This window comes from Mesoplodon bidens (genome assembly GCF_964165515.1).
Source record: "Mesoplodon bidens genome assembly, chromosome: X".
In the NCBI taxonomy this organism is placed as follows: Eukaryota; Metazoa; Chordata; class Mammalia; order Artiodactyla; family Ziphiidae; genus Mesoplodon; species Mesoplodon bidens.
In genome coordinates this window covers 22,378,902-22,450,990 of record NC_138163.1, presented here as the reverse complement: position 1 = coordinate 22,450,990, position 72,089 = coordinate 22,378,902, and positions in this window count along the sequence as shown.

The window sequence follows — 72,089 nt, the reverse complement described above, 5'->3', positions numbered from 1 at the left end:
TGCAGAAATCAAAATAATAATGTTCCATTTAATTCAAGGCACATAAGGATATGGGGTGATTTAAAATCAGGAAATAATGCCATTTTTTACTTCTTGACCACACTGAAATTAAGCTAGAGACTAAGAACAAAAATGTAATTAGAAAACCACATGTATCTGGAAGTTTGAAAACAACTCTTTACAGTTAATTCATGGATCAAAAAAAGAAAGCATAAAAGCAAATATAAAATATTTAGCACTAAATAAAAATGAACAGAATACATATACAAGCTCATGAGATACAGCTAAAACAATACTTACAAGGAAATTTATAATCTTAAATTTTTAGGGACTTCCCTGGTGGTCCAGTGGGTAAGACTCCATGCTCCCAGTGCAGGGGACCCTGGTTCGATCCCTGGTCAGGGAACTAGATCCTGAATGCATGCCGCAACTAAAAGTTCACATGCCTCAACTACAAAGTCTGCATGCTGCAACTAAAGATCCCGAGTGCTGCAACTAAGACCTGATGCAGCCTAAATAAATAAATATTAAAATGTTTTATATCAGAGGAGACTGTTAATGAGCTAAGCATACAACTTAAGAAATTAGAAAAAGAACAACAGACTAAACCCAAAGAAAGTGGAATGAACCAAAGAATGAAGATAAGAGCAGAAAGCAATGAAATAGAAAACAAACCTTTACTACAGACAATCAACAAAGCCAATAGTTGGTACTTGGAAAAGGCTAAAAAAATTTGCAAATCTTTAGTAAGAATGATCAAGAATAAAAGATGGAGGGCACAAAAAGCAACACAGGAATGAAAAAAGGGACTATAATTATAAATGCTTCAGAAAATAACAAAGTAATAAAAGTATATTATTGAAAATCATTAAGTTAATAGATTGAAAACATTGTGATGAAGTGGACAAACTCCTATTGAGCTGTAACAAATATTCAAGGAACAAATAATTACAATTTACACAGATTATTCCAGATTTTAAAAAAGAGGAAACACAAGTTCATTTCATGAAGCCAGCATAATATTTATATCAAACCAGATTCATTGATGAATATACATTAAAAAATTTTAAGTAAAATCTTAGCAAACTGAATCCAGCAACGCATAAAAAGAAGATGCTTTATAATCAAGTTCATTTATTTCCAGAAGCAAGATTGCTTTTACCTTAGAAAATCAATTCATGGAATTCCCTGCATTTTGAGATTAAATGAGAAGCAATATGATTATTTCAATAGAAGCAGAAAGTTTATATGATAAAATTCAACATGTGTTCATGATAAAATTCTTACTAAACAGTGAAGAGAAGAGAATATCTTAAACCTATTTAATAAAAAAGAAAAGCGTATTACAAACATCACGTGGTAAAACATTGAAAGCATTCCGTTTGCAATTGGGAAAAAGACAAGTGTGCCTGCTATCACAACTTCTACTCAACGTTATATTGGTGATCATAGCTAGTGAAACGAGATAAGAAAAAGAAATGGTTTGAGTATTGCAAAGGAAGAAACAAATATTCACAGATCTTATGATTGCCTACATAGAAAAAAATTAAATGTACAGATAAATTAGTAGGATTATTAAGAGTGTTTGACCAAGGTTTCTGGATATAAAGGTAATATATAACAATAAATTGAAATTCTATATATCAGAAGAAGAAACGTGAATAGCTAGTAAACATATGAAAATTTTCTCAACCTCATTAATAATCAGAGAAGTATAAATTGAAACCACAATGAGGTAATTATTTCACAGCTAACAGACTAGCAAAATGAGTAACAAGTATTTATGAAGATATTCAGCAGCTGCAGTTTGGCACTATCTAATATAGTGGAAAATGTGTGCTTCTTTCCCTGAGCAATTCTATCGTGTCTTAAAATCGGGCACATTCATACTATGAGACATGTATGAAAATATTTATAATAGCACTGTTGTACTGGGAAAATAAAAACTAGTAACAACTTAAATATCTATGGATATTCAGAAAATGTATAAATACATTTTGCTAAGTACATCAATAGAAAACTGCACTTAATGAAAGTGATTTAATTCTAGTTACAAAACAGCATGGAGATTCCTCAAAAATTTAAAAATAGAACTACTATATGATCCAGCAAGCCCACTTCTGAGTATGTTTCCAAAGGAAGTGAAGTCAGTATCTTGAAGAGATATCTGTACTCTCATGATCATTGCAGCATTTTTCACAACAGCCAAGATATGGAAAAAATCTAAGTATGTGTTGACAGCTGGATGAATAAAGAAAATATATAATGGAATATTATTCGACCATAAAAATAAAGAAATCAAGACATTTGTTACAACATGGATGGATCTGGAGGGCCTTATGGTAAGTGAAATATCAGACAAAGACAAACATTGTAAGATCTCATTTATATGTGGAATCTAAAAATATCGAACTCGTAGAAACGGAGTAGAATGGTGGTTGACAAGGTCTGAGGGATGGGGAAATGGGGCAGGGTTGGCCAAAGTGTATAAACTTTCAGTTATAATATGAATAACTTCTGGGGATGTAATGTGCAGCACGGTGACTATAGTTAACAATACTGTACTGTATACATGAAAGTTGCTAAGAGAGTAGAGCTTTAATGTTCTCACCATAACAATAACAATAAAATGGTAATTATGTAAGGTGAAAGATCTGTTAACTAACCTTATTTTGGTAAACCTTTTGCAATATATACGTGTGTCAAACCACACTGTATACTTTAAATTTACACAATGTTATATGTCATATCTCAATAGACCTGGGGAAAAAAAGAATTGGCTAACTGTACTAACATGCCACATCATAGATAGATGTTAGGAACATGATATTAAGGGAAAAAAGTTGTAGGAGAATACCTAAATTGTTCCATTTTATAGAATTCAAAACATGGAAAACTCAATAATATATTGTTAAGGAATACAAACACATATAGTAAACACTATAAAGAAAAGCAAGTGGGAGACAAACACAAAATTAAGAACAGTCCTTACCTCTGGGTGCAGAGGGAAGGGTGTGGTTTGTGGAAGTGCTGACAGGGGATTTCAGTGTAATAGTAATATTTTAAAAATCTAGGACACTTTATATTTTATATATATTCTTCTATGTATAATTTAACAAAACCCCAACTCTTTCTCCCTATTCCAGCTTCACTATTTACCCCCTCTATCAATATTGTCATGAAAAAAAAAAACTAGTTAACACTCTTGATATTCCATCTTAATGAGGGAGAAGATTTTTTCAAGCAAGATCACTTATAATGCCCTGGAGTAGACGGCTTGAGACTAAGGGAAGTTCATGATAAGGGTGGAGGAAGTAGGGTGAGAAAGAGTGTATTGAGAATATAAACAAATCGACTTACAGAATCCAGTTGTTTTCTCAGGTAATTGTCGACAGTTCAAAACACATTTTTGTTCAGCAACGTTTAAGAGCTGCAAACAGACTTACTGGCAGATTTTCTGATCTGTTATGGCAATGGAAACCATCTGATGCTTGTTTTCAAACATATTTGCAGATGGCCAGAACTTATGACTCAATTAATAAAACAAACGTGTCTATGAACTTAACGTAATCCTTTTGACCTTAATAAAGTCTTAAATCCTGAGTAAATCTGTTTTAAGATTGAAAAATGTACACAAAAGTGAAACATCGCATACACTCACTAGAGTTTATGACCCTTGCCTCCTACCACTGCTCCCTGGCTAACTTAGTGCCATTTAAAGTGCTTCCTTTGGTGGTAGCAAATTATAAATCCATATCTCTGTAAGATGCTCTCATCAGCCCAAAGGCTTGTACATAAGCACACATGCATGCACACACACACAGAGTTTTCTCTCACATTGATTTTGTTGGCAGGTTGAAAAATGACCGAGGACTTTCTGTTCTAATTCTAAATATCATTGTTTGTAATGATAATATGCTGTTCATTTTCCTGGATTTTCCACCATGGAAATGCTAGACGCATTACAATAAAATATATTCTTATGCAAATAATCCAAATAGGGTTTTTTTTCAACCCCAGAAGAAATCTTTGAAAGAACGTCCTGTCAAAAGCAAAATACTAAAGTTTCTCAATAGGCCACTATTCTTTATCTGAGCTGTTAAGTCTCTAAGTTATTATATCATTACTGAATTGAAAGAATAATAAAATAATACTGGATAGTCAGCCCCTAGCCCCTCCCCATACATAGCAATTACAACTGTAGCTGAAAATGACTGAAATTTTATCACATCAAAGAAGATACCAGCCAGCCATGGCCTCATGAACGCCTTTCTGGGGTTCTGAGTTAGATTTAAAAAGGGAGTTGTTCGGCATATTCTTCTTTTGTTTCAGAGGCCCCTGTCAGTCAGCACAGCAGTTAGTGAGGAACTCTACTGCTTGCTACCACCATCCAATAGGCAGACTGGTTTGGCCCTTTTTAACCTAGCTGGTTATCTAATCTATTTTTATTATGAAAGAAGAGTATAGTTAATGGATTTGGTCAAGGCTGAAATTAAGCCTGGATGTTTTAATGACAACCGAATCATTCCTTATTTTATGTTAACTGTATTCAAACCTGTTCTGAATAATTATGTTAGTAGGGAGAGGAGCAAAGATCACTAAACTGGAAATATAGAAATGCAGGTTCTTTTCTCCCTATGAGTCCAGCTCCATCCTTAAGATGCTTTGCAAGAACCTTGAGGATCCTGGCTTCATTTGGGGATGTGGTGGTGGTTTTGTCTTAGAAGGAAGATGAATAATTTCTTCTATAAGCCAATATAGCAGTATTAAAATTGAAAAAAATAAATGGGCTCCATATGTAACATTCAGTATTACCTAAAACTTATCTCATCTTGCTCTGGTGTCTCCGATTTTGTTGATGGTGGAAAACTTAAACTTGCTACTGAAAAAAACCAAGTTTCTTCTAATTTAGGACTCTCTTTTAGATAGTCATTCCATGCAACGTTCAACCTCTCTCTCATAGGGTTGTATCAGAGGGTTTCCTCTCTCCTTTTTCCCCACAATGATGTCTGCATGCATGCAGAGGAAGCCCTATGTATGGAGGCAGCAGCAGCAGGACAGAAGGAACTTGTGGTTTTTCCTGGAATAGTCTGCCTCTTGCTGAGGTACAGAGCATCCAGTGCTAATGTCTGCTGTTTCCTTGTATCATCCACTATGATAGTCTAGGGCCACTTTGGTCTTGAGTTGTCTCAACATTTTCATCCTGCACCAGACCTCTTCCAGTTCATTAGTTCTCTTGAGTGTCTCCCATCCCCTGCCACTCACAGGCTGTGGGAAATTGGAAGTTTTATCTCAGAAACATCTACATAGACATCTCTCTTGCTGCTGATGCTACACTTTATGTTTCCAATACATCTTAGTTACTCTTTCTGTATTAAAATGTGGCCATAAAAGTAGACCAGCACCCAGTATGTTCAATATGCTCTCAATGTATGTAGGGTTTCCATTGTTCGACCTTGTCAGGGATGAGGTATCTTCTCCCTAGTCCATTATATGACATAGCATTCCTGCTCTTTAATATTGTGGTCAACAATCAGCTCAGAGCCCCAAATTTAACTCTTGCTATATAATAGGATTTTAAAAAGAGATTTAGAAACCCTTCACTGAACCCAGCTTTCAAGATCATTGTCCTCCTATGGACTTAGAAAAATATAGTTTAAAATCCAAGCTGAGCAAAGACTCCTTAAATCTAGGTTGTACCAGAAGCCCTGTCTCCCACCCTGCATCATCATGCCACATTGATCCAATGGGTAAGGAGCCATAGAAAACAGATAAATATTATGTACATTATATATAAATACATCTTTCTATTAAATTACTGACCACCTTTTACAGCATTTTTTTTTTTTTTTTTTTTGCGGTACGCGGGCCTCTCACTGTTCTGGCCTCTCCCATTGCGGAGCACAGGCTCCGGACGCGCAGGCTCAGTGGCCATGGCTCACGGGTCCAGCCGCTCCGCAGCATGTGGGATCTTCCCGGACTGGGGCACGAACCCGTGTCCCCTGCATCGGCAGGCGGACTCTCAACCACTGCGCCACCAGGGAAGCCCTACAGCATAATTTTGATGCACTAGAATGCCTGCTAGGGAGCCAGTAGTTCTCAGTATTAGGCAGCAGGCATCCAATACAGAGATTTAGGGAGAAAACACGATTCATTTGCCAAGTAAGGTTTTTCAAATTGAAGAGGAAGATTCAGAATATCTTGGAATTTGTAGCCCTCTTGTGAAAGTGACTGAGGGTAAGTACTATCTCAAAGTGCTGGTGTGTTAGACAATGCAACTGTGTTTGAAAAGACATGGGAAGCGCATGTGAAGCAATGCCTTAAGTTGTCCCTTTGATGAAGCAGGGTTGAAACTATCACTGGACAGAGATATGTAGACTCAAATTTATTGTTAATTTCTCACTCAAGTTTCTTCTGAGTTGGTCCTGTCATTAATGATCTCGAACCCAACTAGCAGTACTTGAGAGTAGAGGAAACTAATATAACAATTTTGTACTTATTGAAGAGATGGTTGATCCACAGACATTTTTGAATTTGCTGCATTTTGGGGTTCATTGCCTTCTAACATTGTTTACCTCTACAGTTAATAAATCTTATTTTCTTTATTTTGCAAGTTAGAAACTGAGACCCAGGGAAGAAAAAAATGGTTTTTAAGGACATAGCTCAACTCATTACTGTGCTACAGTCCTGTTCAAATTTTAATTACAAAATAAGTATCTATATAAAGCATTTGTGTTCATAGTTACAGTATCATGAGATCATCATACTGCCACATTTTGTCATCCATATCTTTTTATAGCCTGAAAGAGGCTGAAGAGAGCAGAGAGTGTTTATTCAGATCAAATGTGGTAGAGGTAGAAAGCAAGTAAAGTATGGGGAATATTTAAATACTTTATGGTTTGTTTTCAGCTTTGGGGGTTTTAAGGTGTAAGTAATGCTTATTATATTAATCTAGATGTTACATTAAATTTGTTGAAAAGCTACTAAAGTAAGCTAGGAGCTTGGAGATCTTGGTCTTAGGCCCTGGACCACCACAAAATAGATTGGTTGACATGAACAAGTCAGTCAACTATTCTGGGTCTTCAGTTTCCTTATGAATAAAAATGAGAACATTTAACTGGATAATCTCTAAGTTCTCCTCTAATATTCAGTGAGTCTGTATGGATTCCAATCCCACAGATCTATCATGTGTCTCCAGTTCCCAGATCTAATCAATCACCAAGTTCTACTGACTTTCTCCTAATTATTACTTGACCTTATCAATACCCCTTCATTAAAGCTGCCATTCCCCTTGTTGAGAGCCTCAATATTTTTCATCAGACTCCAAACTAGTTTCTCTGGCTCTCTTGACCCCTTCCAATATCTCTTCTTTTATGGTGCCAGGGTGATTTTTCTAAAACGCTAATTTGATCACATCATACTCTAGGTTATAAGCCTTTTGTGGTTCCTCTATTGCTATAATATAAAGCATGGTTTGCATGATCTAGCGCCCCATTTCTTTCTCTCCTTTAGTCCTCATTCTCAATGACTAAACCAAGCTGATCTGGCCACTCCCCTGCTTAAAAACTGCAGACACTCGGTCAATATTCCCAGTGCCTAGTCCAGGGCCTGAAGTTTAGTAGGTGCTCAATAAAAGTTTGTGGACTGTATTGAATGAATCAGTTATAAGCTTGGCTCTACAATGACTATTTGTCATGGCAATCACTCCAGGTTCTTGATCTAGAACCCCTGGTATGGGTTAGGTGCTCCTCCTCCATGCTTTATCAGCCCCCTCTGCTGACACCTGTAGCAGCACTCATCACACTGGATGACAACTGCCTGCTTGCTGTTTTGTCTACTTCTGTAGACAGTGAGCAACTTGGGGGCACAACCCAGGGCTTGGTCTTCATTTTAATCTCAGTGCCTAGCACATGGCAGGCACTCAACAACTGAATATTTGAATAAATGAATGAATGAAAGAATGGCACAACAGAGACTAGGTTATATTAATAAACACCTCTTTATATCACACTGGCTGCTACTTTTGTAAAACTAAATGGTTAAAATCCTTATTTAAAGAAGAAAGAGACTTTACCCTCATAGCAAATGTCCAGAACAGTGGATTCTTTTGCCCTTGGAACTCTGACTTTAGCCAGTTGACCCACTGACATGCTGGTGGACAATGCAAGTATTGACCACCATGGGAGACTGCATCTTCAAGATGGGGAAAGGAAACAGTGCTCCTTAAAGAATAGGGGACAGCTGAAACTGTGAGGATGGTGCAGCCACCTTGGGAAAGAAGGACAAATAAGGGGAAACCATCAGGCAGAAAAGGCTGAGAACCAGTTTCCATTGTGTGATTGTGTTGATTTTTGAAAATAAGAAGGTATTCATTTTACATGCTATGGTAATTAAGCAAACAAAAACCTATATGACCAAAAAGTGGAGATTGATACATGCATTCAATGAAAGCAGGGAAAATTACACTAGCGGAGGAAAAGATTCCATATGTTCTCCAATACCTAGGCACAACTGGGTGCCACTTTAATGACTTTCCAAATGCACCCCGTTGCTCTTAGGTATTGAAGAACATATGGCACGTTTCCCCTTTAACTGTGAATTTCCTTGCTTTTGTCAGTTGGTGTCTCAAGCTTAATGTATTTTAATGCAGCTTTTGTGGGTGTGAATACAGTCCGAAGTTGTTATTAGAGAGACCATGTTAATGGTCTACACAGATGTTATCTCTTAGTCTTCCCCAAATATGCTGTGAAAATCTACATATACAGGTCTAACTTTGAAATTGTTAATAAAGGCCCTTCGAGAGTTTCCAAATCTTTCTTCTCAGCTCCAAACTTAGCATGGATGATAAATGACCATTTAGTTGCCAATATAGCACAATATTTCAATTTCCTGCCTTCCCAAAGGTATTTGAAAGGTTGTACGAAGTTCATACTCACAGTATGTGTTGTCTACAATGCTGTGATCTCCGACTGGCTAACTTTAACCAAAACCTTTTCAATTAACTCAACACATTCCTGGAGAAAAAAACAGCCCACTCAAGGCTCTGTGCAAATATGTCTTTATTGATATTCTTGGCAAAGACTCCCTAAATTATGGTGAAATCTGTTCTTTCAGATGATGTACAAAAGGGAATATTGTTCACGTAAGGCAAACACTAAATGAACGGAAGGATGATAAACATTTTATTTACAAAAAGCTACAGATTTAACTGCATTTTTTTTGCACACACAACCTCTGAGAATGTTGATGAAAATCTAAAGGAAAAGGGAAAACAAATCCTCATTCACAGTCCTGCCACCCCCTGCAAATCAAATTGTTTTCATTTTTTTCCTCATCCCCTTCTAGACCCTGTTCATATGCATACATAATTTTTACATAATTACACTTCCAGTGTAGAAGCAATTTTGTAATCTGCTTTTTTTTCTATTTAAAATTATAGCCATTGGATTATAAGGAAAGCTATATAACCATTCTTGTGGACAAATAGAGCATAACCTAGAGTAGAAAACTGAAGCTCATGTATAGAAATTTGCCGGGCAGCTAAAGCCCAGCATTTCAAAGTATAGAAAGGTCCCTGACTAGACAAGGCTGGCTCGTTGTTTGCTTCTGAATTCTCATAGTGTAAGCAGGGGATCCAAAAGAGGGCTGCTTCTGGTTGTCCCATTATTCTGAGAGCCAGGCTGCCAGAGAAAGGAGCCCAGTGTGGGCCATGGACAACTCCACTTGGGGCTTAATATCAGCCAAATAAAAGAAAACAAGGCTGATTTCTCGTGAGTCACCATTAGGCTGCCTGCAGAATGAGCATTTCTGAAGTGTATAACTTCTGGGAAAGCTATCCCTTTCTGTTGACCAAGGACTTTAAGGTCACCACATCAAGGAGCTGTGAGGGGCTGTCTTAGGCTGTGAGACTGAGACTCATTTTAGGGATGGTGAATGGCAACAGACACACCAATTTGTGCTGTTGATAAAAGTTATGGCCAAACAGTTACCAGAGTGACAAAATCCCCAAGTAAAGATTTGTACACACAGTGTGTGAGTTTAAAACAATTATGTATTTCAGCTAAAATCCAAGCTCTGCTTAATATTTATTGGTTGGCTAATCCAAGCAGTAGTTCACTTGAGGAAGAAAAAGAAATTTCTAATATTATTTTCACAAAATTGGCAATATTAGAGAAATAATTAAAATCCAAGTGTGTGGGTTTTCTCTCTAAGTTCATGTACTTAACCCAGTTCTCTCTGTTTATCCTTCATAAGTTTTAACAACAAGCAACCCCTTCTGGATAATACTGCATGCCTTCAGCCAACTATGATTTTAGCCAGAATGTGGGTGGCAGCTGTTGTGCTCCTGTTTTTACCAATGTCTGGAATATCAGATTTGGAAGTCTTTGTTTAAAGAAATGTGGCTTGTTGCTATACATACATAATTTTTTTTTCAATTTTTATTAGAAGTCTAACTTGCTCTACTCCAGACTTATGAACTAAGACTAACTTGCAAGACTTGCTTTGCTGAAATCATGACAGACTGAAATGTACATAGGAATTGGTGAAACTTTCAGACTAATGGAATTACCTGATTTAGGAAATAACACTGCAGAGGTTCTTAAGGTCCCCCTCCCCAAGTACCCTTAACAACAGAGGTGTGTGAACTCTCCAGGGGCTCTGGAGCAGTCTGCCACAAGCTTGAAATTTCTTTGAAGATTCTGTTTTTCATCTTAAGATATCATAGGTTTTTATATACTACTCCATAATATGTTCATGTTTGTTTTGACTTTTCAAAATATTTTATGTTGTCAGATAAATTATGTAACTTTTCCTTCCAGATCTTTAAGGAAAATAGGTGTTCCAGAAAGATGTCATGTTTATTCCATGGCTTACACTGGTGCCTTTTGAGAAGCACAACATAGTGGTTTTAAGAATTTGTTTCTTCAGCTATTAAATAATTTTAGAATTAATTAAATACCGGGGAACATTAAATACCTGGAGTGTTTTTCCATTGAACTTCAGCCCACCAGACTACCAATATGTGATAATACATGTAAAACTGCTTTGAAATAGTCCAGTGCTATATTTGTGTTAAATTCTACCATTTGCTGATTTTTTCTTCTTCTCTGTGGAGTTGTGCACTTCAAGTTTCCCCAGCTCATTTGCTCCTGTGAAGATTTCATGTTAGAGTTTTAGAATGTGCTTTGAAGTGAGACAGGCCTAGATTGAAATCACTTCTCTGTCACTTAATAGTCTTGTCACTTACCTTCTCTTACACTCAGTTTTCCCATCTGTAAAGTGGGAATGATAGTATCCATTTCCCAGGGTTGTCGTGAGGATTAAATGAGGCCATATGTATAACGTGCCTAGCACATAGAAGGTGGCCCCCAAATGGTAGCTCCTCTTCCTGTGTACCTCATTGTCCCCTAGTATGTCTGGGCTGAATTCTGTGACTGTGCTTGCTCCTGGGCTCTGTGAGCTGGTGTAGTTGGGTAAGGGAAGAACTCTGGGTCTCTTCTGCTAACATTCTCATTGTTCTATTTTCTAGATGTGAGATGTGAGGTTCTTTGACATTTGCCAGCAAATGATGTCTGCACCTTTTTCATGCAAAAAACAAAAGCAATCTGGGTAAAAATAGTACCTTCCTAATTACATTCTGGTCTGAACCATGTGTGATTCTGAATTCCAAGGATTCTAGGATTTTATTTGATGGATTTGCATATTGAAATATTGTGGTACTTATCTGAGTGGATTTTGATAATTTCTTTGGAAAATATTGATTATTTGTTTTTGATAGGGGTTTAAAGGTAGGATCTGCAGTCCCAAAACTTGAATCATATAACAAACACTGACATTGTCCCAGACCCTAAGTGCCTTAAAAATATTAACTCATTTAATCTTACGAGCAACCCTGTGAGGAAGGTGGTCTTATCATTTAAAAAAAGTTTTTTTTTTTTTTGCACTATGCGGGCCTCTCACTGTTGTGGCCTCTCCCGTTGCGGAGCACAGGCTCCAGATGCACAGGCTCAGCGGCCATGGCTCACGGGCCCAGCCGCTCTGCGGCATGTGGGATCTTCCCAGACCGGGGCACGAACCCGTGTCCCCTGCATTGGCAGGCGGACTCTCAACCACTGTGCCACCAGGGAAGCCCTTAAAAATTTTTATTGGGGTATATTTGATTTACAATGTTGTATTCATTTCAGGTGTACAGCAACGTGAATCAGTTATAAATACGCATATATCCACTCTTTTTTGAGATTCTTTTCCCATATAGGCCATAACAGAGTATTGAGTAGAGTTTCCTGTTCTATACAGTAGGCTCTTATTAGTTGTCTATTTTATCTATAGTAGTATGTCAATCCCAGTCTCCCAATTTATCCCTCCCCCCTCTTATCCTCTGGTAACCATAAGTTTGTTTTCTGTATCTGTGACTCTACTTCTATTTGTAACTAAGTTCATTTGTACCCATTTTTTAGATTCCACATATAAGTGATATATGATATTTGTCTTTCTGTGTCTGACTTACTTCACTCAGTATGACAATCACTAGGTCCATCCATTTTGCTGCAAATGACATTATTTTGTTCTTTTTTAATGGCTGAGTAATATTCCATTGTATATATGTGCCACATCTTCTTTATCCATTCATCTGTCGATGGACACTTAGGTTGCTTCCATGTCCTGGCTATTGTAAATAGTGCTGCAATGAACATTGGGGTGCATGTATCTTTTCGAATTATGGTTTTCTCTAGGTGTATACCTAGGAGTGGGATTGCTGGGTCATATGGTAATTCTATTTTTAGTTTTTTAAGGAACCTCCATACTGTTCTCCATAGTGGCTATACCAATTAACATTCCCACCAGCAGTGCAAGAGTGTTCCCTTTTCTCCACACCCTCTCCAGCATTTATTGTTTGTAGATTTTTTGATGATGGCCATTCTGACCAGTGTGAGGTGGTACCTCATTGTAGTTTTGATTTGCATTTCTCTAATAATTAGTGATGTTGAGCATCTTTTCATGTGCCTTTTGGCCATCTGTATGTCTTCTTTGGAGAAATGTCTATTTAGATCTTCTGCCCAATTTTTGATTGGGTTGTTTTTCTTTTTGATATTGAGCTACAGTATCTGTTTGTATATTTTGGAGATTAATCCCTTGTTGGTTGCTTTGTTTGCAAATATTTTCTCCCATTCTGAGGGTTGTCTTTTTGTTTTGTCATTCATTCTTAACTTATAAATGAAGAAATTGTGGTAAAGAGAAGTTAAGTAACTTGCCTTAGGCCACATATCTATTAAGTGGAAGAGCCAGAGTTTGAAACCAAGGAGGCTGGATTGCAATTCAGAATCTGTGCATGTATACATGCATCTGCCTCTATCTAGTTGCAGTAGTATCCTAGGGGGATGGTCTCTACATTCTCACTTTTATTTTAGTGTAATACCTGGTGTCATATTGTCATCAAATCCCAGCTCCATCATTATCTAGCTGCACCTCAGTTTTCTCACTTATAAAATGTGGGCAATAACAGTACCCACTTCTGTCACCCAAATTTCTTGGCTGCAAGCAACAGCAACCAACTCCAGTTGACATAAGCAAAACAGAAGATTTCTTGGAAAGATATTAGGGAGGCTGGCAAATCAGGTTCAGAAAATGGCAGAAACCAAGGAAAACGGCAAGACCAGGTTAGGTACTGCTTCCATAGGTCCTAGACTCTGGAAGCCACGTTTGGCACCACCACTGATTACTTGATGTCTCTACTGATGCCAACACCTTGATGGGATTATCAAAGTAGCCCAGTTTAGGGCAACTGCTCATGCCCTAGCCCAGGAAACAGGCGGTATCTGGATCCGGCAGTGGGATTCTGCCTTTCATCAAGATTCACTCAGTGGTGGTTTTTCAAAAACAAAAGGGAAAAAGGTTCAGAACAACCAAAATGTTTTAGACAGATACAAAGCAAATCAAAACAAAATGAAACAAAAGCTACTGGACAAAAGTCTGCAATTCACCTCATAGGGTTATTGCAAGGATTAAATGAAGGGCATGCAGGTAGTAAGAACCCTGTAACTATTACCTTTTATTATTACTTACATACTATTTTGCAGCAGGCAAACTTATCAAACTTATTTAAATGTATAGCATCTGATATAATCTTCACAGCAGCCCTATGAGGTAGGTATTATTTTCCTCTATTTCCCGGTTGAGTAAATTGAGGCTCAGAGAATTAATGTAAATATCACCTGAAGTCACAGCTAGTTGATGGTAGATCAGGATTTAAATGCAAATCTTCTGACTTGTCCAGTACTTTTGCCATACTGTGCACAATCAGGGGAAGAAGAGAACTTTCTCTCTACATTTGGGTCTTAACTTGACTTCCTGTCCTTAGAAATGTTATAACCATCTTCCCAAATGAGTTGTTGTGGTATACGTTGGCAATTAAGAGCACAGAACCATATTTGAATTCTACCTCTACTACTTCCTAACTGTGCGACTTCTGCCAACTAATTAAACCTCTTTGAACCTCGGTTTTCTCATCTGTAGAATGGGGACACTAGTACCTCACTCATTGGGTTACAGTGAAGATGATATTAGATAATGGATGAAAAGTGCTTGCCATAGTTCTTGGCACAAAATAATTCTCATTATTCAGGTATTATTATTATTGCTGGATAAATGCAAAAGTGGTGAGTAGTAGAAGCAAGGTGTCCACTGACATACTTATCTTGGTAGTTTAGGTATCACTCCCCTTTTGCTTGAATTACCCATGTGTGCATATGTGTATGGTCTCTCTGCTTAGACAACTTTTGAGAGTCTTCTGAGGCCTAACCTAAGTTCCATTCTCTATGAGGTCTCCTATTGTTCTATCCTCTATCAATCTTTCCCTTCTCTGCATGCTTATAGAGTTTGCATTGTCAGTACAGTCCTTCCTCGGTATCTGTGAGGGATAGATTCCAGGACCTCCATTGACACCAAAATCCATGGATGCTTAAATCCCTTATTTAAAATAGCATATTTGCATATAACCTACATGCATCCTCCCATATACTTTAAATCATCTACAGATTATTTATAATACCTATATAATGTAAATACTATATAAATTGTTATAAACACAATGTAAGTGCTATATAAATAGTTGCTGGGGTGTGGCACGTTCAAGTTTTGCTTTTTTGGATCTTTCTGGAATTTAAAAAAGTATTTTCGATCTGTGATTGGTTGAATCTGCAGCTGTGGAACCTGTTGATAGAGGGCTGGCTGTACCATGTAACTATGCACTTCTAAAATCTTTTCTATGGTTTCAGCTAGTGCAATGGACTGAATGTTTGTACCCCCTAAAATTCAAATGTTGAAAACATATCCCCAGTGTGATGATATTTTGAAGTGTGGCCTTTGGGAGGTGATTAGGTCATGATGTTTGGAACCCTCATGAATGGAATTAGTGTCCTTACAGTCAGGCCCCAGAAAAATCCTTCTCCACTTCTGCCATGTGAGGACACAGTGAGAAGACTGCCCTCTGCACACTAGAAGAGAGCTGTCACCAGAACCTGACCATGCTGGCACCCTGGTCTTGAACTTCCAGCCTCCAGAAATATGGGAAATAAATATCTGTTGTTTTAACCCACCCAGTCTATGGTACTTTGTTATAGCAGCCTGAACTAACTGAGATAGCTAGACTGTAAACTTCTGGAGGATGGGTGGTTAGTGTCACACAGTGACAAACAGATCTAAGTAACACAAAATAGTTGCCTAATAAATGCTTGTGATTAATTTTCCTGGATCATTAGTAGGAAAAGCCAATAAACCTTGGTGAATAATAATACCATATATGACATAATTATTTTTAAAAGCCCGTCACAAGTGTAATATCGTGCAAACCTCGAGCGTCCCTCTGAGGAAGACACAGAACATCTTTTATTACTTTGCTATAACCACAGAAAGAGCTCCCTTGTTTTCATTCCATTCTGCTGTGCTGCCCAGTAGAACTATCTGTGCTAAAATTTCCCTAGGAATAGATCTGCTTTTAACTAGGCAAACAGAGAATACTTTGATCCTATAGTTTTTAATTAGCATCATATGTAAAAGGTCAGGGCCTACTTGAAGGAGTCCTGAAGCAAAAGATCCATTGAGGTACCTTGGGCAGTGACTCTGAGCCCCAGTGTCTGCTGCATAATGGAGGAGATCTATAAGGGTCTTTTCAGATCTGCTCTTCTGTGACCTGGACAGTATATTAGTTAGGATAATGCTAGCTGCGGTAACCATTAAACCCCCAAAGTTCAGTGCCTTAACACAGTGGAAGTTTATTTATTGGTTATGCAGTGGTTCAATACTGGTGTTCCTAGTCAGTGGTAGTCATGACTAAGCTCTGCTCTGTATATGCATTTAGGGACCGAGACTTGTAGACATTCTGACGCTTTCAACTTGGTGTATCCAAGGTTGCTCTGGGTGTCAACATCCAGCAAGTGGGAGGGAAAGAGCATAGAGGAGTTTGCAGGTAAGGGCCAGGCCTGGAAGTGTTGCACATAACTTTTGTTTACATTTTGTTAGCCAGACATGACTACTATTAACTGCGATGGACGTTGGGAAGTGTAGTCTAGCTGGGTGCCAGGCAAAAGAGAACATGCACTTGGTGAAGTAGTTTCTGCCACAGATAATCATCATCATCATCATAATTAACATTTTGGGGTACTTCTGTGCCAGGTTCTGTGCTATGTGTTTACATGTATTGTTTCATTTAGGTCTTGCAACACTAATGAGGTGGGCACTATTTTAAATCCTATTTTTTGGATGAGAAAACTGAGGTTCCAATCATACAACAAGTGATTCTAAAGCTGCACTTTGAACCTGGCTCTATTTGACCCCAGAGCTGGACCTCTTAACTTCTATACTTCTGTAACTGTCCTATAAGATTGTTCTATGTTGGAACATATCCTACTGGGTTGTAACCTAATGGAAACACAGATCATTTAGTAAAAGGCTTTCTTTAGTTCTTTGGGTGTTTATATCATGTTATAGCTGGCCAACTTCCCAGTCATATTTCAGCTCTCCACAGGTGAGCCTTCAAAACATGTCCATTTTTGGAATATACTGCTTCAAGCAGATTCTTATCCACAGTTTCTCTTGGAACGTTGTCCATGGAGGATATATGAAGTGTTTATGAACCCAGGAAATGATGATTGGAAATGAGGTTGGGAATCTCACAAGCTACCTCTCTGATGAGGTTTCCAGCTCCCTTTGAGTCGTATGGGACACTGATCTAACCACACTCTGGTGGTACTGAGAAAGTTCTGCTTTGGGTCTCGGCCATCATCAGAAGGGCTAGGAAGTAAAGCATTCGAGGATGCAAATTAGCACAGCTCTGTGGCCAAAGCTATAAAGAAGCCAGACTGCCTGAAGTCAGGAGCCTCACACACTGAAGGCAACTGGCCTTCAGGTGCCTGGTTTTGCCGAGGTGGAGCGTGCACCTGGAGAGAGCAGAGACCTGGTTACAGCAAAACCCCTGCTCTGTGAGTGGGGAAGGCTGTGGCAAACTTGGATTTCATACCAGTTGACCAAAGATGGTAGCCTGACTGGGGAGATTTAGAAGTCTGATAGGAGGTTAACCAATGTTGTGAGAAATATATATATCAAGTCAAAGATTTGGATGAAATAGTACCAGTCTCAGAAAGTTGTGAGAATTAAATGAGCTATGCATGTAAAGTTCTCAGAACAGGGCCTGATACTTAGGAAGCACTCAAAAATATTTGCTATTATTGTTAATTTTGTATATTTCTAATCATTTCCTAAAGATAGTCTTGGGAGTAGAATGGTGGGGTTGAGGAGTATATCTGTTTTTAAGATCTTGAATGCATATTGCCAAATTGCTCGACAGAAAGGCATACTACTTTACTCTCTTACCAGTAGTGCATGGCAGTGCCTTTTGTCTGAAACTCTCTTATTACTTGTCCTTATCCATCTCTATACAAATGCTTCATGGGACAAGGATCATGTCTAATTCACCATTTTATCTTTATTACTTGATGCAGTGCCTGATAGATATCAGTTGCTTAATAAATATTTGTGAAATTAATGACCTATGTCAACTCTGGGTATTTTTATTGAAAAAATTTGGCTTATTTTTAAGCAAAAGCTTTCTCTGAGTTTATTGTTTGCCTTTTAATGTTGTTTATGACATTATTTTAATTTGCATTTCTCTGATTAGTAATAAGACAACATATTTTCCTCATGTTTACTGATAATTTATGTTTCTTTTTTTTGTGAATTGTCCATATCATTTATTTATTTTTCCATTGGAGTGTTGGTCCTCTATTATTGATTTTAAGCATTTTCTATATATTAGAAATATTTAATCTTTTTTCATATATGGTATAAGTCTCTGACTTTGTTGTTTGTGTCTTAATTTTGTTGTTTTTTTGTTTGTTTGTTTGTTTTTTTAGTTTCTGCTTTATAACAAAGTGAATCAGTCATACATATACATCTGTTCCCACATCCCTTACCTCATGCACCTCCCTCCCTCCCACCCTCCCCATCCCACCCCTCCAGGCGGTCAAAAAGCACCAAGATGATCTCCCTGTGCTATGCGGCTGCTTCCTACTAGCTATCTACCACCATGCCTCTCCTTCGCTTTGTCACAGGTTACCCTTCCCCCTCCCCATATCCTCAAGTCCATTCTCTAGTAGGTCTGTGTCTTTATTCCTGTCTTACCCCTATGTTCTTCATGACATTTTTTTCCCTTAAATTCCATATATATGTGTCAGCATACAGTATTTGTCTTTCTCTTTCTGACTTACTTCACGCTGTATGAGAGACTCTAGGTCCATCCACCTCATTACAACTAGCTCAATTTTGTTTCTTTTTATGGCTGAGTAATATTCCATTGTATATATGTGCCACATCTTCTTTATCCATTCATCCGATGATGGACACTTAGGTTGTTTCCATTTCCGGGCTATTGTAAATAGGGCTGCTATGAACATTTTGGTACGTGACTCTTTTTGAATTATGGTTTTCTCAGGGTATATGCCCAGTAGTGGGATTGCTAGGTCATATGGTAGTTCTATTTGTAGTTTTTTTAAGGAACCTCCATACTGTTCTCCATAGTGGCTGTACCAATTCAAATTCCCACCAGCAGTGCAAGAGTGTTCCCTTTTTTCCACACCCTCTCCAGCATTTATTGTTTCTAGACTTTTTGAATGATGGCCATTCTGACTGGTGTGAGATGATATCTCATTGTACTTTTGATTTGCATTTCTCTAATGAGTAAAGATGTTGAGCATCCCTTCATGTGTTTGTTGGCAGTCTGTATATCTTCTGTGGAGAAATGTCTATTTAGGTCTTCTGCCCATTTTTGGATTGGGTTGTTTGTTTTTTTGTTACTTAGCTGCATGAGCTGCTTATAAATTTTGGAGATTAATCCTTTGCCAGTTGCTTCATTTGCAAATATTTTCTCCCATTCTGAGGGTTGTCTTTTGGTCTTGTTTATGGTTTCCTTTGCTGTGCAAAAGCTTTTAAATTTCATTAGGTCCCATGTGTTTATTTTTGTCTTTATTTCCATTTCTCTAGGAGGTGGGTCAAAAAGGATCTTGCTGTGATTTATGTCATAGAGTGTTCTGCCTGTGTTTTCCACTAAGAGTTTGATAGTGTCTGGCCTTACATTTAGGTCTTTAATCCATTTTGAGCTTATTTTTGTGTATGGTGTTAGGGAGTGATCTAATCTCATACTTTTCCATGTAGCTGTCCAGTTTTCCCAGCACCACTTATTGAAGAGACTGTCCTTTCTCCACTGTACATTCCTGCCTCCTTTATCAAAGATAAGTTGACCGACCATATGTGCGTGGGTTTATCTCTGGGCTTTCTATCCTGTTCCATTGATCTATCTTTCTGTTTTTGTGCCAGTACCATACTGTCTTGATTACTGTAGCTTTGTAGTATAGTCTGAAGTCAGGGAGGCTGATTCCTCCAGCTCCATTTGTCGTTCTCAAGATTGCTTTGGCTATTCGGGGTCTTTTGTGTTTCCATACAAATTGTGAATTTTTTTGTTCTAGTTCTGTGAAAAATGCCAGTGGTAGTTTGATAGGGATTGCATTGAATCTGTAGATTGCTTTGGGTAGTAGAGTCATTTTCACAATGTTGATTCTTCCAATCCAAGAACATGGTATATCTCTCCATCTATTTGTATCATCTTTAATTTCTTTCATCAGTGTCTTATAATTTTCTGCATACAGGTCTTTTGTCTCCTTAGGTAGGTTTATTCCTAGATATTTTATTCTTTTCATTGCAGTGGTAAATGCGAGTGTTTCCTTGATTTCACTTTCAGATTTTTCATCATTAGTATATAGGAATGCCAGAGATTTCTGTGCATTAATTTTGTATCCTGCTACTTTACCAAATTCATTGATTAGCTCTAGTAGTTTTCTGGTAGCATCTTTAGGATTCTCTATGTATAGTATCATGTCATCTGCAAACAGTGACAGCTTTACTTCTTCTTTTCCGATTTGGATTCCTTTTATTTCCTTTTCTTCTCTGATTGTTGTGGCTAAAACTTCCAAAACTATGTTGAATAAGAGTGGGGAGAGTGGGCAACCTTGTCTTGTTCCTGATCTTAATGGAAATGGTTTCAGGTTTTCACCATTGAGGATGATTCTGGCTGTGGGTTTGTCATATATGGTCTTTATTATGTTGAGGAAAGTTCCCTCTATGCCTACTTTCTGGAGGGTTTTTATCATAAATGGGTGTTGAATTTTGTCGAAAGCTTTCTCTGCATCTATTGAGATTATCATATGGTTTTTCTCCTTCAATTTGTTAATATGGTGTATCACGTTGATTGATTTGCATATATTGAAGAATCCTTGCATTCCTGGAATAAACCCCACTTGATCATGGTGTATGATCCTTTTAATGTGCTGTTGGATTCTGTTTGCTAGTATTTTGTTGGGGATTTTTGCATCTATGTTCATCAGTGATATTGGCCTATAGTTTTCTTTCTTTGTGACATCCTTGTCTGGTTTTGGTATTAAGGTGATGGTGGCCTTGTAGAATGAGTTTGGGAGTGTTCCTCCCTCTGCTATATTTTGGAAGAGTTTGAGAAGGATAGGTATTAGCTCTTCTCTAAATGTTTGATAGAATTCGCCTGTGAAGCCATCTGGTCCTGGGCTTTTGTTGGTTGGAAGATTTTTAATCACAGTTTCAATTTCAGTGCTTGTGATTGGTCTGTTCATATTTTCTATTTCTTCCTGATTCAGTCTTGGCAGGTTGTGCATTTCTTCCAGGTTGTCCATTTTATTGGCATAGAGTTTCTTGTAGTAATCTCTCATGATCTTTTGTATTTCTGCAGTGTCAGTTGTTACTTCTCCTTTTTCATTTCTAATTCTATTGACTTGAGTCTTCTCCCTTTTTTTCTTGATGAGTCTGGCTAATGGTTTATCAATTTTGTTTATCTTCTCAAAGAACCAGCTCTTAGTTTTATTGATCTTTGTTACCGTTTCCTTCATTTATTTTTCATTTATTTCTAATCTGATTTTTATGATTTCTTTCCTTCTGCTAACTTTGGGGTGTTTTTGTTCCTCTTTCTTTAATTGCTTTAGGTGCAAGGTTAGGTTGTTTATTCGTGATGTTTCCTGTTTCTTAAGGTGGGATTGTATTGCTATAAACTTCCCTCTTAGAACTGCTTTTGCTGCATCCCATAGGTTTTAGGTTGTTGTGTCTCCATTGTCATTTGTTTCTAGGTATTTTTTAATTTCCTCTTTGATTTCTTCAGTGATCACTTCGTTATTAAGTAGTGTATTGTTTATCCTCCATGTGTTTGTATTTTTTACAGCTCTTTTCCTGTAATTGATATCTAGTCTCATAGCATTGTGGTTGGAAAAGATACTTGATACAATTTCAATTTTCTTAAATTTACCAAGGCTTGATTTGTGACCCAAGATATGATCTATCCTGGAGAATGTTCCATGAGCACTTGAGAAAAATATGTATCCTATTGTTTTTAGATGGAATGTCCTATAAATATCAATTAAGTCCATCTTGTTTAATGTTTCATTTAAAGCTTGTGTTTTCTTATTTATTTTCATTTCGGATGATCTGTCTATTGGTGAAAGTGGGGTGTTAAAGTCCCCTACTATGAATGTGTTACTGTCGATTTCCCCTTTTATGGCTGTTAGTATTTGCCTTATGTATTGAGGTGCTCCTATGTTGGGTGCCTAAATATTTACAATTGTTATTTCTTCTTCTTGGATCGATCCCTTGATCATTATGTAGTGCCCTTCTTTGTCTCTTCTAATAGTCTTTATTTTAAAGTCTATTTTGTCTGATATGCAAATTGCTACTCCAGCTTTCTTTTGGTTTCCATTTGCATGGAATATCTTTTTCCATCCCCTTACTTTCAGTCTGTATGTGTCTCTAGGTCTGAAGTGGGTCTCTTGTTGACAGCATATATATGGGTCTTGTTTTTGTATCCATTCAGCCAATCTGTGTCTTTTGGTGGGAGCATTTAGTCCATTTACATTTAAGGTAATTATTGATATGTATGTTCCTATTCCCATTTCCTTAATTGCTTTGGGTTCGTTATTGTAGGTATATTCCTTCTGTTGTGTTTCTTGCCTAGAGAAGTTCCTTTAGCATTTGTTGTAAAGCTGGTTTGGTGGTGCTGAACTCTCTCAGCTTTTGCTTGTCTGTAAAGGTTTTAATTTCTCCATCAAATCTGAATGAGATCCTTGCTGGGTAGAGTAATCTTGGTTGCAGGTTTCTCTCCTTCATCACTTTAATTATGTCCTGCCACTCCCTTCTGGCTTGTAGAGTTTCTGCTGAGAGATCAGCTGTTAACCTGATGGGGATTCCCTTGTGTGTTATTTGTTGTTTTTCCCTTGCTGCTTTAAATATGATTTCTTTGTGTTTAATTTTTGAAAGTTTGATTAATATGTGTCTTGGCATAGTTCTCCTTGGATTTATTCTGTATGGGACTCTCTGTGCCTCCTGGACTTGATTAACTATTTCCTTTCCCATATTAGGGAAGTTTTCAACTATAATCTCTTCAAATATTTTCTCAGTCCCTTTCTTTTTCTCTTTTTCTTCTGGAACCCCTATAATTCAAATGTTGGTGTGTTTAATGTTGTCCCAGAGGTCTCTGAGACTGTCCTCAGTTCTTTTCATTCTTTTTTCTTTCTTCTGCTCTGCAGTAGTTATTTCCACTATTTTATCTTCCACGTCACTCATCCGTTCTTCTGCCTCAGTTATTCTGCTATTGATCGCATCTGGAGTATTTTTCATTTCACGTATTGTGTTTTTAATCATTGCTTGATTCATCTTTAGTTCTTCTAGGTCCTTGTTAACTGTTTCTTGCATTTTGTCTATTCTATTTCCTGGATTTTGGATCATCTTTACTATCGTTATTCTGAATTCTTTTTCACGTAGACTGCCTCTTTCCTCTTCATTTGTTAGGTCTGGTGGGTTTTTATCTTGCTCCTTCTCCTGCTGTATGTTTTTCTGTCTTCTCATTTTGCTTATGTTACTGTGTTTGGGGTCTCCTTTTTGCAGGCTGCAGGTTCGTAGTTCCCGTTGTTTTTGGTGTCTGTCCCCAGTGGCTAAGGTTGGTTCACTGGGTTGTGTAGGCTTCCTGGTGGAGGGGACTAGTGCCTGTGTTCTGGTGGATGAGGCTGGATCTTGTCTTTCTGGTGGGCAGGTCCACGTCTGGTGGTGTGTTTTGGGGTGCCTGTGGCCTTTTTATGATTTTAGGCAGCCTCTCTGCTAATGGGTGGCATTGTGTTCCTGTCTTGCTAGTTGTTTGGCATAGGGTGTCCAGCACTGTAGCTTGCTGGTCGTTGAGTGAAGCTGGGTGTTGGTGTTGAGATGGAGATCTCTGGAAGATTTTCGCCATTTGATATTATGTGGAGCTGGGAGGTCTCTTGTGGACCAGTGTCCTGAAGTTGGCTCTCCCACCTCAGAGGCACAGCACTGACTCCTGGCTCCTCAATTTGGGATGATTTGTTGTCTATTCATGTATTCCACAGATGCAGGGTACATCAAGTTGATTGTGGAGCTTTAATCCACTGCTTCTCAGGCTGCTGGGAGAGATTTCCCTTTCTCTTCTTCGTTCTCACAGCTCCCGGGTCTCAGCTTTCGATTTGGCCCCGTCTCTCCGTGTAGTTCGCCGGAGGGCATCTGTTCTTCACTCAGACCAGACAGGTTAAAGGAGCAGCCGCTTCGGGGACTCTGGCTCACTCAGGCCGGCGGGGAGGGAGGGGCACGGAGTTCGGGGCGAGCCTGCAGCAGCAGAGGCCGTCATGATGTTGCACTAGCCCAAGGCGTGCCTTGCGTTCTCCCAGGGAATCCGTCCCTGGATCCCAGGACCCCGGCAGTGACGGGCTGCACAGGCTCCCCGGAAGTGGGGCGTGGACAGTGACCTGCGCTCGCACACAGGCCTCTTGGCAGCGGCAGCAGCAGCCCCAGCGTCCCGCACCCACCTCTGCGGTCTGCGCTTTCAGCCGTGGCTCGCGCCCGTCTCTGGAGCTGCTTTAAGCAGCATTCTTAATCCTCTCTCCTCGTGCACCAGGAAACAAAGAGGGAAGAAAAAGTCTCTTCCTCTTCGGCAGGTCCAGACTTTTCTGTGGACTCCCTCCCGGCTAGCTGTGGCGCATTAGCCCCTTCAAGCTGTGTTCACGCTGCCAGTCCCTGTAGTCTCCCTGCGCTCCGACCGGAGCCCGGGCCTCAGTTCCCAGCACCGCCTGCCCCGGCGGGTGAGCAGACAAGCCTCTCGGGCTGCTGAGTGCCGGTCGGCACCGATCCTCTCTGCGGGAATCTCTCCGCTTTGCCCTACCCAGGTACGTGGGGAGTTTCTTGCCTTTTGGGAGGTCTGAGGTCTTCTGCCAGCGTTCAGTAGGTGTTCTGTAGGAGTTGTTCCACGTGTAGCTGTATTTCTGGTGTATCTGTGGGAAGGAAGGTGATCTCCACGTCTTACTCTTCCACCATCTTCCCCAGAAGTCCTGTTTATGACTTTTTTTGACATGCAGAATGTTTTATTATTATATGGTTAAATCTTTGCATCTTTATAGTTTTGTCTTTGGTATTACACCTAGAATGATTTCTTTACTCCAAGATTATACTTTCTTTTAGTTTTTATAGCTTCAGTTTTTTACCTTTAACTTTTTACATCATCTGGAATTCATGTTGGCTCAGGTTACCCCCAAATAGGTAACGATTGTCACAGTAAGTATCTTTCTTTCCCCACAGATTTGAAATATCATCCTTATCATATACTACAATTGGTCTGTACTTTAGAGGCTGTTTCTATCCTTCCTTTCTTTCCTGATCCATCGATCTACCAGTCTAGTCCTCTGCTGGTATTATGCTGTTTTAATTATTTTTGCTTTAAGAAACATTTAAGTATCTGGCAGGGCAAGTTCTTCATTACTCTTTTTCTTCAAAAATATCTTGTTTATTAAATAGATCAGCAAATATAAAAATTGTGCTATGTATGTATTTATCTTCTGAGATTTGCAATTCCCCAAAATACTTCTTCTCTTCTTTCAAAATATGCAGATATTTTTATAGATAGTGGTTCTAGAAGGTTGGTGTAACCAAAGAATATACTTCTTTTTGTGCGTGAAAACATTTCCAGCTCCTTATTTTACAGAGTACTGTAGCATTTTACAGCTGGAAAATACCTTCAAGATCATCTAGTCCATCTACCTTATTTCACAAATGAGGCATTCAAACTTCAGCAGTCAGGCAGTTAGTGGCAAGACTAGGGAGAGAACCAAGCAAGGGCTCCTGTCTCCACGATATCAGCACAAAAGAGATGATAATGAATAATTATCCTATCATCTCATGCACTGACATCCATGAGAGCATTTAACACATACCCTTTGACACAGAATTCTCCTGAAATTTGCTTATTCTTTCCCTTCTCTTCCTCACACCCCAATTTAAAGGTCTAAACAAACCTCTTTCTACTTCTATCATAGACTTTATAAATATAAATGTTGTATGTAGTACTTAGTATTTTACCAGAAAACTACAATAAGATAAACTTAGACTATAGTTTGAGCATGTAATTATAGTATGTCAGGAAACAAAGAGAGTTAAAAATATAAAGCTAAGCCCACAGAAATAAATGTTGTACAAGACACTCATTACATTACGGAAATCCAAAAGAATTTGCAAAATCTCTTTCTGAAGAGTTTTGTTCGGCTTTGTAGCACAGAATCATCAAATCGAGCTGTGCTTTTGCAAATGCCCAAACTGTACCTTTTTAAGTGTTAGCAGTTAAGGAGATTAGATTGCAGAGCTTTTGGAACAGATATGTAGCCTATCGTATTTAGCTCACTTGGCCTAAATCGCTCTGACTGACAAAGACCAAAAGTTATGTTCGCCTCAGATGTACATGTTGGCCTCTTGAGAAGTGTTTGGATTGTAGCATTTACAACTCTTAGCCCAAGTAGCGTGATTGTACTCCAACAACCTGCAGGCTCAGAAATAAAGATCTTTGATGGGAGTTCTTGCCAAGGAGTCAATATTGAATAGGCAGAGACCATGCAAATTTGAGAAGTAACTATCTAGCTGGGATTTAAATTGGCGTAGGAGATTTGAAAAAGGATGTGGACCTATGACTCTATTCCTGTTTGAAAAGATCTGATACATAATTGCACATTTCAGTGTCAGCATTCAAGAATGTTTTATATCTCTCACTAAAGGATTTGTTTATAATAATGGACAAGGGAGACCTTTGCCTGTCTTGGAAAAGAAATTGCCTTGGTGGAAGAAAGTCATGCACCAATGAACTCCTACTATTGGATTATATTTTAATGTTATGCCCCTCATCCTCATCAGTAAAGAGTTGAACACTCTTCCAGTATGTTTCATGCCAGTAGGCATAGTAGAAGCTTATAGATTTGGGGCTAGGCTCCATGGTATGGTGGACAAAAGTTAGGCAAAATGAGTTTTCGTTTCATTTCAGCCACTATGTGTCTGGGCAAATCACCATCCTCCAGCTCAAATATTACCCTTTCTGACTCATGGACATCCCTGAGAACCTGGTGAATATTATGGCTGCTGCAGAGAAATGTATACATATACATTACTCCCTTCCCCCACCAACACACACAAAGTTCAGAATCTCTGGTTGAGGTGATAGCCAGAGAAGGCCCTCTGCTCCAAAAGGTTTCTTTACAAAGTAAATTATAGGTGGGATGCCAGAGAAAATATTGAGAGGGTGGCTTCGAGTATATGAAAGTGAACAATGTCCCCTTAGTGGTTCTATTTTTAATGATGGTCTTTTCCACATTGTCTGTGTGTGTATATATACATGTGCATATGCAAAATTTGATGGAAGATGACCAATACAGTGCTTAGCAGTTACTCACCATCCTCTCATTTTGGGGAACTTTGGTAGTTGGTCTTCCCTAAGAAAGAAGGCAAATAGATGATTTTAGTCTAATTGTGAGATTTCTGTGGTCTATAACTTCTGAAATATCTTGTATTCTCAGCATTATATACATGTGAATTTCTTGATGAAAGATAGAGTATATCTGCTGTCATGTTATATTTAGTGAGAAAGTCTCTACATCTCTTATTTCTTCATTAATTTATCCATTTTGAAATATGGTAATTAAGAGGAAATCAAGAATATACTTAGATTTTTAGGGGCCTGAGACAAGAGTGGGTTATAAACATGCTTCTAACTCTTTGTCTCCACTTACCCCCTAGTAGCCTCTATTTCCAGCCCCCAGTTTTCTTATATAACGTCTGCTTGAACATTTGGGTTCAAGTGCAATATACAAACGTCAAACAGTTGGTTTGCATGATTTAAGTTGGTACTATTCTCAGAAAGCTAAAATATTATTTATTTGGTAATTATACTTCACATTTTACACACACACTGCAATGGTTAATATGGCTAGAATTTTCCACATATTTTTACATTGAATTTTAAATTCATAGTTGTACCTGCTGTTGGCCAATTTAAACCCAATACATGCCAGAATTAAGTTAAAAACTTGGCACTTTGGGTATGTCTAATGATCTTTGTCTCAACTGGGTTGTATTTATGAGACTCTCATCTCCATTTACAGGCTTTTGTATAAAATAAAATAACAAAATGCAATAAAATACTCAAATGATTGCATAAACACTGATGGCTGTATAAAGATGGTGACCCAGCTAAAAATGTAGTTGTTGGCTAGTAGTGTAGCTTGCATAAAAGTCTAATGTAAAAAAGTCAGTGATCACCTTTACATTGTAGGTAAATCTAACCTTTGGCAAAGTTAATGCTCATCATATGTCCTGTGTAGCTCTAGGAAGCAGTTCCAATAAGCAGATCTATTCAGCTCTTTTTAAAATATATTTTTTAACATTAAACTATTGTATGCAACAAGTTTTTTTAAAAGGTCTAATAATGATAAAAGGCCTTTAATGAAAAACATCAGTCCCTTGCCCCATCTCATTCTCTAGTGGCAACCTTTTAAAATCTGTAGCTATTTCTTCTGATATTTACTTCCATTTTTCAAATTACACACACACACACACACACACTTTTTATTAGAGTTTAGACATTACCTACTGATTCTTCATCACGTCAAATCTGGATTTTAGCTCACATAGTTACTCTTCTCTCCCTCACGCCACATATTCCCAATATATCGCATGTTTTTGTTTAAATCTATATTACACTTTTACTATAGTATGTTTATGCAAATATCATTCACTGCTGAGCCTATTGGTGAACTAAGACTACATTTACTTTCTTTTTCAACTTTTTGTTTTTCCTGAAGTTACTTATTGACTGACTTTCATGTTTTTTTTTTGTTGTTTGTTTTATGTTACATTTGTGCTTGACTGAGCTAGAATGCCCTTATATGGTGCACTCACACGGCTGGCAATTAGTGCTAACTGTTGACTATGAGCTCGGTTAGAACTTTCAACCAGAGTGCCTTTGGTTCTCCTCCATGTGACATTTCCTTTTGGCTTGAACTCTGATTGGATGGTACCTAGTTTCCAAAAAGAAGAAAGTGGTGCTGCCAGTCCTCTTAAAGCTTGTATTCAGCACTCTCAGAATGTCACTTTTGGTGTATTCCATTGGTCAAAGCCAGTTACAAGTCCATCCTAGATTCAAGCGGAGGGAAAATAAGCTCCAACTGTTGATGTGAGGAACTGCAGGAGCACAGAGGAATTGCTAGGAATCATCTTTGGAGACTAGCTGCCATACCTAGTTTCATCGAAGATAGAGTTTGTGTTGCCCTCCATTCTTCTTATTGGTTTTGTGTGATTTTTCAAGAGGAAAAGGGGACAGCAGTATTTTTACCATCTTGAAATCAGAAATCCATTCAACTTAAAAAATTGTTTGCTTATTAGATATCAAGACTTTATACTTATGATTTTAAAAAATATTATCATTGTTGGGATTTGATTCTTCAGACTGCCACAGCAGATTGTTGCTCAACATTAATTAACTTTGGCTGCACAGAGCTGGCCAATGAATTAAATTAAAAGGTGGCAGGGAGTGGGAGAAGGAAGCTGATATTCAACCATTCATTTATTTATTCATCCTTCATTTGTAAAGGGATATTAAAACAGGACTCTTTATATCTCAGCTTTAGCTGAGGCCCCAAAAGGTTGAGAACAACATCTCCAATTCTAAAGTGGGACCCTTTTATATAGGACTTGCAATGGAGATTTCTAGAAACTGGTTTTGTAATCCATATCCTATCAGCAATCTTGAAGGTATTAAAGGGTTGAAGTTAAAGAAACAGGCAGAGAGAGAATTCCTTTGTAGAGAATTATTAGATTGCAGTGGCATGCTCTGTCACATCTCCACTGTGCCTCAATTAGGGTGGGGAAATGGGTACCTTCCCCACACCTTATGTCAAATGAGAGCGACTTAGAAGAGATCATTCTGAGAGCTTGATATGTGTCTCTTGAAGATTAGGAGACACAGAACACAGGTTTCTAATTCTTCTCTGAGAAATCTAAAGTCTCTGTCTGTGGACCTGAGGAAGAAGAGGAGGGGATGCGGGAGGGAGCAAAAGTAAAAGAAACAGAGGGGGAAAGGAGATGCATTGTTTTGCTGTTATGGATGATTTGCTTTTGTGCTATGGGCGTATGTGAAAATCAGCTTGGAGACATCTTTAAAAAAGACTTTCCAAGAGGTTATCTGGAGGGAGAGGCAAAGTGTGCCAGCAGGAGGTGGAGCTCAGAATCCCAGAGCTGAAAGTTGGAATTTTAAGAGGCCACCCAGAAGGATAGATGTATAGATCAATGGAATAGAATTGAGACCCCAGACATAAGCCCATACATCTACAGTTGTCTGATTTTCAACAAGGATGTCAAGAGCATTCAGTGGGGAAAGGATAGTGTTGGGACAACTGGATATCCACATGCAAAAGAAGGAAGTTGGACTCCGACTTTATACCATGTACAAAAATGAACTCAAAATGGATCAAAGGCTTAAACATAAGAGTTAAAATTATAATAAAATCCTTAGATGAAAACATAAAGGTAAATATTCATGACCTTGGATTCTAATAATAAAAATGACAACAGCTATCATTTCTTGAGCTTAGTAGAGCCCAGCCACTTTCATCTGCATTATCACATTGAATTCTCATAACCACTTGGGAGATGGGGAGTATTACTGTTTCCATTTTACAGACTGAGATTCAGAGAAGTTAAATGACTTGCCTAAGGTCATACAGCTAGTAAGTGGTAGGGCCAGGATTCAAATGCTGTTCTACTTGACTCAACAGCTCAAACAGTTAGGCACAGTACTACACAGCCACCTTGAAGTCTGCAATTGCAGACCTGGATTTCTTACTGGGGGAGGTCAGGCTGGACCCCTGAGGCCATTATTGCTGACTACCAGTGGATGAGCCCACCCCATTCACTGCAATTCAGCCCCATGCCTTGCTCTCTCATCTCCTACTTTTGTACCATCTGCAGCTGGCCTAGGTCTTCCCATTTCTGCAGGAGTGGAACATCTGGTTAACCCTTTCCTTCTGTAGGGGATCTCAGGGGAGGGTATGAGTGAGTCAAGGGCTGCTGCTGGAGAGGTCTGGCAATGCTTTTACTCTTCATTAAATGTTTATGTGCATTACATACTTTATTATATGCAATCAGGTTTCTTATATGGTACTCCAGTGCATAAATGACTCCCTAGACACATTTGTGAGTTTTCATTGTTACAATATAAAGGCCAGCCAAGTTACAAGGCAGACATGTTTTAAGCTATTCATTTATTCCTGGTACAGTAACCAAATCCAGGGGAGAGCTGGCTTTACACCCTACACAGGATTGCATGCTGGACAGCATCAGTATTTCTATTGGTCAAAATGTTTCAGTTTTGAATTTGAGTAGTCAGGAAGATGGGAAAGGCCATAGGTAGAATATTACCCCCATTTTCAGTTTATTTTAGATTAACTTGTACCCTGTTGTTCTATGGGCTAGTTTATATAACATAAATGTAGATCTTAGGAAGGCTAATATCTTTATATTGAGAAGATGATGAAGCTATGGGTATTAAGAAATATGACTTCGTACATTCACTCATTCCTTCATTTTTTAAACTGACTTTTACTGAGCATTTACTGTGTTCTCAGCAGAGTGCTAGGCACTAAATGTGTAGATATGAATATAAGACATGGTGTTCATCTTCAAAGAACCCACCCTCTAGTGGGGCAACATGTAAATTTACAGTTTCAGTGTACTGTGATAACTGCTATGAAAGAGATATGCCCAGAGTATTAGGAGAAAACAGATTAGAGAGTGGTGCATGAAGGAAAAATGGCTGATGAATAGCCATTCATTAAAGTCAACACTTTTCTTCACAGAAAAGTATTTGCTTCAGAGAAGTTGGTGTTTAGCTGGCTGCAATAGAGAAGGCCCCCTGGACAACCTGGGAACCCATGTATTAGAGATTGTGGATTGCTGAGGGCCTGGCACCCTGCATGGAGAAGGGCTGATCTGCCTACTCTTCAGGTGCCCAGTACTGTTACATGAGCAAGAAAGAAACTTCTTTGAGGTCTGAGCGATTATGCATTTCAGAGTTTACATATTACAGCAGTTATCCCATCCTCATCAATATAGTTATGAGGTCATGTCAGCTTTCATAAAATCTTGATTCTGGCTCTTCCTCTCCATCAACTCTGCCACCATTAAGGTCCTCATCGTGGCCCTCCTGGACTACAGCAACAACCTTCTAACTGCTTTTTCTCCCTTGCCTTCAGCTCGCCTTGCTGACTAAGTTGAAGACTATTATGTTTTACCCAACATGTTTCAGAGAAACAATGCTTTAGGCCAGAGGACTTATACTAAAGAAAGGACTGCTTCAGTGGTAGGCACGCCTCAGATGCTCATCACGTGCAGGCAGCCTTTTCCTCTGCCTCTGTTCAAGGCAGTTTATAAAATAGCCCATGAGCTGGAACTCAACCAGAATTGCTTAGCTTTTCTCTAATTTAGGGACCCAGAGAGACGTCGTATAACATTTGCTGTTGGACACTAGAGAAGCGAGTTTGAGAATATGAATGGTTCAGGCAAATCCATTCCTATTACCAGAAGGAGAACTCAAGGTACATGGGCTCCTGATTTGGTGGGAGAGTCAGGGTAAGTGATATTTTCATTCCAGCTCAACTGCTTACTAGCTGTTGTGACATTGGACAAGTTACCTGACCTCCCTCTGACTTCAGTTTTTTCAGCCGTAATATAGGAATAAAAACAAATTAATAAAAATTAAATTCAAAAACAAAATTAAAGGGGCTTCCCTGGTGGCGCAGTGGTTGAGAGTCCACCTGCTGATGCATGGGACATGGGTTCGTGCCCCGGTCCGGGAAGATCCCACATGCTGTGGAGCGGCTGGGACCGTGAGCCATGGCTGCTGGGCCTGCGCATCCAGAGCCTGTGCTCTGTGACGGGAGAGGCCACAGCAGTGAAGGCCCACGTACCGCAAAAAAAAAAAAAAAATTAAAATTGAAAATTATAGAAACCTCAGAGAGTTGTGAGGATTACATGAGGTGATGCATGTAAAGCAATTGGAATAGTGGCTGACACATAGTAAGTTCTTAAATATTTTTATAATTATTGCTTTTAACATTGTATAAAAAGAGTAGTTCTGTGATAATGATTATCCCTCTGATTTAAAAAATTATTTCCATATTGAATAGAAGTTTCTAATAGTGTTTTAGAAAAATAAAGTTACCAAGTAGCCAAAGACTTACATGGAGGGTACAGATTCTTCCTGGCTTGGAAATATAACTTGATCTGTTGCTGAAATGTATTTAAATCTATATCCCAATGACTTTCAGTTATTGTAGGTTCTTCCTCAGAGTTTGATCATGTTTAGAAATGCAGTATAGTTGTGTCACTTTCTTTCCAAGTTGAGGAACAAACACAAGCAAAAATGGAGAACAATTTTTAGGGAAAGCTCTTTAAGGCCATTTAGCTAAAGCTGTGACCAAAAGGAATATTGAAGTTTCTGGAACTGTTTCAGGGTCAATACAAAGTGTTGTGTTTTGAGTCAGGTTCTCTCAAGGGACTCCTACCTTTGTATTTCTTGTCCTCTGAAGCATCTTCATCACCTGTGCTTTCTGTTACAAAGAAATGATTTGTGATTTCTTATGTGCCATTTAGATCTGAAAGGGAAGATTTCAGATTCTCCTATCTCACCTTTTCCAACAAGACAAGGGCAGATGGGCAAGAGCACAGGGCATAAGCTTCATTCCCCTCTGGATCTGGTTAAGGAAGATTGGAAATAGCCACTGTTTCATCATTAAGTTTCCTACCTATTTTGAATTAAGGGTAAATAGATGCTGAGGCAAGTTTAGATAGACAGTAGCCACCAAATCTTCAAAATATGAATACAGCTAGCTCCAAAGAAAGACTAGCATAGCCCAACTAGCACTCTATAATACAAAGCCTTAGAACAGAAGTCAGAAAACTTTTCCTGTAAACTTTTCCTGTAAACTTTTCCTGATAAGTATTTTAAGTTTTATGGGCCATATTATCTCTGTCATGAATACTTAATTTCACTATTGTACTGGGACAGCCATAGGCTATACATAAACAAATAAGCAAAGTTGTGTTGCAATAAAACTTTATTTACAAAAACAGGCAGTGGGCAGGATTTGGTCCAAGGGCTGTAGTTTGCTGACCTCCTATTTAGTGATTGATAAAACTCTAGGCTATGACAAGGAAGTGAACCTGGGACAGAACTTAGGCTCCTTCTGATCCCAAGGGTGATAGGTGACGAACACTAGCATGACCCTTCATTGAAATCTGTAGGGAGATGAAGGCACAGTAAGAACAGAGTTTATGGGTCCCTATCCCATAGAAACTCTAAAGGGATGGGGTGGGGTGACAGGAGGGGCATTCTTGCTAATCCACGATGATTTATACTTTGGTAGGTCATCAGAAGGGTTCAACTCAAGGTGAAATAATGAAGCTACCATGACCTATTGACCTTGTTATGTCATCAAAAGAAACAACTTTTGACCAGAAAATGGTGGATTTCTTCTTAGTGATTTGCACACGACCCAGAAGCCTCTAGGTTATTGCAGTTATTAATAAAATTCCAAATATGTCAATAACAATTTGCCAGCACCGTGTGTGTGTGTGTGTGTGTGTGTGTGTGTGTGTGTGTGTGTGTTTTAAGCAAGCACTTTGGATAATTCCTCTCTATTCCCTTGGGAAAGAATCATAGATTTGTCAAAGGGAATGGGCTGGTGGGCAGCCCTTCGGCAAGTTTTGCCTGAACTTTTCCATTGTTGGTGTGCATGCATTTGCACAAAGGAGAATATGATCCAGGGAAAGCAGCCCACACCAAGAGTGGGAATGACTGAAAAGGCATTTGATGTCTCATGTATTTAGAGGAAATTCAAAATACAAACCTTTGCTCATAGTTGCAGTGAAGAGAGGGGTCAACATTAGCTTAACAATGTAATACACTGAGTCGTGTCTACTTTCTAGAGGGGGAAGAAACAAAACGTATTTAGCAGAGGCAGACCTTTATTTAATTAGCTCTGATGTAAAGATTTCTTGGTTTTTGCAGCTACACAGCTTTAAGAGAGTCCCTGGTACCTGAAGTCCAGCTCCTACTGGGACTAATTCCATCCAGACAACTCCAAGTATGTTCATTAGGCGCTGATTAGGTTTCACACAGGTGGGGAAAGTTAGGGGCACAGATAGAGAGGCGGTGCTGATTGTGTTAAGCATAAAACACCATCTGTTTCCCACGTAAGAAAAGCAACTGCATCCCTGCTTCTTGAGGGATACCAGGCCACTGTTGAAGCTGTTGCTCCCTCCTTTACTTTCTTTCATTCTCCAGCTACATTTACAGGTCTCAAAACAAGTTGATAAGAATTAAGAAAACACAAAATATCTAAAGGCTGTTGAAAAAGATGCGAAGTTCTTAACCATCACTTTCGGTCTTGCTGATCAGAGTGAATGGGAATATTTTTTTCCTAATACAAGCATTGTACTTGGCATGAAAATAGAATACTACGTTGATTCCTTTTCAAGTGTAAGGAGTTTTTTTTCCCCCAAGGCAAACAGCCTTCCCAGTTAGCCAGCTCTTCAAGGCACTTTAATATTGTTTTGTTTGGGACCAAAGAATGCAAATGAGCTGACATGCAGATTCCCCTTTTCTAAGAAAATAAACAGCCTGGAGATGCCTGGGGGAGGAGGGGCAGCAGTTGATGGAGTGAGCTGGTGGGCACTTGAGTTCACCTGATAAGGGGTCCCCGCTACTTTGTTGCTTGCCCACACAGAGCCAGGGGCTCACAATGCTGCGCGCATTCCCACCAGCTTCCCAGAGCAAACCACCGCACCACCTGGCCTTTCCCCATTCACCATTTCTCTTTCCTGCTGAAGAAAACTTTCCTGCCCAGCAGGTGGTACGGGGGGGCCCCATAGTGCGGTGCAAAGCTTGTCCCCACTTCTGCTCTTCAATTCATGACCTCACTGGCAAAGGGTCCCATCTTTATTGTAAGAGCTCAGCAAAGCCAGCTGGAAGCCAATCAGCGTGACTCCCGCCCCCACCCCAGGCAAATGAGGGGAGCAGGCAGCCTGGCCCTAGCGTCGTGGCCAGCAAGCCATTCTGGGGCTCTCCCGGTAAACTTCAGTTCTGTGGGTGCAGTGTGGGCTGTGCAGCCTGTGGCTGGATGTGGGGGAGAGAGGAGAGCCTTGCTGATGCCTGCTCCCATTGGTTTCTCTGGGGCAGCTTTGTTGTACTTCTGGGGGAGTAAGTCCCCAGCATGCTCTGAGGGCAGCTGCGGTGGGGGAAGGGATGCCTGTCACCACTCTTAGAAACAAAGGGCTAAGACTTCTTCACTATGGAGTCTGATGCTGGATAACTAAACCTCCCAGCCTCCTTTCTGCAGCACAGCAGTCCTGGCTACTTCTTATGGTGGTCACTTTATATACATATGTAGGGCATGGCCTCAGCAGGAATGCTTCCCAAATTGGAAATCAGTTTTCCAGTAATGTGACCCCTCAGTCTTCTCTTTGCCAATGATTAGTGATGTTATTCCTAACCTGGCACTCAAGGCCCTCCACCATCCAACACTCACTCGCTACACCTCTTACCTGATCTCTGAGGGATCCAGGTTTAGTTCTCTAACCCTTCTGAGCATACCTCCACCCTCGCGTTTGAACATATGCCATTTCTTCTCACTGGAATGCCCACATTCTATTCTTCCTTCCATTAAGTTCCAGCCTATTCCTCAAAGGGCATTTAAGCCTTCTCCAAGTCTGTCAGACTATTTAGACCTCTTCCTCCTCTGAACACCTCTGGCATTGTCTGTTTGCCTTTGGGGCACTTAGCATATGCCTGCTGGGATTCTTTTTTTTTTTTTTTTTTTGGTAACATTTTATTTTATTTATTTATTTATTTTAACATCTTATTTGGAGTATAATTGCTTTACAATGGTGTATTAGTTTCTGCTGTATAACAAAGTGAATCAGCTATATGTATACATATATCCCCATATCTCTTCCCTCTTGCGTCTCCCTCCCTCCTACCCTCCCTATCCCACCTCTCTAGGTGGTCACAAAGCACCTAGCTGATCTCCCTGTGCTATGCGGCTACTTCCCACTAGCTATCTGTTTTATGTTTGGTAGTGTATATATGTCCATGCCACTCTCTCACTTTGTCCCAGCTTACCCTTCCCCCTCCCCATGTCCTCAAGTCCATTCTCTACGTCTGTGTCTTTATTCCTGCCCTGCCCCTAGGTTCTTCAGAACCATTTGTTTTTTTAGATTTCATATATATGTGTTAGCATACGGTATTTGTTTTTCTCTTTCTGACTTACTTCACTCTGTATGACAGACTCTAGGTCCATCCACCTCACTACAAATAACTCAATTTCATTGCTTTTTATGGCTGAGTAATAGTCCATTGTATGTATGTGCCACATCTTTTTTTTAACATCTTTATTGGAGTATAATTGCTTTACAGTGGTGTGTTAGTTTCTGCTTTATAACAAAGTGAATCAGCTATACATATACCTATATCCCCATATCCCCTCCCTCTTGTGTCTCCCTCCCACCCTCCCTATCCCATCCTTCTAGGTGGATACAAAGCTCTGAGCTGATCTCCCTGTGCTATGCAGCTGCTTTCCACTAGCTATCTATTTTACATTTTGTAGTGTATATATGTCAATGCCACTCTCTCACTTCGCCTGCTGGGATTCTTAATGTGTGTCTCTCATGATTTTATTTTGCCTCTACCAATAGATTGTTAGCTTTCTGGAGGCAGAGGCTTTTTCTTATCTCCCTTATAGAACTTAGCACAGTGCTAGAAAAATAGTAGGGACCCAGTAAATATCAATTCATTGGGCCACTTGTAGATTCACAACCCTTGATAGCATGGGTTAATGTTTGTTTTTCCTATATTGGGCCTTTTCCCTACCATAAAAAGGGATGAGATGGGAAGAGAAGGTAAGGTTTGTGTGTGTGTGGTGTATGGCTCACACACATACATACCTACCTCATTTATTCCTTTTGGTAATTTCATGAGGGTTGTTACCCCATTGTATAGATAAAGAAAACTGAAGCTCAGAGAGAGAAATGATTTGCCTAGATTTACACAGCTAGCAAGTTGCAGTGCTGTATTTGAATCCAGGTTGGTCTGATGCCAAAGCGAATGTTTTTTCTTCTATTATACCGACTCTTGTGTGCCAGGGCCCAGGTAGGAGATGGGGGTAGGAACTGAAGTCTGGAAAGAATAGATTTTATTTTTGATTATTCTTCAAATATGATTCAACAAGCATTTGCTGTTTAGTAAAGCATTTGGTACATACTGTATTGGATACTAGGAGGGATACAGAGAAGAATTATATAAAATCCCTGACTTCTCGGAGCTCACCATCTCACAGAGGAAGAAATACCTATTGAATCAAATTCTGATAAAAAGCTGGCTCTGAAATAGAGCTATAGGTTAATAAGGAAATGAGAGAAGGATAGATTTTGACTGAAATTGTTGAGGAAGTCATGTTGGAAAAGGTATAATTTTAGTTGTGTTTTAATGGAAATGTCAGATTTTTACAAGTAAACAGAGAGAGAAAGAACTTTCCAGATTAGGGGAAAGTTGGAGCAAAGAAACTAAGTTTGGAAGGGCCCTAGATGAATGTTCGGGTAAGGATTTGCTCTGGAGCCCAGCACCATTGGCTGAGTAGTGTAGCGGTCACAAAATCCTGGTTGGAGAGATGCTGTCTTGTTCTCTTGTCCTACGTCTAGGGCACAATCCATCTATAAATGAATAAGAGTCTTGGTCTCAGTGATGATAGTACCTGAAGTCTTAAACTCAAGCAGTGAAGAGCCCATCACAGTGGCCTATGAACCTCTCCTCTGACTCAGTGAATTGTTGCAGGGTCATGATTTCATAGACACTGTATATCCATATTTTTTTCTTCTTGACTGCCATATTGAATGATTATAGAAGGGAAATTCCTAATTAGAAGTAATTCAACAAGGCACATTAAAATTCCACAATCCATTTCCTTTAAAGTTGATGGGAAAGTTTCTTTGAGGAAAAATAGGTGAGTGCATGATTTTTATTTTTATTTATTTATTTACTTATTTTTTGCGGTACGTGGGCCTCTCACCATTGTGGTTTCTCCCGTCGCGGAGCACAGGCTCCGGACGCGCAGGCCCAGCGGCCATGGCTCACGGGACCAGCCGCTCCGCAGCATGTGGGATCTTCCCGGAGCGGGGCACGAACCCGTGTCCCCTGCATCAGCAGGCGGACTCTCAACCACTGCGCCACCAGGGAAGCCCCTGCATGATTTTTAAATCATAGTAATTCTAACCATGAACAGAGGCCCCTGAGCAAAAGTCAGCATTATGGACTGAATGTTTGTGTCTCTCCAAAATTTGTATACTGAAATCCTAACCCCCCAATGCGATGGTATTAGGAGGTAAGGCCTTTGGGAGGTGATTAGATCATAAGAATGGAGCCCTCATGAATGGGATAAGTGCCCTTATAAAAGAGACCCCAGAGAGCTGTCTTCTCACCTACACCATGTGAGGACACAGCAAGAAGACAGACATCTGTGAACCAGGAAGCAGGTTCTCACCAGACGCTGAATCTGCCAGCGCCTTGATCTTGGACTTCCCAGCCTCCAGTACTGTGAGAAATAAACTTCTGTTGTTTAAGCCACCCCATCTATGGTATTCTGTTACAGCAGTCTGAACTAAGACAGTCAACATGAGGGGGAAAAAGGATCTTGTTTGTCTAGGATAAGAAATTCTGATTGTTCTCTTAACTGCCTCTCTAGATGCAATACGGTGTTCTGGAAAGAACATAGGCTTTGGAATCAGACAGACGTGTTTTTAAATCCCAGCTCTGCAACTTAGTAGCTACATGATCTTGAACAAGTTACTTTACCTCTCTGATCTGCATTTCCTTCATCTGTAAAATAAGGATGATTAAGAGCCTCCTTGTTAGGCTGTTGTGAAGATTAAAACAGATAACACATATACAAGTACCTGGCTCAGTGCATGGCATACAGTAAGACCTTGATATATAATACTGTTATTTTGATTATATTTAGTAAAATTTTTCTGCTTCCAACACAGTTGCATCCCCCCCCCATTTTGATTATAGTCCACATGAAGGGTAGGGACCATGCTTGCTTTGTCTAGCACCTCATAGCATTACTATTGTAGGTACTCAATAAATATTTGTTGAATGAATGGATGGAAATGACAGCATCTAGCAAAGTGCATAATACGTAGCTGACACTTAGTAATTATTTGTTAAACTGACTTGCAACCAGCCCAACTGCATAAGGGACAGAGAAACAGAAAGACCAGAAAGCCCAAGAATCCTTAAGATTCTGTCAGCCATCTTTTTCTCACCAGTCTTTGTGAATGGAGAGTTATGAGTTTCCCCTCTCTACCTTTTAGTGACCTGGTCTATCATCCTCTCCAAAATGGAAGTTAAACAAAAGGGTCAAAAGCTAACTCCTCAACGGAGAATAAAAACTGACCAGTCACAAGTGTTTCCCTTTTTAAGGCAATTGCTTGCTGCTAACCTCTTGAAAGGAGCATCTGCTGGGAGGTTGAGAGACTGAGGTGTTCATTGCTTGCACTAAGCTTGAAATATAGCTTTGGTCACATCCTGAGAGGCCTGAAATCTGTTTGGGATCCAACAGAGAGGAAAGGATAGTGTTTAATTCATTTTGGATGAAAATATAAATCTCTACTTTAGAATTGCTCTTTCTTTTCATTTGGCCCTTCTACAGTTTGAAACCAAATCTTTAACAGTTGCTTTATGTTCAGTATCAGCCAATATTTATATAAAAATGTCAGCCTTCCATAAGACTTAGATTTCTATCTTCATTAAGCACATATTTACTGAGCACCCTGCCAGGCCCTGGGACTCTTCTAGGGACTCATACAAGTTTGCTTAGTCAATCCTAAGAAAGTCTTTATTTGGCTAAATGGCATCACCGTCTTTGCATGCTAAATTTGATTCCAAGATTTTTAGAGATGCTTTCATCTTGTTTATGTTCAGAGTGGGCAGCTGCCTTCATGCCTGCATTGGCAGGACAAGGAAAATAAGTCTACCCTAAAATATCCCTTTATTCATTCCCAGGCTAAAAATCTCTATCCTTAGTATCACCAACAAAGTCAGTAGCAAAGGAGGGAGCATTATCATTTTTGTAGAGGGCCCCAGGTGACAAAAAATAAGTTTTATCATTTCTGTTAACATGGTGGCCCAGGTTCCCTGGTCTACTGTGGTACATAGAAGCTTGGCCTCTGAAGGGTTTCTGTGGGGGGCAAGAATGGCTAATGCCACCTGAGGCGGGTGGGTGCTAGAGGATAGAATACTTAACTGAGCAACTGTGAACTAAGAGGGAATGGAAAAGATGCCTGAGGGTGGAGCCAGAGATACATACATGCTTCCACATGATCCTGTGAATGACCCTCTCTTGCAGGAAGTCAAAATGTAGTCTGAGTAACTTCAGGTTCAAATTCAATGAAACCCATACTTCGGGACCACTGCCTGCTCTTTTGTTTGAATTGAATGTTACTTTCTTTGTTTGTTTGCTTGTTTGTCTGTGATGTAAGTACATTAGTGGTGCTCTCTTTACAAAGATCATTAGCATTATCCCCTAAACTTAAGTTCAGAGGTCAGGGTATCCTTTGTCCCCAATAAAAACTCTGCCAAAGGTCTTCTCATATCTGGAAGAACTTCTCTCTTAGAGTTCTAGGGAGGGCATTTTCCTTCCTCTGAGATTCATTTGAACGAACTGAGAAGTTGACAATGAGCATGAATTGTCCTCCATTACCAATATGTCCACCTTATCCCATCTTGAATGCCACAGCTCTAAGTGTGTAAAGGGGTCAGGGTACAGTGTTACGAGAAGGAGAGAGAGAATTGGAGAGAAAGCCAGAACAGAGGGAGTGGGAGATAGAGGGGGAGGGAGAGAGGGAACCAAGGGAATGACGAGAGCTTTAAAGCTGTATTTTGTTATATGCCAGGGGTTGTTAAAGGTCCAGATGATGTAGCAGTAAACAAAACAGAACAGACATAACCCTTGCTCTCATGGAGTTTACAGTCCAGTGAGGGATGACAGACAATAAGCAAGATTGCTTGATTGAAAGATTGAAAAACATAGTGTTAAGTGTAATGGAGAAAAGTAAATTAGGCAAGAAGAATAACACGCGTGAGACAGGGACTTGATCAACAAAGAAGGCCTCACTGAGAAGGTGACATTTGGGACACTTTCTCAGATATTTCCTAACGCACAGTTCTTGGTCAGGGTGAATGCTGTCCACCATAAATGCTGTGGTGGCAGGAAATTGCAGGATATGAGATGATGAGGCATGGTTCCAATGGAAACAGCAACTCCTCCAGTGGTAAGTGTTCTTAGAGGTCATCTCCTCCAGCCCCTGTATTTCAATATGGTGGTAAATGACTTGTGCAAGCACATAGGCAAGTGAGGAGCAGGGTTAAGTAAATAAATCACTTTTCTGATTCCTAATCCAGTGTCCTTTTCATGTTACCTAGGGGTAATAGGATACAGGTATTTCTTCTTACTCCCTTCAGAAATAGAAAATGTGGATATTACTCCCTAACTCAGTTATTCTCAGCCTTAAATGCATATGAGAATCTCCTGGGAAGCTTGTTACAAATGAAGATACAAGGGCCAACTCCAGAGGATTCTGACACAAGGTGGTTCATCGATCTCACTTTGAGAACCCCATCTAGACCCTCGAGTAGAGAAGAAGACCCTTCTATAAGAGTTTTGTCTTTAGTCATTTTCATATCTCAGTTTCTCATTAAGGATAATTTTAAGTCACTCCATTTGTCCAGCAAGTCATCAGATTTTCTTGAAATTAGTCACCATTCTTCTCACCTGCATTTTCTTAGAATCTTCTGTTATGTTCATTAGTCATGTGAGCATTTGGATTAGAAATATCTACAGAATAGGTACTGTGAAAAAATATAGTGGATGTGAAGCTGAAAGATTTGAAGGCAGATGATAGAGGAGCTTTAATGTCAGGCCAAGGAACTCAGGATTAAATCTATTGAACAGGCAGCCTTTGTGACTCTTCAAGAGAGACGTAATGTTATCAGATTTGTTTTATCAGAGAAATAAGTCAGGCAAGACTGTGTAGGATAGATGGCGCTGGGCAACTAGTGGCAGTAGGATAATTTTAGGAGGTAAATTCAAGATTGCAGGCAAGAGTAGAAATGAGCTATGCCTTATGAGGATGAATATGGGCAATGCAAGCTATTGGAGGGGTTAGAATCAACAGTACTTGAAGACTGATTGGCTGTGCATCGTCAGAAAAGATAAAGGAGTCAAAATGACTTGAAACCTTCTAGGCTTGCAGTGCCTTGATCAGAGATAGGAACCACTGCGTGAAGAGCACATTTGTTACAGGACGAGGTAATGGCTTCAGTTTGTGCTGTGTTAATCTTGACATGTCGGTATGATAAACATGTGGAGGTATCTGGTCAAGAGAGGGGTTAGGTTTTGCGATCTGGATGTGGCAGTGATTATTCAACAAAATCTACTGAGCACTTACTGTGTTCCAGGCACTATTCCAGGTGCTTGGTGTACATCAGTGAACAAACAGAAAAAAATCCTCTTCTTTTATGTAGCTGACATTCTAGCAGGGATGAGGTGTTGGGGGACATTAATAAACATAATTAAATTATCTCATAAGTCAGAACATGATAAGTGCCATGGAGAAAATAATTGAGATCAAGGGAATGCCTATGATAGCCCAGGAAGAGAAGGATACAAGGGGAGAACGCAGAGTGAGAAGCAAAGAAGGCTAAGGGCAGACCCTTTGTGACATTAACATTAAGAGTTTGATGGAGAAACAGAAGTGACTAATCAGCAGAGGAGGTTAAAAGTGAAATAGGAAGACTGAGAGGAGTATAAGGGAATATAAGGGAGGAAAATGTTTTTATTGGAGGGTGAGTATCAAGTGGTAAATTATGCCAGTGCATCAAAGGCAGAGACGAGGCCATTGAGATTGGAAACTATGAAGCCATCAGTGGAGTGGCAGAAGCCAACTCGTAGGTGTGGCATTTACTTTATAATATGATAGGTGCTTGTAGGAGGTAAAAGAAAGAATCAATGATAAAAAAGAGATGATGAATGAAGGCAACTTCGTTTAAAGTTTATAAAATAAAACGTAGAATTGGAATTGTATCTCTAGTTAGGAAGAAATAAAGTTATGGAGCATATTTTTGGTTGAGGGGGGGTTAGTAAGGAAGACTTGAGAGAGTCTGCTGGCTGAGAGGAAGGACCCAATGGGAAGGGAGAGTGTGATAATTTAAAAGAATGGGAAATTAACACACCAAAGTAGAATCAAAAGCATAAGAGGGATTTGCTTTTTAAGCTGATAAAATTGTTGGGGTTAACTTTGGGAGAAAAAGCAATACATAACAGGAGACAAGGAAAAGAGAGGTTGGGTAATGATATGGGAAAATTGTGCTGGGAAGGAATGGGAGCTGAATACATTTATATTTTGTAACTTGACGCTTGAAAAGCATGAAAAGGGTCCGAAAAAAACAATTGTGAGGGAACAAAGAAGAGGATTGGGCAGCAGGGTGCTGGGTCCAACTGGGGTTGTATATATCAGTGTGTAATGGGGCCACTCAGCATGAGGAGTTGCATGTGTGTGTTCACTAGATCTTTATAGATGGGGAGGATTAAAACAATAGGTAGGAGTACCCCCAGGATTGAGTTTAGCATGTAGTTTCAGAAGACGAAATTAGGGATAGATTGTTCTTGAATTTGGAGTAGAAATGGTTGACCCTGGTTTCCAGAATTGGTAGAAATGGAGGTGAAAGCTAGTGGTATTAGGAAAAAAGAATAGGGAAGTTTCCAAGGAGTGGAAAGTCCTACGAGGTGGGAGAGTATGTTTAGTGAGGGCAGAGCAGAAGTCTCCTGTCGGAGGCTGAGGTAATAGGGAGAAATTTTAAGATTTAAGATTTCAGCGTTACAACCATTTCAGGTGATAACAAGGTCATGGTGTGGCCGCTGAGTTGATTGCTAAAAGTGAAAGAAGATGAAGGTCAGTGGAACAAAGGAGGTCAAGGCCAGTGTCATGAGTAAGTCATCCACGCGAAGATTGAAGGTGTTCAAGAAGAGGGCATACATGGAAAGAAGATGGTAAACTGGATTCCAAAACGTTTGGTGAATGCACTGGAGTGCTTGAGATCTAGAGATGACTGTGAAGAGTATTTATCAGTCAGATGATGACGACTTCAAAAAAGGAGGAGTTATTGATGAAAGGAAGTCTAGAAAATACAGTGAGGATTCTGGAAACTCCTACCGGTCTTCTTTACCCCAGGATATATGGAGTGTGGATGAATGAAGAAACTCTAGAGCTTTGCTCATTCAAGTGTGGCGTGTGGACCAGCAGCATCCAGAATCACCTGGGAGCTCGTTAGATATGTAGAATCTCCAGTCCTACCCCTGGTCTACTGAATCAGAATCTGTGTTTTATCAAGCTCTTCATGTGATTCATATACATATTAAAATTCAGGAAGCACTGAAGGAAGTGCCATTATCAGAGGAAAGCTAAAGTTTAGTGGAGTAAAAGAAACTTTTCAAAAGATTTATTAGCAAGGCCTAGGGGTAGGTGTAGTTGACCTAAGTGGAGAACTAACCAGTTATAATTGGAACTAAGATGTGAACTTAAACTGCTAAGAGTTTCCACCACAGGTGGGGTGGACCCAGGCAGATTATCTTTGTCCTGGGTTAGCTTCAGGTGGTGGAGGGAACTGGGCTGGCTGTGGCTGCTCAGGCAATTGGTGAACATTCCTAGAACCTTTAGTGCTCATTGTACGAAGCTGGGGTTGTGCCCGAGGTCTGGTGGAGTTGTTTATAATAATGAGGCTCCTTGCTATGGAATGGAATCGATATTGAAAGGCAATGTGAGCATTTCTTATTAGTTGAAGGACTAGATTAATTCCTTAATGAAGTGATCTGGTTTGAGACCATAGGACACAAGTGTGCAGTGATAGTGCCAGCCAAGTTCTTTACAGAATTTTTGCCCCAGCAGTTTTGAGATGAGCCTGGGAGAAAGTTGAAGATGTCAAAAAATGCCAGAGGACAAAGGTACCTTCAGCTAAAAACTTGTTAGAGTTGCCTTTACCTCTTCAAAGCTTTGTGTACTGCTTTTTATCTTTCTGTATTTACTTTACTAGCCTCATCATTTCCCCTTCCAAATAAGAGGTGAATATTAATCTAGGCAATATTGATTAAAATACCTTAAAAACGTAAAGCCTTAAAAGTTAAACATATAATGGCTGAACATATGTGCATGTAATAGTATCAATATTGAAAGCCCCTGCTGTGAGAAGCCATTGCAAAGCATTTTTAGCAGACTTACTTCTGGGATCACTAATGATTAATTAGTGTGTATCATAATGTAAAGCAAATGTCACCCTAGCTACCTGGGGTTGCTGTCATTTGAGAGTGGAGTGATTTCCTGTTCATTACCAACAGTAAAATGAAAACTGCCTGCCATCTTGTGGAAGATGGTGGGTATCTCACACCCAGAGAAAAAAAAGCAAGTAAGTCTTCTAGACTCTTGCATGTTCTCTTGGGGGTTTTCATGGATGCATTGTTTCCTGTAGAGAAGTATAGTAAGGATTAAAATGGAAATGATTACATCTCAATTAAAAATTGCACAATTACATTTCCTTTCTCATCACATATTTTGAAACCATGGTATTTAGCCTGAACAAAAAACTGATAGTGTCTCTCCACTGGGTGGTTGCTTCTTGAAGAACTGTGAGTTGGCTTGACGTGTTCAGTTTATTGGCTAGCCGCAAGAGAAATTGTAGCTGAACGAGTATTTCAGATCGCTAGCTCAGAAGCAGAGTACAGACTATGAAAGAGTGAACTGAATGCCAAGCCAGCAGTTCATGGATTTTTCGATTGAAGCAGAGTTCTTGGAGCACTCAGGAATATAACCTGCTCCTCAGGGGCCTTCACACGGTTCTGCCCAGGGCAGCCCTCGGCTCAGCTGATTACTGTAACTCGCTCAGTCCCAGGAAAATGTGTGTCCTGGGGAACAAATAGTTATTCCCTAACTCCAACCACAATTGAGAAAATAATTGAATCAGTAAAGGGCTGCTTGGAGGAGACAGGTGGGTAGAGCAGTGGGAGGAGTTGGTGTTTGGAAGGAGCAGCAAAATAAGGCTGTCCACAAGTTCCTTAACAGGTGGCTGTGGTCATTTTGAGGTGGGAGGGTGTTAAGTGGCTCTTTCATTAAATTGACTGGTCAATTTAGTCAAAATGGTCAATTTGGTAAACCTGTATAGATTCAGTCAGAGTCTTTTTCATGGGCACTTTGGCAACCTGGATTCAATCCAGTCTTATATGTCCAGTACTTAGTCCTTAGTAGTGCATTTTATCTATCTATCTATCTATCTATCTGTCTGTCTATCATCTATTGACTTTAAATATCAAATTGGACTTCTGGTTTTCAAGTACATATATGTATTCCTGACTTTCTTATAGTAACGTAGGAGCTGATCTTAGTGATATCAAATTTTATTTTTAAAACATGGAAGGAGATGACATATTAAAAATAATACATATCTGTTGATGCATAACTTAGGACAGTTTTGACAAGAACTTTAAATTATTTTTGCTACTTTGCAACCTGTATTTTAATTGAAGGACATCCATGCAAGCATTCTACAACACATTATAGAGCCATCAAAAATAATAGAATGCTCTCAAACATTTATTATTAAGGAAGCAGGTTATATATGAGCATGTAGTCAAAACTTGTATTTCTCCAATGGTTGGACATTTGGAAGGGTAACTCTACAATTTGCTACATACTACAATTTCATATAACACCTAGTTACTGAGTAAACAATTGTGAAAGTGTTCAGTTACTTTTGAATCACCCTGTATTGTCACAGTTGCACCATCAAAATTGAAAGGAATAAAAAATACTACATTCAATCAGAAAATATATCATTTGGTGACCTTTCTTCTTACTTTTAATCCAATTTCTTTACTTCTTAGAATTTCAAAATGTGCCTCCCTCCTTATAAATTCTGATTTGAGCATTTTTATACCTATTAGTTAACTAGAAATAGAAACTGTATCTCCCAGGAACCTCAGTAGCATTTTGACACAGTAATAGCCAGTGGTAAAGAAAACAGTTCAAGTATCTTGTAGTGGTGTCATTCTCTCGTTGGATGTGTGGCACAAAAGTACATTTTTTGATAGAAAGCATGAAACCTGATTTGTAGATTGAAACCAAACTAATGAGGGAAAATTCTCATTTTCAATTATGCTCTTGACAAGGTATGCGTTTTAAATATACACTCTTTTAAAATATGAATGTAGCTATGTATTTTACCTATAAGAATAAATGTCAACCATGAGCATTTCAATTTTCAAAGGTACTTAGAATTTAGTAAAGAACTGGAATTTTGGAAACCAAAATAAGAATTCATGTTTTCCAGCTGAGATAAAGCTTTCTGATGAGTGAAATATATTATAGGTCCAAAAAGTGCAGTGGTGAGAATAAATAAAATAATTTGCTTCCCAACTGCTGAAATCATGTAATACTCCTCAGTTTGATTGTTAACAAACTGCTGTTAAGGTTGTTCTAGGACCATTCAAACTGTGAGTTTTAGCTTTCTCTCCCTCAGCATCAGATGATACACATCATTTAATGAAAGCAAGTTCATTAAATGTTTTACTCTTTATAATTTCTGGCTTCTGGTGATGGACAGAACTGTATTATAATAGGGAGTGAAAGTTATTGGTACAAAACCATTTTTTTTTCACTCATTGGGAAAGACTGGGTAGCTCATTTATGGTTATGCTACCCCGGGGCACAGCTATTATACTTTTAACTAATGGAAATACTCTATTAGATCTGAAACCATTATGCATTTTATTTGTTTATTAAAATATTATTTAAAACTATGTTTGTCACAGAAGATTACATACCAAACAGGAGAGCTGCAAAAAATAGCCTCTTTCTATAGTGAAGGATTAGAAATGATAACGAATCCATCTGCAATTTAAATTTCTTCTTCTATAGGTATTATCTCAGGTCCTCTTTGTGTGTTTCCTCCTGTTTTTCTTTGTGTTAGCTATGGCTTGTGCAATACGAAGACTCTGCCCTGCCTATGGCCCCCCAGTTGAGGCAGCCTTCATGACATCAGTGTCATCTTGTTCCTCCTCCTGATGTGCCTTTGTTTGATATGCGGTTTCATTTGGTGTCATTGTTTAGCTTAAGCAGTTGGCACTTGGGAAAGTCAATTCATCAAATCAGGACTGACTGGGAAAAATATCACTTGCTACCACAGACGGCCCTATGTTTGGTTACTCAAAAATTGAACATGGATTTCAGTCCTGATTAGAAAGAAAATCTTTGGTGGTCACACAGCTGCCAAGGTAAGGGGAGGTGCAGAAAATGGTTGGAGAGGCTCAGATGGGAAAAATCTTCAAACAGGAATGACTTCAGGTGTCTAATATTTGTAGTCTTTAAAAAGGGGCATTTGAGAAGTGACAAAAGAGCCTGATACCTTATGGGGAGAGAGGATGCTGATTATACAAGGTCCCTAATTATATAAGTAGTGAAAAATTGATTCAATCGTTTGGGTATTTTGAATTTGTGACATCAAAGAACAGATCTAGCTGTTCTCCACCCCCAGCCCTGAGGTGACTAAAAGGAGTGGTTGTAGACACAGCCTTTTACCCCAGTGTTTAGTCTCTCAGATTCATGCTGATGGTCACAGCTCAGGACAGGGATGTAATTACATTTATCAGACACCAGCATACTTTTTGATTTATTTTGTTTTCATTTGTTTGTTCATTTTGTCAATTCAGAAAAAAGTGTAGGCAACTGAGTAGAAAAAAATACCAGTTAAACTAGTCATTTGGCTGGTTCCTTCCCTCCATTTACTGAGCAGTTCTACAAAACCAACTGCTTCGGTGGCACTGTATAGATAAAGTCTGTGTCCCAGGGAGCAAACGCAAGACAAATTGGTACTTGAGTTGTGTATTTGCTGGCAACAAATGTTGACAACATGAGTTGGTTGGGAGGGACGCTGAGGTTGATTTAGGTTCAGTTGTTCATTCACTCATCCACGATGTTTCTTGAGCATCTACTATGGGGCAGTTCACTCTGCTGATGATGAACAAGATAGATCAGTTCCTTGGATACAGAGACATTAAAGAGGAAGATTATAATACAGTGTGATAAAAAAATTGTGTAACTCCCTCTTTCACTTTGTGGAAACCTCCTTCCCTTCTTTAACCCCTATTTTCTCAGTCAGGATGGTTAGTGTCTGCTTCCTACACTCTCTCCCATCAGGTGATGCTTTGAAATTCTAAAATGTTCTAACACTAACACTTCTGTGCTATGTGTCAGCACTTCACATCAACTTGAAACTGCCACTGAGTCTGGGAGCACACATGAAGGATTTCTCTGTGATTAGTTCCACAAAGGAAATCAATTGTGCTGCAGCCCAGCACCTGTGGGTCAGCTTTGCTTGCAGAATATCCTCTTGCCTGTGAAGTGCAAAAGGACATGTAATGGCCAGGATTTCTAGCTGTAGCTGTGGTTGGGATAGTTCTTACTCTTCTCTTACATCTGCACAGTGCATGCAGATCTCCTAGCCACCATCTCACCCTTAAACACAGCTTGAGACACTGTAACAATCATTGCTACTTCAGAAGCCACCAAATATACTTGCCTTAGTTTGTGTTGGAGGGTCAGCTCCGGGAGTAGTGTGACAAAGCAAAGACCTCCTCAATTTAGTCAGTCAAAACAGAAAACATTGGCTTTGGCCAGTCCTAAAAAGTAAATTGTCAATAAGATCACCTTTTTTATTTCAATTTTTAAATTTTATTTTATTTTTGTATACAGCAGGTTCTTAGTAGTTGTCCATTTTATACATATTAGTGTATATATGTCAGTCCAATCCCCCAATTCATCACACCCCCAGCCCCCTCCGCCACTTTCCCCCCTTGGTGTCCATACGTTTGTTCCCTACATCTGTGTCTCAATTTCTGCCCTGCAAACCAGTTCATCTCTACCATTTTTCTAGGTTCCACATACATGCGTTAATATACGACACTTGTTTTTCTCTTTCTGACTTGCTTCACTCTGTATGACAGTCTCTAGATCCATCCATGTCTCTACCAATGACCCAATTTCGTTCCTTTTCATGGCTGAGCAATATTCCATTGTATATATGTGCCATATCTTCTTCATCTATTCGTCTGTCGATGGGCATTTAGGTTGCTTCCATGTCCTAGCTATTGTAAATAGTGCTGCAATGAACATTGGCGTGCATGTGTCTTTTTGAATTATGGTTTTCTCTGGGTATATGCCCAGTACTGGGATTGCTGGGTCATTAGGTAATTCTATTTTTAGTTTTTGAAGGAACCTCCATACTGTTCTCCATAGTGGCTGTATCAATTTAGATTCCCACCAACAGTGTAAGAGGGTTCCCTTTTCTCCACACCCTCTCCAGCCTTTGTTGTTTGTAGATTTTCTGATGATGCCCATTGTAACTGGTGTGAGGTGATACCTCATTGTAGTTTTGATTTGCATTTCTCTAATAATTAGTGATGCTGAGCAGCTTTTCATGTGCTTCTTGGCCATCTGTATGTCTTCTTTGGAGAAATGTCTGTTTAGGTCTTGTACCCATTTTTGGGTTGGGTTGTTTTTTTCTTTGTGATATTGAGCTGCATGAGCTCTTTATGTATTTTGGAGATGAATCCTTTGTCCACTGATTCGTTTGCAAATATTTTCTCCCATTCTGAGGGTTTTCTTTTCATCCTGTTTGTAGTCTCCTTTGCTGTGCAAAAGCTTTGAAGTTTCATTAGGTCCCATTTGTTTATTTTTGTTTTTATTTCCATTTCTCTAGGAGGTGGATCAAAAAACATCATGCTGTGATTTATGTCAAAGAGTGTTCTTCCTATGTTTTCCTCTAAGAGTTTTATAGTGTCTGGTCTTACATTTAGGTCTCTAATCCATTTTGAGTTTATTTTTATGTATGGTGTTAGGGAATGTTCAAATTTCATTCTTTTACATGTAGCTGTCCAGTTTACCCAGCACCACTTATTAAAGAGGCTGTCTTTCCTCCATTGAATATCCTTGCCTCCTTTGTCATAGATTAGTTGACCATAGGTGCATAGGTTTATCTCTGGGCCTTCTATCCTGTTTCATTGATCTATATTTCTATTTTTGTGCCAGTACCATATTGTCTTGGTTACTATAGCTTTGTAGTATAGTCTGAAGTCAAGGAGTCTGATTCCTCCAGCTCCATTTTTTTTTTTTTCCCTCAAGACTGCTTTGGCTATTCGGGGTCTTCTGTGTCTCCATACAAATTTTAAATTTTTTGTTCTAGTTCTGGAAAAAATGCCACTGGTAATTTGATAGGGATTGCTTTGAATCTGTAGATTGCTTTGGGTAGTATAGTCATTTTCACAATATTGATTCTTCCAATCCAAGAACATTGTATATCTCTCCATTTGTTTGTATCATCTTTAATTTCTTTCATCAGTGTCTTATAGTTTTCTGCATACAGGTCTTTTGTCTCCCTAGGTAGGTTTATTCCTAGGTATTTTATTCTTTTTGTTGCAACAGTGAATGGGATTGTTTCCTTAATTTCTCTTTCTGATCTTTTGTTGCTAGTGTATGGGAATGCAAGAGATTTCTGTGCATTAATTTTGTATCCTGCAACTTTACCAAATTCATTGATTAGCTCCAGTAGTTTTCTGGTGGCGTCTTTAGGATTCTCTATGTATAGTATCATGTCATTTGCAAACAGTGACAGTTTTATTTCTTCTCTTCCAATTTGTATTCCTTTTATTTCTTTTTCTTCTCTGATTGCTGTGGCTAGGACTTCTAAAACCATGTTGAATAATAGTGGTGAGAGTGGACATCCTTGTCTTGTTCCTGATCTTAGAGGAAATGCTTTCAGTTTTTCACCATTGAGAATGATGTTTGTTGTGGGTTTATCATATGTGGCCTTTATTATGTTGAGGTAGGTTCCCTCTATGCCCACTTTCTGGAGAGTTTTTATTATAAATGGGTGTTTAATTTTATGAAAACCTTTTTCTGCATCTACTGAGATGATCATATGGTTTTACTGCTTCCATTTGTTAATATGGTGTATCACATTGATTGATCTGTATATATTGAAGAATCCTTGCATCCCTGGGATAAATCCCACTTGATCATGGTATATGATCCTTTTAATGTGTTGTTGGATTCTGTTTGCTAGTATTTTGCTGAGGATTTTTACATCTATATTCGTGTGTGATATTGGTCTGTAATTTTCTTTTCTTTTAATATCTTTGTCTGGTTTGGGTATCAGGGTGATGGTGGCCTCATAGAGTGAGTTTGCGAGGGTTCCTTCCTCTGCAATTTTTTGGAAGAGTTTGAGAAGGATGGGTGTTAGCTCTTCTCTAAATGTTTGGTAGAATTCACCTGTGAAGCCATCTGGTCCTGGACTTTTGTTTGTTGGGAGATTTTTAATCATAGTTTCAATTTCGTTACTTGTGATTAGTCTGTTCATATTTTCTATTACTTCCTGGTTCAGTCTTGGAAGGTTATACCTTGCTAAGAATTTGTCCATTTCTTCCAGGTTGTCTGTTTTATTGGCATAGAGTTGCTTGTAGTAGTCTCTTAGGATGCTTTGTATTTCTGAGGTGTTTGTGTAACTTCTCCTTTTTCATTTCTTCTTCTATTGATTTGAATCCTCTTTTTCTCCATGGGTCTGGCTAAATGTTTAGCAATTTTGTTTATCTTCTCAGAGAACCAGCTTTTAGTTTTATTGATATTTGCTATTATTTCCTTTGTTTCTATTTCATGTATTTCTGCTCTGATCTTTATGATTTCTTTCCTTCTGCTAACTTTGGGTTTTGTTTGTTCTCCTTTCTCTAGTTCCTTTAGGTGTATGGTTAGATTGTTTATTTGAGATATTTGTTGTTTCTTGAGGAAGGATTGTATTGCTATAAACTTCCTTCTTAGAACTGCTTTTGCTGCATCCCATAGGTTTTGGATTGTCGTGTTTTCATTGTCATTTGTCTCTAAGTATTTTTTGATTTTGCCTTTGATCTCTTCAGTGATCTCTTGGTTATTTAGTAACGTATTGTTTAGCCTCCATGTGTTTGTGTTTTTTTATGTTTTTTTTTCCCTGTAATTGATTTCTAATCTCACAGCGTTGTGGTCAGAAAAATGCTTGATATGATTTCAAGTTTCTTAAATTTACTGAGGCTTGATTTGTGATACAAGATGATCTATAATAGAAAATGTTCTGTGTGCACTTGAGAAGAAAGTGTAATCTGCTGTTTTTGGATGGAATGTCCTATAAATATCAATTAAGTCTATCTGGTCTACTGTGTCATTTAAAGCTTGTGTTTCCTTATTAATTTTCTGTCTGGGTGATCTGTTCATTGGTGTAAATGAGGTGTTAAAGTCCCTGGCCATTATTGTGTCACTGTCAGTTTCCTCTTTTATAGTTGTTAGCAGTTGCCTTATGTACTGAGGTGCTCCTATGTTGGGTGCATATATATTTATATTTGTTATATCTTCTTCTTGGATTCATCTCTTGATCACTATGTAGTGTCCTTTCTTGTCTCTTGTAACATTCTTTATTTTAAAGTCTATTTTTTCTGGTATGAGTATTGCTACTCCAGCTTTCTTTTGATTTCCATTTGCATGGAATATCTTTTTCCATCCCCTCATTTTCAGTCTGTATGTGTCCCTAGGTCTGAAGTACATCTCTTGTAGACAGCATATATATGGGTCTTTGTTTTGTATCCATTCAGTGAGCCTGTGTCTTTTGGTTCAAGCATGTAATCCATTCACATTTAAGGTAATTATCGATATGTACGTTCCTATTACCATATTCTTAATTGCTTTGGGTTTGTTTTTGTAGGTCCTTTTCTTCTCTTGTGTTTCCCACTTAGAGAAGTTCCTTTAGCATTTGTTGTAGAGCTGGTTTGGTGGTGCTGAATTCTGTTAGCTTTTGCTTGTCTGTAAAGCTTTTGATTTCTCTGTCAAATCTGAATGAGATCCTTGCTGGTTAGAGTAATCTTGGTTGTAGGTTCTTCCCTGTCATCACTTTTTTTTTTTTTTGTGGTACGCGGGCTTCTCACTGCTGTGGCCTCTCCCATTGCAGAGCACAGGCTCCGGATGCGCAGGCTCAGCGGCCATGGCGCATGGACCCAGCCACTCTGCGGCATGTGGGATCCTCCCAAACCGGAGCACGAACCCGTGTCCCCTGCATCGGCAGGCGGACTCTCAACCACTGCGCCACCAGGGAAGCCCCCTTTCATCACTTTAAATATGTCCTACCGCTCCCTTCTGGCTTGTAGAGTTTCTGCTGAGAAATTAGCTGTTAACCTTATGGGAGTTCCCTTGTATGTTACTTGTCATTTTTCCCTTGCTGCTTTCAATAATTTTTCTTTGTCTTTAATTTTTGTCAATTTGATTACTATGTGTCTCGGCATGTTTCTCCTTGTGTTTATCCTGCCTGGGACTCTGAGCTTCCTCGACTTTGGTAGCTATTTCCTTTCCCACATTAGGGAAGTTTTTGACTATAATCTCTTCCAATATTTTCTCGGGTCCTTTCTCTCTCTCTTCTGTTTCTGGGACCCGTATAATGTGAATGTTGTTGCACTTAATGTTACAGAGGTCTCTTAGGCTGTCTTCATTTCTTTTAATTTCTTTTTCTTTATTCTGTTCCACAGCAGTGAATTCCACCATTCTGTGTTCCAGGTCACTTATCCATTCTTCTGCCTCAGTTATTGTGCTATTGATTCCTTCTAGTGTATTTTTCATTTCAGTTATTATATTGTTCATCTCTGTTTGTTTCTTCTTTAATTCTTCTAGGTCTTTGTTAATCATTTCTTGCATCTTCTTGATCTTTGCCTCCATTCTTTTTCTGAGGTCCTGGATCATCTTTACTATCATTATTCTGAATTCTTTTCCTGGAATGTTTCCTATCTCCACTTCATTTGGTTGTTTTTTCTGGGATTTTATCTTTTTCCTTCATCTGGTACATAGCCCTCTGCCTTTTCATCTTGTCTATCTTTCTGTAAATATGGTTTTTGTTCCACAGGCTGCAGGATTGTAGTTCTTCTTGCTTCTGCTGTCTGCCCTCTGGTGGATGAGGCTATCTAAGAGGCTTATGGAAGTTTCCTGATGGGAGGGACTGGTGGTGGGTAGAGCTGGCTGTTGCTCTGGTGGGCAGAGCTCAGGAAAACTTTAATACACTTTTCTGTGGGGCTGGGTTCTTCCCCTGTTGGTTGTTTGGCCTGAGGTGACCCAACACTGGAGCCTACCCGAGCTCTTTGGTGGGGCTACTGGCAGACTCTGAGAGGGCTCACGCCAAGGAGTACTGCCCAGAACTTCTGCTGCCAGTTTCCTTATTGTCACAGTGAGACACAGCCACCCCCAACCTCTGCAGGAAACCCTCCAACACTAGCAGGTAGGTCTGGTTCACTCTCCTGTGGGGTCACTGCTCCTTCCTCTGGGTCCTGATATGCACACTACTTTGTGTGTGCCCTCCAAGAGTGGAGTCTCTGTTTCCCCCAGACCTGTTGACGTCCTTAAATCAAATCCCTCTAGCCTTCAAAGTCTGATTCTCTAGGAATTCCTCCTCCCATTGCTGGACCCCCAGGTTAAGATGCTGATGTGGGGCCCAGAACCTTCACTCCAGTGGTGGATTTCTGTGGTATAAGTGTTCTCCAGTTTGTGAGTCACCCACGTAGCAGTTATGGGATTTGATTTTACTGTGATTGTGCCCCTCCTACCGTCTCACTGTGACTTCTCCTTTGTCTTTGGATGTGGGGTATCTTTTTTGGTGAGTTCCAGTGTATTCCTGTTGATGATTGTTCAGCAGTTAGTTGTGATTCTGGTGCTCTTGCAAGAGGGAATGAGAGCACGTCCTTCTACTCGGCCATCTTGAACCAAATCACCTCAATAAGATCATCTTGAAAAGAGAAATTGCTCCCTATATTTTCACATTTCTGTACTCTCTCATTCAACACACATACTCTCTCCCTCTCTCTGTGTCTGTGTCTGTGTCTGTGTCTCTGTCTCTCTCTCTCTCTGATACACACACACACACACACACACACACACACACACACATTTCCCTTTCAGTACTGAAACCTTCCTGAGTTGTCCCTCAGTAATCTCTTCCTCCAACCCACTTTTTGTCCAGATCATATTGTTCTCCATAGTGGCGGTATCAAGTTACATTCCCACCAACAGTGCAGAGGGTTCCCATTTCTCCACACCCTCTCTAGCATTTATTGTTCGTAGATTTTCTGTTTATGGCATTCTGACTGGTGTGAGGTGATGCCTCATTGTAGTTTGATTTGCATTTCTCTAATAACTAGTGATGTTGAACCCCTTTTCATGTGTTTGTTGGCCATCTGTATGTCTTCTTTGTAGAAATGTCTATTTAGGTCTTCCCCCCGTTTTTTGATTGGGTTGTTTGTTTTTTTGATATTGAGCTGCATGAGCTGCTTGTAAATTTTCGAGATTAATCCTTTGTCCATTGCTTCATTTGCAAATATGTTCTTCCATTCTGAGGGTTTTCTTTTCATCCTATTTATGGTTTCCTTTGCTGTGCAAAAGCTTTTGTTTCATTAGGTCCCATTTTTTTTTAGTTTTGTTTTTATTTCCATTTCTCTAGGAGGTGGGTCCAAAAGGATCTTGCTGTGATTTATGTCATAGAGTTTTGTTTTCCTCTAAGAGTTTTAGAGTTCCTCTAGAGTTTATGTTTTCCTCTAAGAGTTTTACAGTGTCTGGCCTTACATTTAGATCTTTAATCCATTTTGAGTTTATTTTTGTGTATGGTGTTAGGGAGTGTTCTAATTTCATTCTTTTACATGTAGCTGTCCAGTTTTCCCAGCACCACTTATTGAAGAGGCTATCTTTTCTCTATTGTATACTCTTGCCTCCTTTATCAAAGATAAGGTGACCACATGTGTGTGGGTTTATCTCTGGGCTATCTATCCTGTTCCATTGATCTATATTTCTGTTTTTGTGCCAGTACCATACTGTCTTTTTTTAAAAATTAATTTATTTATATTTGGCTCTGTTGGGTCTTCGTTTCTGTGCGAGGGCTTTCTTTAGTTGCGCGAGCGGGGGCCACTCTTCATTGCAGTGTGCAGGCCTCTCACTGTCGTGATCTCCTCTTGTTGCGGAGCACAGGCTCCAGACACGCAGGCTCAGTAGCTGTGGCACACGGGCTTAGTTGCTCCGTGGCAGGTGGGATCTTCCCAGACCAGGGCCCGAACCGGTGTCCCCTGTATCGGCAGGCAGACTCCCAACCACTGCGCCACCAGGGAAGCCCCATACTGTCTTGATCACTGTAGCTCTGTAGTATAATCTGAAGTCCAGGAGCCTGATTCCTGCAGCTATGTTTTTCTTTTTATTTATTTATTTATTTATTTATTTATTTATTTATTTACTTATTTATTTATTTATATTAGTTTCTGCTTTATAACAAAGTGAATCAGTCATACATATACATCTGTTCCCACATCCCTTCCCTCATGCATCTCCCTCCCTCCAACCCTCCCCATCCCACCCCTCCAGGCGGTCACAAAGCGCCGAGCTGATCTCCCTGTGCTCTGCGGCTGCTTCCCACTATCTATCTACCTTAAGTTTGGTAGTGTATGTACGTCCATGCCTCTCTTTCGCTTTGTCACAGCTTACCCTTCCCCTCCCCATATGCTCAAGTCCATTCTCAAGTAGGTCTGTGTCTTTATTCCCGTTTTACCCCTAGGTTCTTCATGACAATTTTTTTTTAAATTCCATATATATGTGTTAGCATACGGTATTTGTCTTTCTCTTTCTGACTTACTTCACTCTGTATGACAGACTCTAGGTCTATCCACCTCATTACAAATAGCTCAGTTTCGTTTCTTTTTATGGCTGAGTAATATTCCATTGTATATATGTGCCACATCTTCTTTATCCATTCATCCGATGATGGACACTTAGGTTGTTTCCATCTCTGGGCTATTGTGAATAGAGCTGCAATGAATATTTTGGTACATGTCTCTTTTTGAATTATGGTTTTCTCAGGGTATATGCCTAGTAGTGGGATTGCTGGGTCATATGGTAGTTCTATTTTTAGTTTTTAAGGAACCTCCATACTGTTCTCCATAGCGGCTGTACCAATTCACATTCCCACCAGCAGTGCAAGAGGGTTCCCTTTTCTCCACACCCTCTCCAGCATTTATTGTTTCTAGATTTCTTGATGATGGCCATTCTGACTGGTGTGAGATGATATCTCATTGTACTTTTTATTTGCATTTCTCTAATGATTAATGATGTTGAGCATTCTTTCATGTGTTTGTTGGCAGTCTGTATATCTTCTTTGGAGAAATGCCTATTTAAGTCTTCTGCCCATTTTTGGATTGGGTTGTTTGATTTTTTGCTATTGAGCTGCATGAGCTGTTTATAAATTTTGGAGATTAATCCTTTGTCAGTTGCTTCATTTGCAAATATTTTCTCCCATTCTGAGGGTTGTCTTTTGGTCTTCTTTATGGTTTCCTTTGCTGTGCAAAAGCTTTGAAGTTTCATTAGGTCCCATTTGTTTATCTTTGTTTTTAATTCCATTTCTCTAGGAGGTGGGTCCAAAAGGATCTTGCTGTGATTTATGTCATAGAGTGTTCTGCCTATGTTTTCCTCTAAGAGTTTGATAGTTTCTGGCCTTACATTTAGGTCTTTAATCCATTTTGAGCTTATTTTTATGTATGGTGTTAGGGAATGATCTAATCTCATACTTTTACATGTCCCTGTCCAGTTTTCCCAGCACCACTTATTGAAGAGGCTGTCCTTTCTCCACTGTACATTCCTGCCTCCTTTATCAAAGATAAGTTGACCATATGTGCGTGGGTTTCTCTCTGGGCTTTCTATCCTGTTCCATTGATCTATCTTTCTGTTTTTGTGCCAGTACCATACTGTCTTGATTACTGTAGCTTTGTAGTATAGTCTGAAGTCAGGGAGCCTGATTCCTCCAGCTCCGTTTTTCGTTCTCAAGATTGCTTTGGCTATTCGGTGTCTTTTGTTTTTCCAAACAAATTTTGAAATTTTTTGTTCTAGTTCTGTGAAAAATGCCAGTGGTAGTTTGATAGGGATTGCATTGAATCTGTAGATTGCTTTGGGTAGTAGAGTCATTTTCACAATATTGATTCTTCCAATCCAGGAGCATGGTATGTCTCTCCATCTATTTGTATCATCTTTAATTTCTTTCATCAGTGTCTTATAATTTTCTGCATACAGGTCTTTTGTCTCCTTAGGTAGGTTTATTCCTAGATATTTTATTCTTTTCATTGCAGTGGTAAATGCGAGTGTTTTCTTGATTTCATTTTCAGATTTTTCATCATTAGTGTACAGGAATGCCAGAGATTTCTGTGCATTAATTTTGTATCCTGCTACTTTACCAAGTTCATTGATTAGCTCTAGTAGTTTTCTGGTAGCATCTTTAGGATTCTCTATATAGAGTATCATGTCATCTGCAAACAGTGACAGCTTTACTTCTTCTTTCCAATTTGGATTCCTTTTATTTCCTTTTCTTCTCTGATTGCTGTGGCTAAAACTTCCAAAACTATGTTGAATAAGAGTGGTGAGAGTAGGCAGCCTTGTCTTGTTCCTGATCTTAGTGGAAATGGTTTCAGGTTTTCACCATTGAGGACAATGTTGGCTGTGGGTTTGTCATATATGGTCTTTATTATGTTGAGGAAAGTTCCCCCTATGCCTACTTTCTGGAGGGTTTTTATCATAAATGGGTGTTGAATTTTGTCGAAAGCTTTCTCTGCATCTATAGAGATGATCATATGGTTTTTCTTCTTCAATTTGTTAATATGGTGTATCACATTGATTGATTTGCGTATATTGAAGAATCCTTGCATTCCTGGAATAATCCCAAATGATCATGGTGTATAATCCTTTTAATGTGCTGTTGGATTATGTCTGCTAGTATTTTGTTGAGGATTTTTGCATCTATGTTCACCAGTGATATTGGCCTGTAGTTTTCTTTCCTTGTGACATCCTTGCCTGGTTTTGGTATCAAGGTGATGATGGCCTCGTAGAATGAGTTTGGGAGTGTTCCTTCCTCTGAAATTGTTTGGAAGAGCTTGAGAAGGATGGGTGTTAGCTCGTCTCTAAATGTTTGATAGAATTCGCCTGTGAAGCCATCTGGTCCTGGGCTTTTGTTTGTTGGAAGATTTTTTATCACAGTTTCAATTTCAGTGCTTGTGATTGGTCTATTCATATTTTCTATTTCTTCCTGAGTCAGTCTTGGCAGGTTGTGCATTTCTAAGAATTTGTCCATTTCTTCCTGGTTGTCCATTGTATTGGCATAGAGTTTCTTGTAGTAATCTCTCATGATCTTTTGTATTTCTGCAGTGTCAGTTGTTACTTCTCCTTTTTCATTTCTAATTCTACTGATTTGAGTCTTCTCCCTTTTTTTCCTGATGAGTCTGGCTAATGGTTTATCAATTTTGTTTATCTTCTCAAAGAACCAGCTCTTAGTTTTACTGATCTTTGCTATCGTTTCCTTCATTTCCTTTTCATTTATTTCTGATCTGATCTTTATGATTTCTTTGCTTCTGCTAACTTTGGGGGTTTTTTGTTCTTCTTTCTCTAATTGCTTTAGGTGCAGGGTCGGGTTGTTTACTTGAGATGTTTCCTGTTTCTTAAGGTGGGATTGTATTGCTATAAACTTCCCCCTTAGTACTGCTTTTGCTGCGTCCCATAGGTTTTGGGTCGTCGTGTCTCCATTATCATTTGTTTCTAGGTATTTTTTAATTTCCTCTTTGATTTCTTCAGTGATCACTTCGTTATTGAGTAGTGTATTGTTTATCCTCCATGTGTTTGTATTTTTTACAGACCTTTTCCTGTAATTGATGTCTAGTCTCATAGCATTGTGGTCGGAAAAGATACTTGATACAATTTCAATATTCTTAAATTTACCAAGGCTTGATTTGTGACCCAAGATATGATCTATCCTGGAGAATGTTCCATGAGCACTTGAGAAAAAAGTGTATTCTGTTGTTTTTGGATCGAATGTCCTATAAATATCAAGTCCATCTTGTTTAATGTATCATTTAAAGCTTGTGTTTCCTTATTTATTTTCATTTTGGATGATCTGTCCATTGGTGAAAGTGGGGTGTTAAAGTCCCCTAGTATGATTGTGTTACTGTCGATTTCCCCTTTTATGGCTGTTAGTATTTGCCTTATGTATTGAGGTGCTCCTATGTTGGGTGCATAAATATTTACAATTGTTATTTCTTCTTCTTGGATCGATCCCTTTATCATTATGTAGTGTCCTTCTTTGTCTCTTCTAATAGTCTTTATTTTAAAGTCTATTTTGTCTGATATAAGAATTGCTACTCCATCTTTCTTTTGGTTTCCATTTGCATGGAATATCTTTTTCCATCCCGTTACTTTCAATCTGTATATGTCTCTAGGTCTGAAGTGGGTCTCTTGTAGACAGCATATATATGGGTCTTGTTTTTGTATCCATTCAGCCAATCTGTGTCTTTTGGTGGGAGCATTTAGTCCATTTACATTTAAGGTAATTATTGATATGTATGTTCCTATTCCCATTTCCTTAATTGCTTTGGGTTCATTGTTGTAGGTCTTTTCCTTCTGTTGTGTTTCTTGCCTAGAGAAGTTCCTTTAGCATTTGTTGTAAAGCTGGTTTGGTGGTGCTGAACTCTCTCATCTTTTGCTTGTCTGTAAAGGTTTTACTTTCTCCATCAAATCTGAATGAGATCCTTGCTGGGTAGAGTAATCTTGGTTGCAGCTTTTTCTCCTTCATCACTTTACATATGTCCTGCCACTCCCTTCTGGCCTGTAGAGTTTCTGCTGAGAGATCAGCTGTTATCCTGATGGGGGTTCCCTTGTGTGTTATTTGTTGTTTTTCCCTTGCTGCTTTTAATATGATTTCTTTGTGTTTAATTTTTGACAGTTTGATTAATATGTGTCTTGGCATATTTCTCCTTGGATTTATTCTGTATGGGACTCTCTGTGCCTCCTGGACTTGACTAACTATTTCCTTTCCCATATTGGGGAAGTTTTCAACTATAATCTCTTCAAGTATTTTCTCAGTCCCTTTCTTTTTCTCTTCTTCTTCTGGAACCCCTATAATTCGAATGTTGGTGTGTTTAATGTTGTCCCAGAGGTCTCTGAGACTGTCCTCTGTTCTTTTCATTCTTTTTTCTTTATTTTGCTCTGCATCAGTTATTTCCACTATTTTATCTTCCACCTCACTTATCCGTTCTTCTGCCTCAGTTATTCTGCTATTGATCCCATCTAGAGTATTTTTTATTTCATTTGTTGTGTTTTTAATCGATGCTTGATTCATCTTTAGTTCTTCTAGGTCCTTGTTAACTGTTTCTTGCATTTTGTCTATTCTTTTTCCAAGATTTTGGATCTTGGAAATAGAATCTTGGATCATCTTTACTATCATTATTCTGAATTTTTTTTCAGGTAGACTGCCTATTACCTCTTCATTTGTTAGGTCTGGTAGGTTTTTATCTTGCTCCTTCACCTGCTGTGTGTTTTTCTGTCTTCTCATTTTGCTTATGTTACTGTGTTTGGGGTCTTCTTTTTGCAGGCTGCAAATTCGTAGTTCCCGTTGTTTTTGGTGTCTGTCCCCAGTGGCTAAGGTTGTTTCAGTAGGTTGTGTGGGCTTCCTGGTGGGGGGGACTAGTGCCTGTGTTCTGGTGGTTGAGGCTCGATCTTGTCTTTCTGGTGGACAGGTCCACGTCTGGTGGTGTGTTTTGGGGTGCCCGTGGCCTTATTATGTTTTTAGGCAGCCTCTCTGCTAATGGGTGGGGTTGTGTTCCTGTCTTGCTAGTTGCTTGTCATAGGGTGACCAGCACTGTAGCTTGCTGGTCGTTGAGTGAAGCTGGGTGCTGGTGTTGAGATGGAGATCTTTGGGAGATTTTCCCCGCTTGATATGTGGAGCTGGGAAGTCTCTTGTGGACCCTTGTCCTGAAGTTGGCTCTCCCACTTCAGAGGCACAGCACTGACTCCTGGCTGCTGCACCAAGAGCCTTTCATGTAACCGGCTCAGAATAAAAGGGAGAAAAAGTACAAAGAAAGAATTAGTAGAAGAAAGAAAGAGAGAGAGAAAGAAAGGAAGAAGGAAAGGAAGGAAGAAAGATAGAAAGGAGGGAGGGAGGGAGGAAGGAAAGAAAAAGAAAGAGTGAAAGGAAAAAGGGTGGGAGGGAGGGAGGAAGGAAAGACAGGAGGGACGGAGGGAGGGAGGAAGGAAAGAAAAAGAAAGAGTGAAAGGAAGAAGGGAGGGAGGGAGGAAGGAAAGAAAGAGAGAAAGAAGGAAAGGAGGGGCGGAGGGAGGGAGGGAGGAAGGGAAGGTAGGAAGTAAAGAAAGAGCAGGTAAAGTAAAATAGAATAAAGTATAAAATATAGTAGCGTTATTAAAATTAAAAAGTAATTATTGAAAAAAAACAGACAGAACCCTGGGACATATGGTGGAAGCAAAGCTATACAGAGAAAATCTCACACAGAAGCATACACATACACATTCACAAAAAGAGAGCAGGGGGAAAAATCGAAAATCTTGCTTTCAAAGTCCACCTCCTCAATTTGGGATAATTCGTTGTAAAAAGAGGAAAAGGGGGAAAAGCCTGAAATCTTGCTCTCAAAGTCCACCTCCTTAATTTGGGATAATTCATTGTAAAAAGAGGAAAAGGGGGAAAAGTCTTAAATCTTGTCCTCAAAGTCCACTTCCTCAATTTGGGATGATTCGCTGTCCATTTATGCACTCCACAGACGCAGGGCACATCAAGCGGACCATGGAGCTTTAATCTGCTGCCTCCGAGGGTGCACAGAGAGATTTCCCTTGTCTCTTCTCTGCTCTCACAGCTCCCGGGTCTCAGCCTTGGACCTGGCCCCGCCTCTGCACGTAGGTCGCCGGAGGGCGTCCGTTCTTTGCTCAGACAGGACGGGTTTAAAGGAGCCGCTGATTCGGGGGCTCTGGCTCACTCAGGCAGAGGGGAGGGAGGGGTGCGCAGTGTGGGGCGGGCCTGCGGCGGCAGAGGCCGGCGTGACGTTGCACCAGCCCGAGGCGCCCCGTGCGCTTCCCCGGGAAAGCCGTGTCTGGGTCCCGGGACCCCGGCAGTGGCGGGGTGCACAGGCTCCCCGGAAGGCGGGGTGGACAGTGACCTGCACTCGCACACAGGCCTTGTGGCGGCGGCAGCAGCAGCCCCAGCGTCCCACGCCCGTCTCTGGGGTCCACGCCTTTAGCCGCGGCTCGCGCCTGTCTCCGGCGCTTCCCCAAGCAGCCCTCTTAATGCCCTCTCCTCACGCACCAGGAAACAAAAGGGAAGAAAAAGTCTCTTGCCTCTTCGGCAGCTCCAGACTTTTCCCCGGACTCCCTCCGGGCTAGCCGTGGTGCACTAACCCCTTCAGTCTCTCTTCCTGCCGCCAGCCCCAGTCCTCTCCCTGCGCTCCGACTGAAAGCCGATACCCGAGCCTCAGCTCCCAGACCCGCCCGCTCCGGCGGCCGAGCAGACAAGCCTCTCGGGCTGGTGTGTGCCTGAGGGCACCGATCCTCTGTGCCGGAATCTCTCCGCTTTGCCCTCCACACCCCTGTTGCTGTGCTCTCCTCCGCTACTCCAAAGCTTTCCCCCTCCGCCACCTGCAGTCTCCGCCCACGAAGGGGCTTCTAGTGTGTGGAAACCTTTCCTCCTTCACGGCTCCCTCCCACTGGTGCAGGTCCCGTCCCTATCCTTTTGTCTCTGTTCTTTTTTCTTTTGCCCTACCCAGGTATGTGGGGAGTTTCTTGCCTTTTGGGGGGTCTGAGGTCTTCTGTCAGCGTTCAGTAGGTGTTCTGTAGGAGTTGTTCCACGTGTAGATGAATTTCTGATGTATCTGTGGGGAGGAAGGTGATCTCCGCGTCTTACTCTTCTGCCATCTTCCTCCGGGTCCCCCTATGTTTTTCTTTCAAAGGATTGCTTTGGCTATTCGGGGTCTTTTGTGTTTCCATACAAATTGTGAAATTTTTTGTTCTAGTCCTGTGAAAAATGCCATTGGTAATTTGATAGGGATTGCACTGAATGTGTAGATTGCTTTGGGTAGTACATTCATTTTCCCAATGTTGATTCTTCCAATCCAAAAAACATGGTATATCTCTCTGTCTGTTTTTATCGTCTTCAATTTCTTTCACCAGTGTCTTATAGTTTTCTGCATACAGGTCCTTTGCCTCTTTAGGTAGGTTGATTCCTAGGTATTTTATTCTTTTTGTTACAATGGTAGCATTCCTGTTTCTATTCTTAACCTTCTATAGTCTATTTTATACACAGCTCCCAGAGAAATTCTTTTAAAACATGAGATAGATTATGTTACTCCACTGCTCAGAATTTGCTATTGTCTTAGCATTGTCCTTAGATATAAATTATTTACTGTGACCTCCAGTGTTCTGTGTAATCTGCCCAGTGCCTAGTCTTCAATCCCATTTTCTGTGGTTTTCCCCTGTGTTCGCTAAGCTTCAGCCATGCTGGTCATCTTTTTGATTCTCAAACATGCCAAGCTCGTTCCTAACTCAGGGCCTTTGTATTGGTTATTCTGCTGTCTATCTGTCTGAAACTAACTGTCCACAGACTTTCTCATGTCTTTTGCTTCCTCACTTCACTCTGCTCTCAGCTCAAATGAACTTCTGCATAGATCTTCACATGACTAGATCCTTCTCATCATATGGTTCTCAGCTCAAGAATCATCTCCTCAGAAAAGCCTGCTTTGAATGCCCTATCTATATTAACTTTACAAATATTAAAAGTAAATTAATTGTTTTTGTGTTACTGTTTTATTATCATTACATCACTTATAACTATTTGAAATTTTCTTGCTTATTTACTCCTTATTTATTGTCTCTGCAACCCCTCTTCTAGAATTTGCTTTCTGTGAAGACAGAGGCTCTCTACCTTGTTAATTACTGTATTTCTAGCATTTAGAACAGTTTCTCATGCATAGTACATGTAGGTGTGCAGTCAGTATTATTGAATGAATGAATGAATGCTATGTAGGAGGTCCTGTCACATATAGAATTGATGAAGAAAGGAAGTTTAGTTAATAAATGATATGAATAATGCATATGGATATGTTTTTATATCAAGGTGAGTGTTTCCTTCTGTATTAGTGAAATGTACCAGGAATAGCCAGAGGAAAAGTGCAGTTGAAACTCACCACTGATAAAAGTCTTAAAAGCTTCACTGCTGTGGCATGCTAAAAGCTTTGAGTATTCCACCCACCTTGACTGAAATCCTCCCTAAGGAGTGGTACGTTTCCTAGGGAGATTCCCCCAGTACGCTGTTTCATACCTCATCTGCCAAGTTCTAAAGAGAAACATGGCTAGCTTGAAGATATTGGGCAATCATGTACTATGAGACTAAGCACCATATTTGCTACTCCTTTGTCATAATTCCATATCACCACTACCATGACCCAAGGAGAAGGGGGACTGTAGTGGATTTTGTGATGTGCCACCCCAGTTCCCCATTTAGTACTGAGGCACTCATCCCCTAGACTTCTAGGAGTGTTGGCTGCTAACGACTCAGAGCTGAGTCCCTCTCCAGGATCTGGCCTCATCTGAAGGGAACCACCTTATCCAGCATTACACCATCCCTCTCCTCTGGAGAGCAGCCCATATCTAGTGACTGGATGAGGTAGGACTATAGGGATTAGTCCTCTTGCCTCAGTTAATGACAACTTTGAAGGGCCATTCCAACTGCATAACCCCCTGAAGGATTGGCTGAAACCTCTGTTGTAACTGTATGGTAGTTTAAATCCTTCCTGTGTCCAGTCCTGCTTCCCTAATTCTCCTGGAGGTGTTATTTCTGAGAGAACTTTCCTCCAGAACTCCTTTATACAGATATCCATCTCAGAGTATATTTCCCAAGGAATTTGACTTAAGAGTGGGTTCTAGGAAGAAGACTCTAAAATTTCAGATTTTGGAAATGGATTACCCATCAGCAAGCACAGAATGAGAACCATTTCACTGGTGGTAGATGGAATACTAACAGTTTTTGGCATTTCATAGCTGTGAAAATGTTTAGACTTTTATCAGTGCTGAACTGGGATGTAATACCAGAGGAAGTGAACACACTGGCCAAGAGCAAATCTTGTGCATTTGAGTGTTTGAGTGAAGTATTAATTATAAAGGACTATGGAATTGGATGGCTTTTTCTGGATGTTATTGATGCCTTTGACAAAGACAATGGAAAGCTAATAAGGACTAGTAGCCGATTTAAGGTGGAGTGTGAACACCAAATATCCTTGGCAACATATAAAGAGACACTCATCTCTTTCAGCTGCAAGGCAGAAAAAGCTGAGGATCAAGCCCAGGACTTAATTATAAGGATCTCAGATCTCCAGATAAGGTTGAATTCTCAACCCTAGCATTCAGCTATGCCAAGGCCAGGGTATTGTTGGGAAGAAGTGGGACTCTGAGGCATGGAATAAGGGCACCTGGGTCAATGCACTCTAAATTCTTACCTTCCAAGATTCCCCCAAACTCTCTATGACTGTAGAAGTGGGCTCTTCCTCCTTGATAAAGTCTGGTGCTCTCCCCTTGCTGGAATATGTTACAGATATTTCTGCCTTGCAGGAAAACCTGTACTCCACTCTCAGAATCTACCCCTAACCCCCATTCTGGCCACCAGATCCGTGACTAAAATACCTTACCCAGTTGGGGAAGTTCTGGGCCTCTTAAGAGAGAAAAGGGACTGTATACCAAAGGAGCTGTAGGACCTAGGCAACATGTATTAACAGGAGCCAGGGCAGTATATGTGGGGCTGGATCCTAAGTGTCCTGGATCAAGAGGAACAAAACATAAAGCTGAATAAATGAGAGTTTGTTGCTGTTACTCAAGACCCTGGGAGATAGTGCTAACATACTGCTAGGATGACTCTTTGAAGCTTGGTAAAAGTGATCATCCACACAGAGTGGAATTAAAATGCCAGAAATTGCATGGAAGATGGTAGAGGAAGGAACCAAAAGTCTCCAGAATTGGTCATGCCAGGGAAAGGGAACATACTGCAAAACCAGAAAACCCACCCGTCAAATATTTTCTGCAGGAAGACAGAGGGCACTCCATTTACCAAAGCAATAAAGAATGGGCTGGTAAAAGGGACACTCTTATTGAGAAGCTTACTGGGTGTCCTATGCAGACCAGGGCTGACAGTAGGAAATGCTGTAATAAAATTGAGCTACTTGATAGCAAAGGTGACGTTAGGATCTGGAAATAATAGAGGCCAGATGTCAGTGATTTACTATCAGGAGCAAGGTGGATGCAATTACTGCAATGAACAGCAAGGTCCGAGTGGCAGCCAAGGGGTCCTGACCTGCAGAGAACTAAGGTGATGGTTAATAGAACATGCTGTTCTGAGGAGCAGGATAGATAGGAATCCAACAAGATTTTTTCTTAATTTTACAAGCCCCCTCAAAAAATCAAAAGTGCATGTTCAGAAAGGGCAGCTTCCCCAATAAAAACATCACTATCCTTTACCCAGTTTCCAGCCTTAAGCATGTTTTCCTATCCAGTACTAAGGCAAGCAGAAAACCCTGTAATGTTTCCTCTAGTCCTTCCCAAAAGGGACTTGAGACAACCTATTTGAGTAACTGTACACTTGGGAAAAGGGAATACCCTAGTATTTTGAGGATTGTTATGATCAGTTGACATTGATACCTGGATACTAGAAGTGTCATCATGGCTTCTCTGTTAGAGTGAGAGTGTATGTGAGCCAGAGTCCTAAGCCAGGTTTAGCACACAGTAGGTCCACTCTATCCATGGATTCACCTGTTGGTCATTCCCACAGTCCACAAATGTATAATTAGAATGGACGTACTTGGTATATACTTGGGAAGAGCCCCAACATTGGGTCCTTGGCCTGTGGAGTAAGAGCTATCATAGTGGAAGGTCCAAGCACAAGCCTCTGAATTACTCTCTCCCTCCCCTATCCCCAGTCAAGGCAGTAAATCAAAAATAAAATTGCATCCTGGGGGAATGGTAGATTAGTGCCATCTTAAAAACCTGAAAGACGCATGGATGGTAGTCCTCATTGTATCCTCATTAATTTACCAGTCTGGCCCCTACAAAATCAAACAGATGCTGAAGGATGACAGTGGATTACAGCTGGTCTAGATAACTTTACTATAGCATGTTAACAGAGTTTCAGGTATATGGCATGTGATCACTGATATGGCAAATGCATTATTTTTCATTCCTATCAGGAAGGAGGATCAAAAGCAGTTCACATTTTTGTGAACATGGGACAGACGGTAGTACAAATTTGCAGTCTTGCTCAGGGCTATGTTAACCCTCTTATCCTCTGTTATAATGTACTATGAAAAAACTGGGACCATTTGGAGGTCCTGCAGAATATCACGTTGGTCCAATCTGTCAATGACATTAAAACAGAAAAGATGGGTAAGAAGTAGGAAGCATACTGCATGTCTTGGTAGAACACTTATACTCTAGAGTGTGGAAGGTAAACACTGTGAAGATTCACAGTCCTACTACATCAGTAAAGTTTTCAGGAGTTCATTGGTCTGGGCCATGCAGGGACATCCCCTTCAAAGTAAACAACAAATTGCTGCATCTTTCCTCCCTTACCACAAAGAAGGAAGCAGAGAATTCAGATAGAATATCTGGTCTTGAAATATTAAAGTGACCAACCGGACAGAGCTGCCTATCGTGAGTTGGATTCTGTCAAACCCAACAAGTCATAAGGTTGGGGAGGCCGAATAGCAATCCATCTTAATCTGGACATAGTACATCCTGGATTGGGCATGAACAAGGACAAATAAACTGCGTGAGCTGTTGGTCTAACCCACACTGTTGCCTTTCAGCTCACACCTATGGCCACCACATGGGGTAGGGGGAGTTCATTATGACAAGCTAATGAAGTGGGGCAGGGTGGGAGGTTCATATTGGTTTATTTCAGTATGTGGATGCAAGCTGGAAATGGACTGCTGCTACACTACAGCCCCACACAGGGGTGGCCCTGAAAGATAACACTGAGGGGAGATCTTCCCACTGAATACAACTTCATGCAGTGCATCTGTTCATCCATTTTGTGCGAAGAGAAGTAGCCTGATGCAAGAATATACACAGCTTCATGGACACTAACAAATGACTATGCTAGTTGGTCAGGGTCCTAGGAAGATTAGAAGATCAAGGATGGGGAAGTCCGGGGAAGAGGCAAGTGGATGAATTTTCAGGATTGGGCACAATGTGTGAAGATCTTTAAATTGTATATCAATGCTCGCCACAGAGCATTCTTCCCAGAAGAGGTACCAAACAACCAGGTACACAGAATGACTCATCTGGTTGACATCAGCCAGCCTCTGTCACCAGTCATCCCAGGCTACATGGAGAGGCCACCTATGGGTATTCTGTTCAAACAGTCTCAGCTAGGCCCCTAGAAAAAACTAACATCAGCAACCAGACAAGCGAGTAAACAATTTTTCACATGATTCTTGTACCCAGCCTTTGAATCTTCCACTCTTGGCCTCAGGACTTGCTATGCTCTAATTCCTGACCCATAAAGAATACCTGAGAGATAATAAGTGGTTATTATTGTTTCAAGCCACTAAGATTTGGAGTAATTTGCTATACAACGCTGTATAACTAATATACTCTGTAGACCAGACTAGTGTTTTGTAACTAATACAATGACTAAAGGACTCATTACCCCAGCTGGGATGGGGTGTTGATGATTCTCTGTACTCTGGGAATTTCCCTTCATCAAATGATGAATTTTCTTTCATCAAAAGGAGCAACATTGACCAAAATTATGTGCCTCCCCCCACCCAGCAGCTTGCATCCAATGGGTGGCTGATGCAGCCCTACAAAGACAGGACCCACTTGCCTTAGCTCAGAACAATCCTGAAGGGCCATCCTAACTCAAGAGCAACCTTTGGGATCAGCTGAGACCTCTGTTACAAACGCATCATACTTCTCCTTCTGCTAGTCCTATTTCTCTCACCCCCTTACAGGTATTGCTCCTGAGAGCACACCTCCAATAAAGCATACAAATTCTAGCCTCTATTTCCCAGGGCACCTGAACTAAACCAGGGTGTAGGGAGAAAGGGTTAAAGCACCAATCT